The following is a 72,089-nucleotide window of genomic DNA, read 5'->3' as shown; positions in this document are numbered from 1 at the left end:
CATGAAGGATTTTCAAACGCTGCATCCTTTCTACACCAGGCACTAGCCATGGATACGTTGCATTTGTGCCGTCTTGATCAAAGGTTTGTTTCAAGTGGAAGACAACTTGAATCTGAACTAACTTCACATGCTGCTGATTTCAAGTTATTTCCATGAGAAGGAAGAATGATTACTTAAGAGATAAAAATCCAGTGTGCATTCCAATTGGTCAAACTGTTTCTATGGTTGCAGAGTGGTATCTAAAGATTCAGCTGAAAAAGTGTGGCCTAAAGATGAGAAAACAGCTTATCTGTTGCATCCCTTCACTAGATACACCAGACAAAAATGGAGTTCCAGGCTGTGGAGGAGATACAGGCAGATGGTTTTGTTGCTGAATCCTTGCAAATAACCCCTCCCCAAAACTCTTCCTGAAAGCCCTGCCAAGTCCACATATCCTGCAGGTGGCATCTTTTTTTGTTTTATGTTGTTATCTAGCAAGCTTTTAAGTGGCCCCAGAGATTTGTAAGAATATAATGAGTTTTATGCGGGGGACTCTCAGGGGACTCATTGCATTGTTTGGGAAGGTGACTTACCAGGAGGTACCTAAATGCAAACCATGAAAACAAGAATAATATTTGTTTTGGCTGTGTTCTGCAAGGACATTTCACCCCATAGCTTTTAGAGAAGTCATCACACAAAGCATTACTTAATTTACTGATATGTTTTCCCCTGGTTTACCATTAGGAATAATATTGTCTTATTTTTTCCCGAGGTCTGCTAGCAATAGGAATAAAAAATTTATAGGCATAATATGAGAAATTAATCTTGACTTTTCCTAGGCATGCTTTTTTACATATGCGTCTCTTGCCATGCTACAATAATATTTCTATTTCACTTTTTAATTTTACTTATAAAATTGCAGATCATTAGCAGCATCTAATAATTTCTGTAATACTTCCAGAGCTTGTCCTTAGTCCATCAAGGTTATACAAAGGCAACTGCACTGGAATAATGAGTACTGGAGTCTTACTGACCTGCAGGAGCTGTATGACAGTTTTAGCAGGAGCTGGGCAACCTCCAAGTCAAGTGCAATTATCCATCCAGGCATTTGGGATCTAATGGTTATAGGGATGAGGAATGATCTTAGCAGAAGGAGAAGAACTGAGCATTTCATTTGGCAAAGAGGCAGACCACTTGCTACATCAAAACATTGGGCACCATGTTGAAAACAGTTTGAATTCATAGAATCACAGAATAATTTAGATTGTAAGGGAATAATTTATCTTGTGCAGTTGAGTTTTGAATATTTCCAAGGCTGAAGATTCCACAACTTGGGCAACCCATTCCAGTGCTTAACAATCTTCATGGGAAAAGCAGTTTCTTTATGGCTAGGCAAAATTTCCTGTTGCTGTTCTGCTGCATGCCTCTGGGAAGAGTGACTCTGTATTGCCTATGCCTGGCCAAAGGTCTCTCAGCATCACCAGAACATTAAGAATTATGGGGAAAGAAATGTGATTCCATCCATCTATGCTTTACCCATTTGCTTGGAATGTCATCCTTCTGATTCCTGTTCCTCCTGCCAGTTTGTATGTTTTCTCTGTATATACTTAGTACCAGGTAATGCATTTGTTTCTGGAAAGCAGCAGCCAGGGCTGTGGGTGGGAGAACAGGGAAACAAGAGCTAAAATCTAAGCAAAACTTATCCCTGTCTTTTATCTGTGGTTTACCAATGGAAATATTATTACCTTATTTTATTTAATGAACAGTAATGTAGAAAAATTATACATAAGCTCACAACTGCTCCTCTTCCCATAGCAATTCCTCTGTAGTAACATTTTCCGATAATAAGGTTACAGGATCCACATTACAGTCAGAGCACTTTATGAAATAAATTGTTTCCACTTATGGCACTCTTAAAAGATCCATAGTTGTTACACATTTTCTAAGGCTCCAAACTTTATGAAATAGTCTGTTACAGATCAGCTTCATAATTTATGATGCTTTGATTCTTCGTTTTGATGGTATTGATACATAGGCACAAGTGAGTTGACATTTTACTTTCAAGTCTCCCACATTTTCACAAAGATATCACACAAAAAATTGTCCACAGTTTCTTAATGCCTCAGGTCTACATCAGATGTATGAAGATATCTGGGTGCAGTGACTGACACCTCTATTTGTTTTGATTGCCTTATCAGCATACACCAAATTGTTGTCATTATATCACTTAAATCTCTCCAGGAAGACTCTCTGATGGTTCTGTGGCATATACACGTCTGTCTTTCTGGTAGGTGTTCATCTTAAGTTCAAGTCAGTGATAAAAGAAAGCTGAAAAACTCTGACCCACCACAAGAGGACTGTGGAAGACCTGGTGAACTTGAACCTGTGCCAGTGCAGAGGGGCACCATTATCCTCATCAAGGGAATGGAACAAGATAGACCCTCAAGTCCTGATCCTGCAGCTTAGATATGTGAATATTTAATTACATAAATGGTCGGGTTTCCACCAACAGAAATGATGCATGTTATATACAGTTATGTTAATATACAGTTAGGTTTTAAGATTAGCTCTGAGTCTTCTGTAAATTTCTCAGAAATAAGACTAGTTCCGTTAAGATTCTGTTGTTCACTTCTTTTTGTCTGAGGGTTGAAAAACACTGAAATATACTCTTCTGTGAAAGTGTGAAGTGGCACCCTGTGAAGATTTCTGAGTAGTAAAAGGCATGATAATGCTCTAATCATATGCTATTGATCTGACCATGTGAGAACACTTATAGATTATCTTAATAAAGTCAATTAGTCTAACACCCTAGACACTTCCTTTTAACACACAGTGATGTAGCATTATGCTACATTACAAAATCTCTGACACCGTACATCCCGAGTCAGTAAATGACAGTGAAATTTAAAGAGAAAAAAAGATATGTTGGTTACAGACAAATATGATTTATTTCTGCACAACGGAGAAAGATGTGCACACACACACACACATTATCATTCTAGTATTAGTGTAATAGCTTAGTTTTTGGGAGCAGTCTAAGCTTACTCAAGTGTGCTAAACTACATTTGGAAAGACATAATATTCCTATTCTTTTTTACAATCTCCCAAGAGAGACTGTAAAATCTCTGGATCATCAGCTTGTGCTGTGACAGATGCTCAATCTGTTTTGTGGGTCAGTTAGATCCCAGGTAAGTATAAAGGCATTTCACCTGCCTGTACTGAGGAAAGCATCTGCATGTGAGGTGAAAAAGAAGCGTGACCAGCAGGTTGAGGGAGGTGATTCTCCCCCTCTACTCTGCTCTTGTGAGACCCCACCTGGAGTCTTGTGTTCAGCTCTGGGGCCCCCGATGTAAGAAGGACATGGACCTGCTTGAGCGGGTCCAGAGGAGGCCACAAAAATGATCAGAAGGATGGAACACCTCTCCTATGAGGAAAGACTGAGAGAGTTGGGGTTGTTCAGCCTGCAGAAGGCTCCAAGGAGACTTTATTGTGGCCTTTCAGTACTTAAAGGAGGCTTATGAGAAAGATGGGGACAGACTTTTTAGCAGGGCCTGTAGCGATCGGACAAGGGGTAATGGTTTTAAACTGAAAGAGGGTCGATTCAGACTAGATATAAGGAAGAAATTTTTTACAACAAGGGTGGTGAAACACTGGAACAGGTTGCCTAGAGAGGTGGTAGATGCGCCATCCCTGGAAACATTGAAGGTCAAGTTGGATGGGGCTCTGAGCAACCTGGTCTAGTTGAAGATGTCCCTGCTCATTGCAGGGGCGTTGGACTAGATGACTTTAAAGGTCCCTTCCAACCCAAATTATTCTGTGATTCCATGAAAGCCAGCCTATTTAATGTGTACCATCAACTAGAAAGCAGCAATACTTTATCTCTTTTTGCTCATTATTATAAATAAATTGGATCCTCATCCAGATTTGCCACATAGGGTAGATATCAAAGATTTGTATAATATTGTTTAGTGTTTAGAAAATATTTAATCATTGCTGTAGAGTACAATTTGCGTTATTCCCATTTTCCATGCCAACATGGTTTGTATGGCAGCCAATGTGTGCTAATTAGAGAATTTCCCTAATTAACTTTTGTCAGTGTGCTGCCCTAACATGACTTAAAATGTACAGCTTAATGTATTAAATATATTAAAATTGCTCCTACTTCCCATTGTATACCAGGGAGTAATTTGCTATTAACAGCAAGTATTTACAACAATCTTTAGATGCACATATTCTAATTAAAGTGAACATCCAACATGTTGGCCAAGGATGAGTCATACTTCACACCAGCTCTACAGGGAAGGAGATCTCAGTTGTGTATTCTTCTAAAGCAATGGCCAACAAGAATAAATATTCTTTTGTGTGAAATGTATTTTGTGCTGCTTATTGCCTGCCTAAAGGATGGATTAGTGAACATGAAAGTAGGAAGACTGGGCATACATACTGCTTGGGACAAGGATGGCAGCTGCAATGGAGGGCTGGAGAGAGGGCTATTTGAAAACTTGGTTGATTAGATTTTGTTGCTAAGCACAAAGCCTACTCTGTGTGCATTTTTATCACTCAGGAACAAGGTACCAGCATATGCCATCCTAGTTACCATGGTTTCCATTCAGCCACGGTGCCCTCTCAGAAAAGAAACAACTTCTTTAATTTTATATTCATTACATATATTCCTTAGGTATCTTAAAACCAGAATTGCAACTTGAATTATCTATGGACAGATCATCATGATTTGGTTTTTGAACATGATACATACTTTCCCAGACCTAAAAGCATCTCCCTCTCACCCCAGAGAGGTTTGAAAATAAACACCCTCACAGAGATGCCTTTTGTCAAAGAGCGCTGAACCTTTTGAACATCACAGGTTATGACGCACCCTGACAGTGACTAGATTGTGCAATTCCAATTTGGCGCCAGATGGTACCGTCACGTCACTAGTGAGCAGTGATGGACTGAGGGCCTGGAAGAAGCTGCCGGGAACCTCCAGAAGCCACCGCTGGCATCCTGCCCCGCTACCAGGAGGGCACACTTCACCACTGTGATGGTCAAGGTGAAGAAAAAAGATGCCCAGCGTGAGGGCAATCCCCTCTCAAAAGAAGTAGTCACTTGTATTCTCATAAGAGAAGAACGGAGGCCTTTTGAACAAAGTGTTTATTCTGAAGGTGTCAGGCTAGATCAATAGCTTCTGATCTCTGCACCTTTCATCAGCTCCAGAAAGCGCAATGCACAGTGACCCACCCTCTAGCAAGGCCCCTTGCAGTCTCTAACTATATTTAAATCACACAACATTCAAACTATATTTAAATCACACAACATTCAGTGTGATATTTTCCCAGGAGAATTGACAGTAATTTAGTTTGGGCGATACAGAATACATGCAAAGAAGCAAAATATGAAAGGGATTAATGATATCAGAACAACAGCCAATGTTCTCAATTTTTTCTGAATTTTCACCTTTTCCACGCAACAGTGGTTCTCAGCATATGATGGACAAAGATAGCAGAAGCTGGTCTTTAGGTAGCAAATTGCATGTGAAATGACAAATGGAATATGCTAAGACAGATGGGATAATCTCATTTTTAAATGTGTCTGTTGAAACCACCAAGGGTAAAATAATTAGTAGTACAAAAGCTAATTCCAGTAGGCTTCAGAGTCAGATCACAATCACTAAACAAACCTCTTCGTGATTTTCTGACCCATCACCATTTCCAACTTCCTACATATGCTAAAATACTTGTGAAACAAGGCTGCAGTTACACTTGTTAGTAGAAAACTGCAAGGAAAGACATTCCCTACCCTAATTGTCCTTCTTTCTCCCACCTCTATAGCTGATTAGAGCTGTGGTAAATCTGTAGTAAATAACCATTGGAAAATGTTGACAAGTTAATTGGGCTCATAACTGCGAAGGCAATGAGACATTTCTGCAACTGTTTAGATCAGCTTTGTCAGAAGTAAGTCAGTTACAACGGCGACACATTTAATTCTACAAAGAACACATGGAGAATAAATCAACTTTCAGGCTTGAATTACAGTGCAGGAGGGATAATTACCGTAGCAGAACATGTACTTAGAAACAAAAACCTTTTGTAGTGCACAAACACCTGGAACAGAATTATACTGAAAATTAATGTTGAGTATCCAAAAAATATAAAATAGGAATATTGAATAAAACAGTTATACCATTGTGAGCTATGAGAATTTACATCCTCAGTGGGGATGGAGAAGGGTAGCTTTGAACAGACTTCCAAACATATTGAGGTGATGCTGATGGTTCACTAGGCATCCATTTATTCCCCAGAGCCAATGAACAATTGTGGAGCTGCTTGCATCTATTTGTTCCACAGTCTCCATATGCCTGGTAGGTGGATGACATGCATGTGCAGCCTGGAAGGCCTGCTTCAGTTAGAAATGTATATAAATCAGAACCACTTATAATGATTAGAAGTCATATCAAAAACCTAAGATGAGCTTTGAGATCTGGATCAATAGAACTGAGCTCTTTTTACATAGCTGCCCTGCACCAAATTTTGCCAATTTTGTTGTTTAGCTAAGTACAAATTGGCAGTTCGTTCTTCTTGCTATGTACATTCTCAGATATTATAAACCTGTACCTGGTTTAAAATCTAGCAATAGTATATAGTGTGCTAATTAAAATATGTATTACATTTCGAGTCTATCTAGGTAAAATAAACTCAAGCAGATGATGTGATGAATTACTGAGTTTTACAAAATTTTTCCTATTATAAAAACTTGGTTTCCTTGTTCATCATGCCACTGAATGTTCCCATTAATTGAGGGCACTTTGGAACAAAGGACATACATTTGAAAAAAAAAAAAATCATCTTCACTTTGGAGTCACCTAATCTGTATGAGTTTGTTGGAGTTTTCTTGGAATGCAGAGTGAGGCAGTAACACAATCTAAGTTATTTCTCATTTACAATAAACATCTTCAAAGAGGTAGGAATTACAATATTATCAGCCCCAAGCACAGAAAAGTCTTGTGTCACAGTTGCCAAGAATCATATTACTCCCCTCAAGCATCAGGGAATTTTAAAAGAAATATAGGGTTCATGGGGTTTATTTCATTTACAATTATTGAACCTTTGCTGTAGACTTTTAATCTTTTCTCTACAACCATAAGGCTTAGAAACTTCCATTAAAAAAAGAAGGAAATAAAGCTTTTCATCCACTAGCAGGACTGAAAGAATTAAAACTTCTCGAGACGAAAAAAGGTTATACATTTTTTCTCTATGAGAAAAAAATAGGTGAGTTAATGTAAAATCCATGATATCTTAATCAGATATTGAGGATTGGTTTGGAGGAAGGCTTTCCAACATATAGTTAGGCATTTTCTTCAACAATTGTTTCTTATCATTTTCTCAAAAGAGGAAAACAGACAGTAGCTCATATATTTTGCCTATAGATGGAATGATACACCAGATATCCAGAAACCACACTGTTGATCCAGCATACGGTGTATTATTGTTGACAGAGAATAATTACAATTTTTCTACTCAAGAAGAGATTGCTTTTTAGGAATGCATGAAATAATTAGGGATGCATGAAATAATCACATATACCATCTGTATACCACTTTGGATTACCAGTAAATAAAAGTAATATATAAATCTGCAGTGTTGTTTGTTAGGAAAAGCCCTCAGTAGATTGCTAAAGGAGTTTTTGTTTAAACTAACTGATCTTTATTTCCTCTGAATTATTCCAGAGTAAATTATGTCTTTTAGTGGTTTATGGTTATTCTGAGTTCTTCCTTTATCCTTATTTTCATACTTTATGTAATCTTAGACATGGCCACTGTGATGATCTAATGTGATCTAAAATAAAGTGATGTAATGCTTCCTTGATTTCTGATTTCTTTAAAATAGAAGAGAAGCTTTAGGGACAAAAAGCAAACCCACTATTGATCAAACAATTTCAAGTGAAAGAAAAGCCTGAATAACCCTTAGAAAATTACCACAGTAATTTACTACCTTCATGGTTCAAGACTGAGCTCTACTTCTAGACTAACTGTGGTAAGCTTTCAGCTATTTATTGCCTTTTATTTAACCAATGTTTATGGCACTGAAAACCAACTGTATTCCCCATGAAGATACTTACAAACTGTGATTTAGTAATATAATTACATCATCTCTGTAGTGCATATACAAAGAAATGCACACAGTATTATTCTACCGACTGTTGAAGAAGGATAGGAAATACCCGTAGAACTACAATTGTCAGGAAAATTATAGGTCCACTCAAAATACCAACTATTCCAAAAGAGATGCTCGCAGTAGCTCTAACACGAATCCAGCCCTGTTCGTTCTGTTGAGGAAAAACACCCCGGAGGCTGTAGAAGTTGTTTTGGTTTTGCACCCTGCAGACTGTTCTTAAATCTGCTGTATCTCTTAAGTGCACTGATGTTATCATGTCAAGCTGTGACTGAAACATTTTCTATTAAGTCTGGAGCTAACACTATGATACAATGGGTCTTTTCCATTTCTAGCTTCTGTAGGCTGGGACTTTGCAATGAGAGCACTAAGATGCCAAACAGGCTTTGAGGAATGTGTAGCTGCTGTGCATTGTCAGTCCTGCAAGCCAGTCCTTTTAATGTATAATTAAATTTGGAACTCATTTCCGTGAGATGTTATGGAGGTCAAAAGTATAAGTAGATTAAAAAAGAAGTGAAAAAAACCCACACCACCACCGAAGTGAAAGTCCATGTGTAGCTGTTAAACACAGCAGTCAGGATGTAACATCTTCTAGGAAGAACAAGTGATTTAGGAAGTCCATAACTCACTGACTGCTGGAAAACAGATGTAATTATTTGGTACATGGCCTGTTTCTTACACTGCTCCTGTAAGCATCTACTGATCACCCTTAAGAAGTGGGCTAAAGCATGCCAGCATAAGTGCCACGCTAAAGCTGTGTAGCTTTGTGGTTGACTCGCCAGCCTTGAGACGTTCATTGGTCAAGGTGTCAAATGCCCCTTCACCAACATTTCAGCACTTGCAAGGACCAGCAGTGTGGTACAGAGGCATCCAAACGGGCCAAGAAGAAACAGGCCTCAGCACAGTGTGAAAGGAAGCACAGCAGTTTTTGAGCTAGACCTACAAATCCGCATCGTCCATTGATTTTTCCTGCCATCTATCATGCATTTCTCAGCGTGTCACAGGAAAACATCCGAGAATGCATAAATCTGGAAGCAAAGTGTTTTCACCCTGTCCAGAAATGTTGCAAGCTTAATATTTCAAAGGTCTTCACTGCACAGAGATTATCATTCAGATTGCAGCAGAAATAACTGGTTGCATAGATACAGCTACTGGGCTGTATCAGATAGCCACCACAGAAATGGCAGAAGCTGTCGCTGTCCTTTCTTTCAGAGTTCACTTGCCTCTGGAGTTCAGCTTGTGGAATGGCCTCTGTGGGCACTCCTAATCTACTTCTTCACAAAGTCAGCTGGCATCGTTTAACCTATGGCTTAATGTATTTTGAGCTAATCTTGGCTGACCTTTCACTGAAGCAAATAAGAAACACTTGTACAAGCCTTTCTGCTGGCTCAGCTCTGATGACAGTGCCCTCCAGCAGAAAAGCAGTCATGTCTAAAACTTCCACAGATGCTTTCACAAAAGTTATTTAACGCAACTCCACAGCTCAGTAAAGAGCTCACTCCCAGCACAGGCAAGGTGTAGCAGAGCAGAATATGGATTTTCTCCTCTTAATCCCTAAGATAGAGCTGTAGCTATGTCCCCACATAAAGAGTAAGATGCTCAGACTGTAGAATTCAGAGCTTTTTTTGGTTGTTCTGCACAAAAAAGAAAGACTCCAGGCTGTCTTAGACTTCTGATTAAATTGGCAGAGCTGCAAATCACAGATGTCATCTTTGTACTGAAAAGAGTTCATCCCACTGTGACTTCTGCTGAAAAGCTGTTCCAGAACCTGATTCTTCTGATGATTAGAAATGTTCTAAATTTCAAGACTAAATTTATTCATAGCTCTTCTCCCTCCTTGGTGATTGCCATCTCACTGCCTGTGTATTTATAGGCATCAATCATAATATTAGAAAGGACTTTATATAGAGCAATCAGGAGAAATATGCTTCAGTAAACATGATCTGAAATTGAAAAAGGATGGTTTTATTTTTCCAAGTTTGTGGGTTAAAATATATCTTTGCTATAATCACCTCCTCCCTGCATTTAAAAAAAAAAAAAAAATCAGAGCTAGCGTCAGCAGGTCTATTTGAAGACAAAAAGGGAAAGGAGTATGCTGATCATTAGCAAAAGGTTGATTGTTCAAACATGTTTACTTTTAGCAAGACAGAGTTGATTTAAAAGGACATAGAGCTTTCATATTAACAATCTTTTTCTCCCCAGCAGTCATCATTCATAAGAATAGAATAGTGTCAAATTACTCAATTTTAAATGGATATTTTACTTATTCTTTGGATATTTTACAACCCTCCCCCCAACCAACAGGTAGCACCTTCTTTTATTTGCTAGAAAAGTGATTTAAAATATCTGGATTTTGAAAATGCAAAACTAAACCAGCAAAGAGCATTGATTATTCATGTCACCAGAAGGAAACTTGATGGGGAGATGCTGTCTGTTTGTGCAATTGCCTTTACAGGTGCCCTACATTATTGTTTCATGTGGATACTGAATAGACAAGAACTAATGTGCCAAGCAAAATGTAATATGCAAAATGTCTGATCACTAGAAAGCCATTACTTCTCTCTAAGTAAAATGGATAAGTAAAAATTTATTTCTTCAGCATGTGTCTGTTTGCTTGAACTCTATTATAAGGCCTTCAAGTCAGAGGGTGCATCATATACAGGGTGCATGCACACATATACACACAAAAAACTCAATGTCATAAAGTCTTTGCTAACAACCTCCTAATTTCTCACTCTTGGCATTTGTGCATCTAAAAATTAGAGATGAAGTTAAGAAAATAAATAAAAACCTATGAAGACTGCAATGATGTTTAAGGAACCCCAATTCCCCTTCTCCTTATCTACTCAGAATGGAGATCACCAGCCACAAAGAAAGAAGATGACTTTTCTATCACAGAACTCAGGTACTGCTCCAACAGTAACTCTAATTTGCTTTTTCTGCTGTCTTCCTATCCAAAATCTACATCTACAGCATTTTCACCTCGCCTACCTCATACCAAATATATGTTTGAACTTATTTAAACAAGAATTTCATTTCAAAGTAGAGCTGTTCCTTTGGAAGACCTACAACACTGGGCCCAACAGACATACATTATACCAGAAATTGTAAAAGTAATCATTCACTGGATTTGGAATGAAATTCTGAACCTGTATAGGTTAACACCACTTCTAAAAATTAACAACACTATTTAATTGGCTAAATGAGTTGGCTTTCTCTGAAGCGTACAGATTGTCACATAGCATTGCCAGATCTAACGGCCAGATACAACTCAGAAAAGAAATGTTAGAGTTATTGAGACTGAAGCTCTCTGAAATCGCTAGGTGAATTTGTAGCAGCATTCAAAGAAAATGCAAAACAAAGTGTTTGGCATCATCTGAAATGATAGTGAGAGAGCATCATTTCGCCTCAACTCTAGTGTAACTCTATTGTATCCACATTTTGAATGCTCTATACAGTTCTGGTCTTGGTATCTGGAAAAGGACATGATAGAGTTAGGGAAGATACAGAGAAGAGAAGACAACAGAAATTATTAAAGGGATTAAAAGGAGTGGCTACCTTATGAGATCAGACTAAAAAATTTGAGATTTTTCAACTGGGAGAGTGCTGTGGTGAGACTTGTTTAAGGCTTATGAAATCACGAAGGTGGCTAAAAAGATGAATATGGAACCATTTTTCATGAAATTGCAGAGTTTGATTCATTTGGTTAAATTATTTTAAGATCAATAAAAAACACATTACTTTACACAGTGGCTAGTGAATTTCTAGACTTGCTGCCAAAAGACGTGGAAGCAGATCCCAATTCAGGTTCAAACCGGAACTGGACAAGTTCATGTACAGTAGGTCCAAGAAATGGATAGTAAAAGGACTAGACAAGGATTTACCTTCCTAATGGCCATGGAAGCCAGAGGATTACAAGGAAAAAGGTCTGAAGAAGGTGGCCAAGCCTGTGTGCACTTTATAAATAGTTTCTCCTACTGCTGCTGTTTCTATTTGCTTTTCTGTTTAGGTACATATTAGCAAAACCTTGAAGCCCCCTAGGTAAGGAGAGGACTAAAGTCAGTGAAAACAAGTAGAAAAAAATTTACAATAATGAACAACAAATTAAAGAAAGGGAAGAGTTACAGGATTGAAAATAAAGAGATAGGGAACTGGAGGAGGGTGTTAAGCAGAGACACCCTGACATCATCCACCACTTCTTGAAAGTTAACTGAGGAGCAGGTGGATGGTCCCTAATGATGCTCTGCCTGGACATGTGGGAGGATGATGGAATGAGTGGACACCAGTCCCACAGTCACCAGGATCTCCCATTCAAATTTCCTTCTGGTGACATGAATAACCAAGAGGGACAGCACCTGGAAGAGGTTGAGGAGGAGGTCCTGCAACCTGGAAGAGTCTTGGTTGAGGATTGTATAAATAGAAAGTTGAGAGGAAAAAGTGCAGCTAGAACTTCAGTAAGAGGTTCTGGAGGAGCTACAGGAGAGACCGCAGCCTGCCTCATTTGATGTACACTCAAAGTACCTGATGTGCACCAGGGTCTCTTGCCACTGTCAGAGAAAAAAAGGATCCCCAGCTTGACCCAGTGGGGTGTTTCCTCTGTTCATGTGTGTTCTTAGACATCTTCTTTCTCCCTGAGGAGTACAAGTTGTGAAAGCCTCCGCAGGTGAAAGTCACTGTTAAATTATTAGTGCTGTTGTAAAAATGGTAAGGCATATTTAGGACAAAGGGAATTTAAGCATTTGAAAAATTAGCTAGTCCCAGGTGTAATTAAAATAGGGTAGTATCTTTTTTTAAAAGAGAGAACTGAAAATTATGTGCAACATTAGTGTAAAATGTTATATTCTTATTAAATCCATTGAACACAAAATTTTGTTTTAAACTCACTATTACATGTTCATTCTTTGCTGAAGTTACTTACCAATTCGGAGGATTCCAACACAGATATTTCCCAGTGGTAAACTGTTTGCTTTACTTACTCTAATGCTTTAATGATAAATAAGTTTTTCACCATTATTTTTATTTAACTGGAGGAAGCATTTGTCATTGGTTAGCAGTTCAGAAACCTGTTTTATTGTGGAGGTCACTTTGTAACGTTAGGTGCATGGGGCATTGCCTTGAGTCCTTAAAAAACAGAAATCAGAATTTTTTAAACGAAGAATATCTGTGTTGTGCATCTTGATTTACAGCTTCTATTAAAAGTAAAATTTGCTGGTGAATGAATGGCAACAGTTTTAACATGATGCACAGAATTAGATTTTGCAATACCATATTAGTGACATCAGAAAAGAAAGGTGCCTTGTGGCAGAAGTCCTGGTTTTTTATGCTTTTCGTAGAGAGTGTAGTTGCACAAAACACTAGACATGTTCAAACACTGTGCTGTAGACAGTTCCCTGCATTGAAACATTGGAAAGTCATGCCAGCTAGTTTCACTAGGCTATAATGTAAGGACCCCAAAGCATTTGCTGAAAATAAAGACTGTTATTTAAATTCCTGTTATCAGTAAAAATAATTGTTTTAAAACCAAAGATATCAATATGTACCATAAAGGTTTTACTGAAAATTGTATTGAATAACTGGAGTATATATAAATCTAGTCTGAATGTGATGAAATAGCAAATTTACAAAACCAGACACAGCTGGGATCTGGACAGGGGGGAAAGACTACACTTCTGTTATTACACCCTCTTCATGGAAGCACAGGAAACACTAAACTGGAGGGAGAGAAGGGCAGAAAGCAGGGAAAGAAGTTTATAGTTCATCTCTAGGAAGTCCATGGCTCAAGAGTTTTTTTACCCTCGTTTCCTGGATTAAAGAACAAAATGGAACAAACGTCATATTAAAAAGAGTACATTGACTTTAGTAATACTGGATGTAGCCTCTCCTGCCAAGATCAGAAATACCAGAAAGTGTCCAGCACACTAACTACAAGGGGAGTTCAGTTGGTTCTCTTATGGGAGAGTAAACAAAGAGAAGTGTTGTCAGTCTCATTCCTTTTTTAAAACTGGTACACGGGATGAAGAGACGTAGTTCTCAGAGTTGAGTTTTGGGGGCAAAATACCACTTTGGAGACTATTTCCTGCCATGTCCTCCACTTCCACAAGCTTCTGAAATTATTATAATTGATGAAGGATTGAAGTTACAGCCCAGACACTTCAGGGTCTTATAGACTGGAAGTTGAATGCTGAATTTTCCCAAAACATTTTGTTTTCATGGAGATGTGAGTGGCACACAGATGCAGTAGAGCTTTGGTTTATCTTGCTTCAAAGGCAAACAGCAGCAACTGAAGCAGCAAATGACCTTTGAGAAGGTGAATTTATGAGGTTTGTTGACCATCTTTTCATTTTTGCTATGAGAAATAAAAGAGGAATGACTTCAATAGCAGTCAGATGGCCAAAAGAGAATGTATGTTGATACCTGAAATTACATAATAAATGATCTCATATTTACTTGGCAATGACACAAATTTTGCTCAAATGCTTTCTCTTTCTCTCTTACTCTCAGAATAAAAACAGAATAGAAAACTAAGTACTGAAGCTGTGAGGAAATGACTAGTTGCTATTTGCTACACTGCAAAAGCAGCTCTAGAGGACCTAATTTTTCTAGAGAAAGGTGTGAAAGCATTTTCATGCTACATTTCAAACTCAGCTACAGTTCACAAGCCTTTTGCATCAATTCTCAGATAAATGTCATAAATTTCCATTTCAAAATAGCAGTTTGTTTTTTCACTATAATCCTTACTCACCCAGACTTTCTTTGCTCACTCCAGTTACTGTGGTGAGCTTGCTTGCATTCCACATACGGGCAGAACAAAATATTTGTGTAACTTCAAGCATATGAATAACCCCACCAAGGTCAGAGTTTGGTACTGTCCCTTCGTTGTTAAACTATGCTGTGTTTTTTCATATTTTCAACTTCTTTCTATTACAAAGAAAAAGCAGGCAAAAGGGACAATAAGGTTTTTATGTTGGATATACCAGAAACCACATTTTGAAGTCTTCTGTTTCTTCAGGGTGCAGAGTTCAGATAGCCTGAAACTCAAGACTCTTTTGGTGTTCTATACAACTAACTGCTTAATAAAATAAGTGCAAATATAAAATCTCTAAACATTTGATATTTTTTCTGTTTACCTGCATGATTTGTTGCTATTGTTAGCGGGGAAAAAAAAAAAAATCTAACTCCACCATTTTGCCATTCATGTTCAATGTTTCTAAAAAGCACACTTTTTCTTTTGGACAACTCTTCTCTGCCACCCCAGCCCCAGCATTACTCTTTGGCCTGCTCTGTAAGAAAAAAATCTGCGAGGCTGAATTTTATTAAAAACTTTAGAGCAGTCATGTTATGTCCTGATTTCCCTTCAAACAATACTAATGGTTTCAAAAAAATGTCTGACCATTTGCTCTGATTTTTCACATACTATATAGAAAATCATCAGTGAACAGAGTTGAATATCATAAATATGAAAAGAACAATCAGGAAAAGTCTAAATAATGCTGAAATGCTCATGTAAGATGTTTTCAATTGACAACTGTTTCAAGAATTCTGACAGTTGCGCACAAAATGAATTAGCATAAGCATTATGTTACTTATATTGTAATAATAACAACAATTTAATGTAATCAGCGCAGTGATAAAGTGATGAGTCATTGCTCTAGGAAAATGACCAAGGAGTCTGGAAAAGTCTAACAAATACTGCCAACAAAGATTCCCTGCCCTTAGTATTATCTCAGGAATTAATGAGACCTGTCTCCACTGTTACAATAGCAGACAGAAAGAGACACTCCACCTTCGAGGCTTTGTTTGCACTGAAGCATTACTTAAAACAGATCAATTCTACCTTACCGGACTTAGCACAGTTTTGACAGTCAGCAAGTTGACCACTGTGTTGTCTAAGCCCCTCCCTGGTAAATGAAACAAAAAAGGCCAGTGCTTGGTTCAGCATTGCAGTTTCATGTCACATCACGGGAAGAGGCATATACATTACTGTTACTGCAAGAGGAGGGGGGAGTTCTGGAAAGAAAAAAAAAAAAAGGCACAGTTCACATCTGCCTATTAAATTTAGCTTCCTTGTGGAACCTGCTTCTGGGGTGAGGTAATTCAGAGGATCCTAATTTCTACAATAGAATTTTCTCTTAAACTTCCTCCTGTGCAAGACCTGTTTTTCCTTGCTTTTTTGGGTCTGAATGACTAAGCTTTTCTACAGTCTTTTCTCAAGAAAACCTTTTTTTCTTCCGTCCAAGGAACGGTTGGAATAACTAGCCCTTTGTATTTTAAGTTATTCATTAAAGTTAAATGGCTTTCTCTTCAAGCTTGTCCTAGGGCAACTATTATAAGGTTAACCTTTCTATAGCTGTGAATCCAGATAAGCTTCTCAATTTTCTCTGCACCCAGCCAGACACAAATATGTATGAATATGCCTTTGCTATGGTTCACAGTTGTTGCCTCAATACCTCTTCTGATTTCCCCAAGTAGCCCTGAACATCAAGGGGGAAAAGGTCACAACCCACGAAAAGCAATTTCAGAAGGGCAGGGAGAACCTCATCGTTTGGTTTTTTTGGGTAAGACAGTGATCCCCAATACAGATCAGATACAGTCCCAGATACAGCTAGATTATTGTACTTATTACAGCCGTAACAAAAAAAACCCCAAATCAGTCAGCTCCCTACAGAGCAATCCTGTGTAGCAGAATCTTTACCCCAGCCATATATCCCCACAGATCACCATCCCTGCTCCACCTGGGGCCTTATGAAGACTCTTCCAAATCTGGGGTGTTCCTTGGCATGCCCATCTAGAAAGCAGGTTCCTTCCTGCTTTAGTTTCTCTTTTCAAATTACATTCTTCGAATGCTTTTCTAAAGCTCCTTTCCAAAACAAAAGGAGATGAGAAGCTCATACCTAAAACCAAGGGACATTTACACAAGTCCATTGGGTACAATTAGGTAGATTGAGACTTAAACAACTTCTTGTATCCACTGCTATTTGTAGTTACTTGCTTTGGCAGTAAGAATCAAACGTTGTTAATTAATTACTCAAAAAGATCGCTATAGGATCATTTTAAAATGTGTTGTTGCCTCTTCCACAAGATGGAGTGCAGTGATAATATCTGAGGATTTTCAAATTGAATCAATGTATCATGTCTCCCCTATGCTAGAAAAAGCCTTTAAAGACTTTAGCCAACCACAGCAAAACAAATCAGAAGCCCCAATGGGGCAGTTTCTCACTGGTTAGTTATGCTTATTTCAGATGGGAGGAGTTCAGAATGCATCCCAGAAAACAAATAGAGCCCACAGGTTTTTTTCTTTCTACACTCAACAGTAGAATTCAGCAGTGATTTTCCTCTGATGGGAAATTACAACAAAAAAGTGCTCACATCTACTTGTTAAAGAAGATGTAAGAATAAAGAAAATTTACTTGGTCAAGAATTTCTAAAGCAGCCAGAAAGAACTGCTTCCTCTCTGGATTTGCCTTGTGGTTCTCAATCAAAGCCTTACGGGTGCAGGACGGCTGAACTCAATTGAGAGCTGTACTTCTCAAAAGTCAAAACAGTAGCAGTGGATGTAGCTGCTAACATGCTGCTGGCATCACATCAGCTTCATGCTTAAGAGGTGCACCTGGGAGAATAAGAAGCTTCCTTTTTCTCTTCTGTCACATTCCGAGTTCACTGTGAGCAGTTGTGATCTGGTGTTAGCTGGCAATCAGGTAAGTACAGTTTGTATGGAAAAAGGGATTGCGAAAGACTCTTCCTGGTTCAGACATCAAGTTCTGTAATATAATATAGTTTTCATACCAGTTTATATCCTTGTAAACCTGTTTAATATGAGATAGCGAGTCTTGCCAAATATGTTTTAATTACGAAAATAAAACAAAAAGCTACAACCACAATAAGCTGCCCTGAACCACACAGACTCTGGCCTGCAATTACTAGCTATTGCCTTGCACTTCTCAGCATCGGTATTCACAATATCCCCGTTTGGAGATGATATGGCTGCTCATTCCACATACTGCGTGACCTTAACGTAGCAACTACAACCTGTTCTTGAAATCCTCTTCCTCGCTGAGTTAGCTATGTGGGCGGTGAGGAGACGTTAAGGCTTCTCTTAATGCTTAAAAATCAGCCGGCACAGCTCAATATATTGAGACAACCACTCTTTATGTACGCAGAGACTGCAATATCACCAAGCGCATATCGTATTTATGTCCCTGCCTGGCAGGAGGCTTGATGCTCCCCTGCAACTGTTCAGCCTGCTTTCAGCATCTCTCTTATGCTGATTTTTAAAAGAGCTGTCTCCAACTTTACAAGAGCAGCCCGCTCGACGCCTGGCGCTGAGAAATGAACGGTGGGGCCCTGCAGAGCACAGCGAAGCCCGGCCCAAGCCGCCCGTCCGCCCGCAGGTGCGGGGCAGTGGGCTCGGAGGGCGCCGGCCGCCGGCCCCAACCGCGGGGGCCGCCCCGCCGGGGAGCGCCGGGGGCCGCGGGGGCCGCTCGGCCGGAGCCTGCGCGCGCCCCCGGGAGGCGGAGCCGCGGCGCGGGCGGGGCTCGGCGGCGCTGCGGAGAGCGGGACGGGCGGGCGCGGGGAGCAGGGGGCGGCTGGCCGGTAGGGAGGCAGGCAGGCGCTGGCTCGCCTGCCTATTCCTCTGTCCGGCGGTTCCGCGGCGCTGCCTGTGCAGCAGAGGCGCCGCCGAAGCGAATGGGGAGGCGGCGCTGAGCGGGCTCCCGCTGGGGGGTCGGCAACCGGGGGCAGCGGCGCGGCGGGCGAGCAATGCCCCTCACTTCTCAGCTTGCGCTGCCCTTCCTCCTCCTCTTCCTGCTCCCGGCTTTGAAGCTTTTGTTTTCCCCGGCCGCTGCGATGGCAGGAAACTTCCCGGAGGAATGGGCTCAGGCCGGGCTTGTGCTGCGCTGGGCTCCGCCGGGCACCGGCCACGCCGTGAGGTGAGGCGAGGCGGGGCGAGGCGTCGCGCCGGGTCCGCCGGCGGCAGTTCGGCGGGGCTGGGCTGCAGCTGCCCCGGAGCCGAGGGGGGCGGTGGTCTGGGCGGCAGGAGCGGGTAGAGTTGCAGCGGCGACCGCCGAGACCCCCGCACGGTTATGCCGGTTCCCGCGGCCGGGAGGGCGCTGCAGCCCCGGCGGGGACACTGCGGGTCCGTGCTCCTGGGCTGGGCCGGTGCGGGGATCGGCGCCCCGAGGCGCGTGCGTGGGCCCCGGGCGGCCGTTCGCGGGCAACGGTCAGCGGCGCGCGGGGTCCGCGGCGGCGGCGGGGAGACGGCGGCGGGCAGGCGGGCGCTGCCCGGGGGCACAGAGCGGGGCCCGGCGACGGGAGCGCCGCCAGCCCCGGGTGGGCGCTCTCGGCCGCGTCCTGCGGCCGTGCGGGCAGGCAGGGCCGCCGGGCGGGCCGCGGGGGGTTTCCTGAGGCGGCGGAGCGGCGGCGGTGTGCGGGGGCCGCGCTTCCGGCCGGGGCTTCATCCCCAGGAGCTGGTCCTCCCCGAGGCGGGACACGTCGTTAGGGACACGGCGGCGGGGGGGGCTGGCTGCTTTCTGTCACCTGCTCTTCAGACTCTCGATGGTGCAAAACTTGATGAGGGAGAGCCTGCCGGCGGCCGGTACCGTGTGCGTGTCGCTCCCGATGTCGCTCCCGGAATAAAAGACGTGCCTCGCTTAAGTAAATGGAAAACAATTGGTGGTTGTAAAATGAGCGTGTAATTTTTATTTGGGTGTTCCACATGGTTTTCTTCATACTTGATTTTTAAAAGTAAGATGATCCAGTGCAGGCAAACGTATATAACCAACCGTATCATAAAGTTTTCTTTGTAAATCAGTAAAAACACTTTTTCAAGAAAACGGTTGTTTTGCGTAAAGGTACAGGGAACGCACACATTTTAAATGGTTAGAGTTAGGTATAGCTGGCACGTTAGGTTCGTGCCCAAGAGGATTGTTAAATAAAATTGTCCTTACTGAAAACATGAATGCTTAAACAGTGGCAAATGGGTTTTGCACAATGCATTTTCTGTGGGACATCGTATACATTCTGACATTAGAGCAAAGGTGTCAGAGGCATTGGATTATGAAAGGGACAGTTTTAAATAGACCGTTTCTAGATATCTGAAATTGTAAGGAGACTTCAAAGAGTATTGATAACACAGAATAGCTGTGTATTGTCAGTTCTCAAATGTATTTTTACAGTTGTTTTTGCAGTTACCTGTTGTGAAAATGTATTTGCTAACATTGCTGTAGCTATGTTTCTAGAATAACATAGCAGAATTATCAGTAACTATATTTTTAGTCTACAGAAGCAGATTTGGTGATGACTAGGAATTAGAAGAATAATAATTTCTAAATAACTTCCATTTGAAATATTTACTGCCAAATGATCAACCCTCAGATACCCAGCTTCTTACACTATTTTGCATGACTCATTTATTAGAGAGTAGCTTTACTGTAAGACAGTATTTTAAATGTGTAGAACTTTTTTTTTTTTTTTTTTTAAAACTGAGAAAATAAATGAGACAGTGCATATTGGTAGATGATATGCTAGGTCTGCCTGCTCAGAGGAAACAGGAAAAAGCCAGGATGAGCTCTACTCGTTTCTAATTTTCTTCTTGTATACTGCAGTGTGTAGATAACTTTTGTGAGGCAGTGCTGATCAGGCTACGCTTGTATTCTTCATGGCATGTACCCCCCTTTTGAAGTCTTCCTCTAAGAATAACAGCAGATAAAGCCTGGAGAGGCTATGACCGTGTCTCTACCAGTTAATTAAATGTACCCAAGACCATTCTCTGGTCCTAAAGCCAACTGGCACAGCTTAGCCCTTGTCAGTGCTGCTAAACTCTCCTGCTTTCCAGAACAGGATAGCTGAATACAAGCTACTGGTTGGGACTGGCTCCTGGCCTGTGTTAAATCCGAAATCATGGCTCAGAATTGCATGGGAGAGCTGTAGCTGGTCTGGGTTAGAAGGACGCTCTGCCAGGCTGTAGCAGTTCAGTGGTCTGCGTGACTGAGTGAGTTCCATTTCCTGGGAACGGTTCCTGGCATTGCTTGATTTACTAGTGTGGACATAGTCTATCAGTAACACTGTTAGTAGCCTCTTTTAACTCTGTGCTCTGTCACGGTGATCTAATTTCCCTGCATTGAGGATCTCTGGCGCTATGAAATGCTGCTTTTCATAGTCAGCTGCTTAGAACTGTCAGAACTGCTTGCTTCTTCGCTTGTGCAGGTGGGTGAAGAGGGAGTAGGTGAAGGCTTGGTGGCTTTCCCACTTGCCCATAAGGGAGGGGTAAGCAGGATCAGGGAAGGGAGTACGACTTGTTCTCCTTGCCTGGGAATGTACTCCCAGAGCAGTGCGTGTCCATAAGCAATCCTGATGGCTGGATGTGAATATGTCCACAGCCTGCATTCCTATGCCGTTTTGCTACTATCCTAATTAATTTGCTACAGGTAGCAAGTTGGGCAGAGCAAGGTTTTTTTTTTTTTTTTAATGCTCTGAAGATTATTTACTTCTAGATGCCTAGAGAGATTACTAGCCTGTTAAAATTATCGGAATAGATGTTCAAAATAAATAGTTGTGGACTCTCACCATGCTTACTGTCTTTTTTTGTCACTGAAAGTATGAACAAAGCCTGTGTACTTCATAATGTTTCTGTAAGTGTATGTCTTGGTTCACATTTTTGCAGTATCTCACTGTTTGGTTCCATAATGAAACGGTGCGTGTGCATTGTATTTTACACTGTGCTTGCTTTTTGAGTATTGATATGTGTAGTTAATCTCACACAATAGTCTCATAAATAAATTTCAAAGCAATTCTAAAGAATGTCAGACTTAATTGTTACAAATGAGGAAAGTGAGGCAAGAGGAAGTGTGACTGTTTAAGGAATCCTAGTTGTAGGATCCAGAAGTAGAATATCAAATCGAAAATTGATCTGTGAGGTCTCACTGACTCTCACAGACAAATAAAATACTTCAATAGAATGCTGTATTTTTTTCTCTATATTTGCTGGCAGCTGTTATTTTGCTAACCTAGCTAGTAGCATAGTTTGAACTTAAATAGGAAGATTGTTTAGTCTCTTCATTTCAAGTTGAGGATGACACTTAGATACTTACCTAAACTATACATACGTGTTGGAACTTGGTAAATGCTTCAAAGTACTTTGCCAAACAGGCAGCTTGTCTCAGTGAAATTCCAGTCAATTTAATTTGAATGAAACCTCATAAAATACAAATCTTAACATTGCAACATTTCAACATGTACTTTAGGAGAAAGGTGAGCTATCCTTTTTTTCTGCCTCTGTGTGAAAGCACTGATGTAGCAAAGTGTATTTACACTTAGGCACATGTTGAAGTGTCTGAGGAGTCCTGCTGTTTTGAATGGCACTTAGAGAAATCCCTTGCATAACTGTAACCTAATTTACCACAATCTCGATGTATATTCTACACAAGCTGTGTTTAACAAAATATTGTTAAGACCACATAAGCACAGAAGCATTTGGAAATTTAAGGCTTTGAAGTGGTGATGATGCGGCCTTTGGGAGCTGTGCTTTGTACTATCTAGGATCTGATTTTTTCAGAGCACTTATCTCAAATTGGGCAACCAAAATTAGTGTATGGTTATGACTTTTGCATCTCTTCCTGGATTTTCTCCTCCATGGAGTTACTAAAGCAAGGTTTGGGTTGTTGATTAAATATAACATAGTGGCACACAATAATTGTGGAAGAAGCAAGGTTTTGAACAGTTGTTCATCTTGGTGGGCACCGGGCCTTCTAAAGGAAGCTGGATTCTGTGTGGATAAGTAGTACGTAGTCATGTAGTTAAAGCCTGTGTCGTAGTGTTTAATTAAGGTTCCATAAACTGTTACTTCTCAAGTCTTCAGAGCTTGATTTTTTCAAACTTTAATAGCATTTATTTTTTAACATAGTTTTTGGGAGTGTAATTTTCCCCATGGGTTTTTTATTTTTTAGTATCCCTGAAGCAAAAGGAGTATTTTTTTCAGGGGTATCTTTGATCACTTCTTACATTCTTATCCGAGTTAGAACCTCTAAATGCCAGTTCAGGCAGGAACTGTCTGAGCTGTAGCAGTAGGTCATGATCCATATGTGACTTGACAATGAAGGGAAATAGCATGCTTTATACATGGATTATGAAATGACCCACTTTACCTCACAATTTTTATCTAATATAGCTGACTTAAGGAGTATGATGAAACTCTGAAGCTTAGTTTCCAGTCTGTTGTCCACAGCGCAGTGCTATCTGGTGACTCTACTGTTGTGTTCCCTGCGATATTTCACTCTTACTGACGAGCTTCTTCTGGACCACCTTGTTGCCCAGCTGCTTCCTGCATTGTTTTGTCAGATCCCTTTCTTGGTTGATTTCGTATATAATTTCTAGTTGCTAGTCACTTTAGTTGGCCAGTTAGAATATTTTATCCTAATCTAGTTTGCAGCCATCTAGTTACATGGGTCAGGACAGCTGGTCAAGCAGATCAGGTCAAGAAAGCAAAGGGGAAACAGGCTTTCAGATCCAGCACTCAGATTTAACAGGCTGTGGTGAAGGAATAATTGCTGTTGTAGCCTAAGTGGGCTGAGGCTGGAGCACAGAAGTACAGAATAATGGAGATTGGAAGAGACCTCAGGAGGTCACGCAGGCCATTACACTGCTCAGTGCTGAGCCAGATTGAAAGTTAGATGAGGTTGCTCAGGATCATGTCCACCTGAATTTTGAATATCCCCAAGGATGGAGATTCTGCAGCCTCTGTGAGTTACCTGTTCCAGTGTTTGACCACTCTCGCCGTGATTTTTTTTTCCTAAGGCCTAATTGAAGTTACCCATACTGTAGCTTGTGTGCATTGTCCCTCATCCTTTGCTGTGAACCTCCAAGAAGAATCTGGTAGATTTTTTCAGGTGCTTAATAACACACTTTCTGTCAGGAATATATAAAACTTTTGCCAAACACGTGAAAAACTATCCTCTTCCAGCTAGTCTTGCAGACCTTATTCAATAGCATGCTTATCAGATCAGTTGAATTACTTTTTTTTTTTTTTTTAAATGTAGGCAAAATAAAAATCTTTTGCTAGGCTTACTTTTTGAAACAGATGAGATGTTTGAAATTTCTCTTTTCTTTCTTCCACATGATCATGCACTGCATTTTCCAGCTGGTGCCTGCCTCATTATGTGCAGTGAATGGATGCTGGTGGTTTAGGAGGTAGTTTTAAGTTTTCAGTCTGAGCTTCTGAAAGCTAGCTATCTTGTCCTGTGATTTTTTTTTTTATTCTTTTTTTTTTTTTTCCAACCTTGTTAGGTATATGGACCCTTGCATAGCAAATTTAAACCCTCTGACAATAGGCTACCTTTCAGGAATCTGTTAGAAATAATCTGCAGAGGACTATGGTGACACTGAGGTAGTCTCAACTAGCCTTCCAGGCACAGCCAATGGAGAAAAATAAGCTTGTCCACAAAGTGGTTTATCCCACATATGGCTGAATTACTTGCCCAGTGTCTCTCTGCTTTGCATCACGAGAGTCTCAATGGCTCTTTTAGCCTTGCTATCTAGCTTTTAGGACAGCTACATTTAGGCAAGGTTAATTCTTAGTGAGCACCTTTGCAGTCCTTTATTTTCTTGTCATTATTCAATATATGGTCACACGCCTTATTTACAACCCATTCTGAATGCTTAATAATTAACTTTAATGTGTGTGTCTTCTGTGCTGGTGTCCATCCCTGTGATATCTCCGTAACTTATCTTCATTACCTCACTATCTTGTGCAAGCTATCTTCTCATTTTAAAAACAGGAAAAGGGAAAAAGGTGATAGAAAAAAGTTCACAAACAAAAGGTGTTTGGTTTGGGTTGCTCTGAGTACAAGGGGAAAACTGCAACAAAGCGGGAGAAAAAGTGTGTATTTTTAATGCAAATTGCGAAATAATAATCCTGTCTTTCTAAAGCTGTCTTATAACTTCAAAACCTGATAGTACTTAGAAGTGGTTATTGCTACAAGTTTTCTGCATCAGTAGTGTAATTCGCAAAATTATCCCTTTCAAAGGATTGTACAAGGTTCATTGTGTGTAATGATAGAGAGTATGATATCTTGTGAAAAATAGACAACTTTTTTTTGTCAAAGGCTTGAAAAGTAATTTGAAAACACATGATATTTTATGTTGATTAAATTCTTCAGTAGGTAATACTCCAACAAGTCTTTTATTACCTGATCATTTTGATTTAGACTCTTCTGTCAGTTGTCACTTCTGAATTTTCTCTAGACTTTTTTTTTGGAGTCTTACATGATATTTATGGATGTGTTTAGAAATACATGCACATAATGTATTCATGATATTTTGATTCCTATATCACTAACTGTGTATATATATATACTTTTGCATAAAGTGCAGATAATGATTTCAAATTGTATTTGTATTCCAAATTTCCTGTGCTTTGTCTTACTACCAAGTTGATTTTAAGAAACAAAGTAAAAAAATCTCCAAACCAAAACACAAACTTCCCACATCTAGCCAAAGACATGCCCTGAAACATCTCTCAAAAATTCACACTGGGACCCCAGACCTATGTGTGCTTGTATTGAGTACTCTGGAAAAATTTGTGTGTGGCCTGGAGAGGAACTACCTGTTTATTTTTGGAGCAAAATCAACCGAGTAGCAGTGAGGCCTCCCACCTCTTGCCTTATTTCTGATCTGAAGGGTCCCTGAGTTGGTAGAGCTGAGAAGTTAATTCCATCCTTCACACTACTAAATTCATCCAGCGTGTCTGCTCAGGCTCCAAGTGTGTCATTTATGATAAGGAGGTGACATTTGAAAGAAATTTGGCAATATTTAATACTGACTCATAAAGGCATGTTCAGAGTATTTATAACAGGGAGAGGTTGTAATATGCCTTACTGGTATTGGGACATCTGCATCTGCCATAAGAAAATTCCATTGCATTAAGAGGATAGGGATGGGGCTGAGTGCATCTGCTGACTGAAGTTAAGAGTCTTTTCCCTCCCCATTCCCTTAATTTTGATAAGATAAGAAGGAAGTTCTGACTGCATTAATCTTTTCTGGAAATATCAAATCAAAGCATGAAATCTCAGGTAATAGCACTTCTATTAAACTGCTAGATCTGAATGAACTGGGTTAAATGTGTGTTTTCAAGGCCACCTCAAATGATAGAGTTGAAAAACATCTCCATGGTACACTGGCAATATGGTGATATACTTCAATCTATTATCAGCAAGGCTGAAAATGTAATAGCCCCTGTATATTCTCTCTATTTTCTGTTCTGTTTTCAAACTCTGTCTCTGTTCCTGGGTATGCAGCTATTTGAATAATTAATTGGATTCTTCATTTCTTGATTCCAGTGTAAATGATATGAATTAGGCATTGGCTCAGGGACTGACCTGTCACTTTGGTGGTCTTCCAAGATTTTGCACCTCTAACGATGAGGAAGATGGATGATCTTGATTCTAGTGTGGTGTTTCGTGAGCTTCCGGTGTGCTCCAGAGCACACTGAGGATCCCAGCACCCTAACTCCAGGAAGCGGGGGCCTGGTGAATCACTCCTGGGATAGGCTGGTATCAGCCACTGACAGGGCAATTTTTGTAGTTTTCGGAAGCTACAGAATTGTGGAATGCACCTATTGAGCATTATGCAGCTCTTATATAGAAGCATACATCTGAGTCAGTTGTTCAGGCAGTACAGATGTATGCAGACTGATGTGGATACATAGAAGTGTAGAGTTCATATACAGTACTGTTAAGAAACAAGATAATTAAAATAGATATCTGAAACAGTTTAGATGAATTTGTTTTCCAGAAATATATGTTCTGTCTGACTGCTAAGTAAACTTACGCGATTACCTTAAAGCTGTGTTGAAATTAGGTGACATCAGTCTCAGCCCTAGTAGGAAGAAAATGGAGATGGGGAAACAGATGCTAATAAGGAAACAGTCTTCCTTGAGGTCTTGAGCTGGGGCTTCATATTGATGAGCACTTACTAAAGTTGCCAGACATTGTCAGAAGGCCTATCCAGTTCACTACTCAGACAGTCTGGGGACTGCAACACCACTGTGTTCTAAGTATTTCGAAGAGCTGTCATCTACATCATGAAGAAGATTAAACTCATCTTTGAAAATGTTTTCTAAAATATATGTAACATATCAGTTGAGAACTTGCTGTGGTCACTCACATAACATATATATGATTGAACATGTAAGTGATTTTAGACTAGTGTTTGTGAATTTGACCCACTTCTTCCCTCACCTGGGAGAAGAGACACGAACTATCATTGCTTCTGTCTGATAGAGTCAGCCTGCTTGTTTCTTGGAACCAACCACCACCAAAACATCTGATAAATCCCTCCCTGCTGAGGGAAGTATCGGTGTCTAGAGTAAGTGCTACTGTGCTACTCTATTAGTACTTTTTAGAGGGATGCTAGCCAGTGCATCGCAGTGAGAAACACCACTCGGTACCTCGCTTGAGGAGACTCCCGATTTATGAAAGCTCAAATCTCTTTTCAGTTGCTGTCAGGAGGTCAGGTAATATGGACTTGTATACCACCACTGTACAGTAGAGTTGGGCAAAGCTATGGAAGTTTATCACTGAAATGATTCACTTTGTGGCAAAATCATTCTCTGGACTAAAGACTGGCTTGCTGTTGATGGGGTCTTTGAGATATAGGCAATGAGGAGGTTGTTCTGCTCTACGTAACTGATTGATTTGCCTGTTGGACAAGAACTACATTTCCTTTTGCCAATTTGGATTTGCCAGATTCATGCAAAATGGTGAATGTTTAAGATGCATTCTGCCATTTTAAGTTGTTTCCATTCATCCTGGTGGTAGAAGGCCTGATGTTATCCAGTTTCATCTTAGCTTCACTATGGCATTGGGGAATTGCTGGTTACCCTCCAGTCTCTGAATTGGCTTTCCTGAATATTTTCAATTTGCAATTTTTATGTTCATAACAATGGTTAAGTGTTGCTGTTGGGGACTGGATTTTTATTTTAGTTTGTACAGATGATATTTATAGTTTTAGATGCAAAAACCTGAAGAGTAAGTATTTTTAAGACAAGTGGCTCTACTTTGTAATGTGATCGACTTTCATCAGGTTTTTTTGGCTGCCTTTAATAGCATTGCAACCCAGGTCTTTCAAATTACTTCCGTTAGAAAAGTCTTAAAAGAACAGATTCACCTTGTGCAGTTCTGAAGGCTCCTTCAGCTGGGCGTGGTGGAACAAAGATGAGAGAAATGTTTTCATTTCTGAAACTCTTTGTGGAAGATGGTATACCAGATCTCTTTGTCTCGGAGCCAGGACTTAGTTCTTAAGCAGCTTTGCTTAGGACTGCAGTATTGGGAAAGAGATGCTGTTGTAACACCTAGAAGTTGAAAGACTGTGCCATTCTCAATATGTGAATCACTTATTCAAGCTAGAGCAGGGAGAGTTTGCGTGTGTGTGTGTGTTAAGAACATTATTACCTTTCCAGATTCATTTATACGCTCACTAATCATGATGACTGTATGCTGTTTAAAATATAAATGTTTTTGAGCCTATTTCCGGTGTACAGGAGGATATGGTTTGGGAATTTAGCTTTCTGCAGCCAGATGGATTATAGTGTTGCTAAGGAAACAGACTATAAATGAAGTGGCAGCTGAGTGTCCCTAGAACATGAGACTGCTTGAAGCTGGTATTTTAAACTCATTTAGGTGGGTAGATAAATTGATGATGTGATGAGAAGTTAATTTCCTGTATTTTACAGTTCGTTAATTTTCATTGCTTTGTTACTATTTACAAAAGGTACCTTAACTTCCCACTCAGACCACCTGGTGTGTGGGTCACTGAACAAAAATTTGCTGTTAAAATTAGAAAATGGACAAAAGCTGTACAGTAAAACAGATCCTAAAATAATCGTTAAAACTCTGCTCAGTGGATAGATAATGGTGTAACAAAGACCTGGCAGCAGCAGGGTCCTATTGAAAAACTGGGACTAGGAAATAAACAGATTCTTCAACGTACGTGGGAAAGGACAGAGCTACTACAGACCTGGTGAAGTTACAGATTTTGAACTTCATATATAAGCTGTTTAACATCTATATTATACCCTGATTTACATATATGAAGTTGCTCAGAACAAGTGAATTCAATTGTGGTTTTGATAGTTGCTCTGCCCAAGAAGAGACCTTGGCTCTTTTCTAATGTTTTTGATGAAAATATATCAGGTTTCAAAACCAGGGCTATTGATTGATACAACAGGGTTGTTTTTTTTCCCCCAGAGAAGGGCAGACATAGCTAACCATTCTAGCTAAGCGTGTAGCTACAAGGGTAAAGACTTGACTTAAGAAAGCTGAGCCCAGAGGACAGACAGCAACCACTGCTTTGGTAAGATGGACTGACTGGACAAGGAGAAGGCAGGAGGAGTTCTGAATAGCCTGAAACACCTGCAGACCTCAGACTTTTAAAGGCTTATAGATAGGATGTGGATCTTCCCCCTCTCACTTACCAAGGTCTCCAATGTAAGAGGTAAAGTAACGTGCCTATTGCACATTGCTTGCTTTACTTTTAAGTGTCTTGTGTTCCTGCAGTCAAAGTCCCTACTTTGCAGTTTGCTGGGCTTGAAAACTGAAATACTAGAGAAGATAATGGTATCCATGTTCTCAGCATTGTGTGAGTTAACGATAAATATAAGATAAAAGGAATGACCGGACTGTATCTGTATACGATATATTCAGAATTGCACCCACTTCCAAAAAAACCTGGTGATAGCAGATAGATAGGTAGTGAAGGGCAAGACAAAAACCTAACACAAGAGCGTGCTCTGCTGTTTTGAATTTGTATCCCATGCATACAAGTGTATAAATTCAAGCATACGGGCAAGTGGTTATAACTTTATTCAGACATACTATTTATGGGGCATATCTATTCAAAATGAGACTGATGTGGACTGAATATGCATGAGTTTCACAGGCTGTGTTTGCTTAAGAAGAAAAGGAATAAAAGTGGGCTGGGAGGAGAACAGGCAGTGGTTGAGTCTGTAAAGCTTTAGAAACTTGCCTTAGCTACTTCTGGAAAGGTCTTTGTAAGACTGAAAATGGTAAGAACTTGCCAAGAAAAGATAGTTTGTGAGTTAAATACGAAATGGAAGGCCGAAGAAAGATTTAAAGTGTATACAGGTGGTCGGTAGAATTGCCTTTCTATGCTTTCTGAACTGAAATGCAAGTGTTTTCAATAAAACACATTCTGGAAAATGAGTCATTGTTCCAGTGGTGTTAAACCTCTTCAACATGTAGTGTTTAAACTGTTATTTAGAGTGCATTGGAGAGAACTGTTGCTGATCTTTTCAGCCAGGTAGTCAACAGAGGTCATTGTGGAGATGGCACTAAGTGCACTATAACTTCTATAACTTTTCCCTCCCTGTTATATGACTGAATTTATTGCATTGATGTGAGTACTGTCAGTCTACATATGAATCAAAATCTGCTGCTGTCTTGGCACTGGAAACAGTAACCAGGAGCAGACTACAGCTGTCACAGTATGTAAATCATGACTTTTCCTCTTTAATTACCCCTTTGCTGAGGGACTTTAGGATTGAGTCAGTTCAGTTGTGGTGGCTGTTTGCTCCCTGATGGATACCTTGCATCTTTCCTGGAAGTCTCTTTCTCATCTTCTGACAAATTGTGTTCTCGTTGTGTGGTGGAAGGAGCTGTAGGACCCATGAGAAAGCTGGCAACAAAGAGCATGCTGGGATCAGATTAGCTGTTGCTGCAAAGTGCCCATAGGAAAGGGATAGTGGGAGGAAGACAGTGAGCCAGATGAAAATGTTCTGAAGGATTAATTGTGGCTCTTGGCCTGTTGGTGAGCCTGGATGAGAAATATTTTGAGGGAACTAAAGTAAATGTACTGTAGCCAGGTGTGCTAGAACAAGTCTTGTTAAAGTGAATCTTTTTTGTGTAAACAAAATAATGAAGTATAATCAAACAGTTTGGGCTTTTGTTGGAGAGATTTTGTAGAAATATGTTAAATTCAACAAGATTTTCAATGGGAAAAACAGTAATTATTTGATAGCCAAAAAAATCTATGGAAGTTATTTTCAGCAGCTGTGTGAGTGTAAAGGAGCTGCTACCAGAAGCTTGACTGTTAGAGCTGGAGTAGAAAAGTGGGTTTGATAGAAATAAAGAGAAAATAATCACAAGATTAGATAAAAATACTTAACTTTTAACCGGTCCCAGAGAAAGGCAGAAAAATTCTATTTTTATTGACAGTTGTGAAACCCTCTGTAGTATCCTGATACAGAATCCTTTAAAATTACCTGCAAACATTCCCCAGTAGTTTAAAATACTTTTTTTCCTTTCATAGGAGAAGCATAGCTTCTGATTATGTATGTGTTCTTTTTGATGTACTGAATAATGTTAATTTCAACATTAACAATATTTTAGGGTTTATAAAGAGATTTATAGAGAGTGCAGAGGCAGGGTTTCATTTTCTGATCTCTTATGGTGGATGTCATTACACTTATTTTCCTATAAATCTTGGCCATAACTTTGAGTTGTTATTAAATTTTGTGTGTTTCAGTGTTTTAAAAATTGATACAAGTCTCTTGGGCTGAATTCTTCAGCTGTTGCTGAGTAGTTACTATCAAATTCTAAATTATATGTTACATTTATTATTCTATTTAGAGTTATCCTGCATGCTAGATGATAAATTCCATACAGTATTTTCTCAGTATCAGTTTCATATTGAAACTGAGACCAAATAAACTTCTCTGTAACTGAGGAAGCACTTTGATATTGTATGCAAAATGAGTTAATTGAGCATACTTAAACGGCTCTCGGTTAAGTAGGGAAATATGATCTTGAGCTACCAAAGTGGAAGATGACATGAGTTAATGGGTTACCTCTTCCTGGTAAGGTAATACTTCTCTTTGTAGGTTTGGGGTTTTTTTTGGTTTTTTTGGTTTTGTGTTTTGGTGTTGTGAGTGGTTTGGTTTTTTTGCAGGGGGATGTGTGTCTTTTTGTATGTTTGGGTTTATTAAAATATTAATTACTTTTTTAAAATAGTGTGAAAATCCCTCACTTTTATTACTGAAGTACCTTTTCCATGGAAACAAGTCTTTCTTAAATATGAGGTTTGTGAACTGGGAACTGCTGTAACTCTATCCATGCCAGACATTTGATTTGGCCTATTGTTTGTTTAACAGTTCCCAAGTAGCACAAAACCACTGAGTAGTGCAAAATCCCTTCAATTAACTGTCAAGTTATTTGTAACAGGGGATTACAAGGTACTTAAAAAGATTGTCCCTACAAAGGATTTGAATCCTTCAGTTGGTGTGCATATTCATTTGTATTGTTATAAAGAAAAACCAGAAAAAAATGAAATAGTGATCTCTTGTATTACATTAAAACAAAAGTATGCTTTAAAAATCACCAGACTGACTCATTTAAATATTTTTGGCTTGCAAATTTAATAATTTTTTTTATCTGTTCGTGATGCATGTTCCAAGCCCTGCCTGTTACGTCCGTACAGAAATTATTAGTGCCTGTGTTGCATAGGATCTGAATGTCTGTAATATGTCATCTCACCATGAGAGTTGTCCAAATGGGAACTCTCAATTTTAATCTCAAGTATGAATAGATTTCTAACTAGAATTGTTTCTCAGAAACTATTGCTATCTTGAAAGTGTTATTCCAGTTGGCTGGCATGAGACAAAAATAAGTCTGAAGCTATTAAAACAATTAGATGACATGGATAACTACTAAGTAGTAGTTAGTTTATTTAGTCTCTGTTTTGATGTTGTGAAAAGTAAGTTACTGTTTTAACATGTAGCTGATTTTAATAGACTAATTTAAGCTAATAGCAAAGTATAGGGTAAATCTGGGAAAAAAATCAAAGGAACAACTGTTATTTTGTTGCATTAAGCATTTTATGTTTGTTTTTGTCTGAATAGAGATGCTATTAAGTGTTGAAAATATACACACATACACACACATGCATGTGTGTATATGTATAAGAAGACATGTGTATAATATAAATACATAAATATGCATATAAACTAAATATATGTGTAGTTGTCGGCTAAATCTTACTCTTGAAGCCTTTAAGTGCTCTCAGAGCAGGATGCTGCAAGCAGCAGCATTTCTGTTGCTGAAATACAGTCACCTCATTTAATTTGCTATCAGTGCCTCTTCTCTGTGAGCCAAGTGCCAAGAAGTAAGATCCATAACATCTGTATTACAGCAGCAAGACTCTTTGGGCAGCAGCAGAATTTGGCTGTATCATGAGCTGAATCCTTGTGGGAAAAGCAGAATCAGGGCTGATTGCTTTGCTCTGGGAGCTAAACCAAATCCCAGGAACCTATTGTGGGCAGCACATGGTGTGAAAAGAGTACAAATTTGGTCATTCTAATCCCTTTTCCATTAGCATCCCTGCATTTTTTTTATAAAAAGATGAATTTTTGTTAAAATCAATTTTGTTTTAAAAAAAAAGGTATGTTTTTGTGGGAGAGACAGCTTAATAAATTCTGTCAATATAGAATGGTGTTGATGATGGGGTTACCATTTTTATAAGATGAATTTTGTAAGCCCTTGCATTTTGGTAGAAGATAGCGTGCTAACAGCTGTTGTCGAAACTACTGATGAATAAGGAAATCCATATTCCCTTATTTTTAGCAGAAAGCAGTGCAGTAGTGTATGTTGGGTGTACTGGGGCACTAAAGAGGAGGTAAGAGTGATGTAATACAAGGAGCCTTTAGATCTTTACCTTATGGTATATGAAGGTGAAAGATCTTCACATAATCTTCTGTTCAGAGAATATACTGGAGAAGTTGCTCTGGTTGAAAATCCAAAATAGCCTTAGGACAACTCTGTTAAAGCTTTGTGACTTGAAGCAGGCTTTTTGGTGAAGAAGCTTTCAATATTTCAGTTTATTTTTGCCCATGGTTTGACTTAACATCCTAAGAAAATGTTAAGGAAACTTGCTAAAAATTGGCTGTGGACTAGGTGCAACTAGATGTAGAGAGCTGTCAGTAAAGTACATTACAAAAGTTATGACTCATTTGAAAAGCAATAGCATACTGAAAACATTTCATAATATTTTTGAGACCTTCTCTAGCCTGTTGCTAAGTCTTTAATGTAATCTGAATGCTGTGGGAAACAAGTTGAATGGTGTTTAAGATCTCTGTGATTTTAGTTCTGCTATTTCAGTTCTTTGGAAATGATAGTTCCTGGTTTGGGGAATAGAAATAGACCTAATAAGATGCAAATTCCTCTAAGATCATCAGTAATTACAAGTTTTACACAGTTCTTGCTTATGGCACATACCTCTTACATTCAGAGGCGTAGATCTTATGCCTCGATCTGTGTACCCCAACATCTCACAGGATTCTCTCGGGACAGAAGTGGGCTTTTAAATTTGCTTGCCAGGGTCTGTTTTATGCCAGACCAATCCTGCCTCAGGTCTGGGGAACTGAGTTCAGGAATGAGTGAGGGAATGAGGAAGAGGTCAGGACTACGCTTTCAATAGCTCTGCCAGCTCTGAATGCTGATATCAGCAAGGTTGTAATTCCACAAGTAAAACTTTGCAGGTACAAGAATCCTTGCATTCAAATTTCACTGCAGGATTGTGAAGGGTTACTGATCTTTTCCCTTCTGTTCTTGCAGAAAAACCTGAGTAATCATTTATAAGGGGGGGGAAGAATGTGTTTGGAAACCGTGTTAACCCCTGATTGCCAACAGAAAACTGCCCAAAATAATCTTACCCAATTAAGAGCAAGCTCTGCAAAGTACTGAAATTTAGTAAAATTTTCCAGATTTACTTTGGAAAAGTGCTTCTATTTTTACCCTTCTTGGAGGCTTGAAGTGGAAGAACTTTTTCATTTACGATGATGTTTTGAATGCTTTTCTAAATTGATTTTAAAGATACTTTTAATGAGAATTGGAAATACTTTCTGAGAAGAAATGGCTCTTATGTCAGAGAATGTGCCTGTCTTGGTGGGAAGATCTGACAGGTCGTCAGTGTATTTAGTCTGTCCAAGTTCCTGGCAGACTATTCTGCCTGCTTGCAAACCTGTTTACTTCTTTGATACTTCAGAAAGCCTGAGAGAGAAGATTAACAGTTTATAATACTTACCTCACTAAAGAGGGAACAAAACACTTGGTGAAAGTCTATGATAATCCAATGGCTACATTTTATCTCTGTACATAACTGAAACTGAGACTTGTATTTTTCCTTTCCACCTTGTTCTGTGTCATAAATGTAAAGATCAAATTTTTGTGCTAATGGAAAACAATTTGTATTAATCAGAAATTTGTATTATCAGAAAAATCTTGTGAGACACTGACTTCCATTGTGGCTAGATAATGGGTTTGTTCTGCAGCAGGCAGATTTCTCAACAGGCACCAGTCTGGCAAATCAGGCCTTATGTTTTGGGTGTTTGAAATCTGTCTTAAATTGGTCACAGATACAGAAACTCAGCACTTGAATGGTTGGAGGAACCAGGAAATTATGAGTGGTTTTAAAGTAGTTTGTTCTTATTACTTCCCTTGTAGAAGGTCATTATAAACTCATTGGCTGGTTTGTCCTCTAACCCCCATGTACAGCATTTATTTAGAAACTTGTTCCTGGAGGTTCCTGACATCTTTTGCTCCAGTGTGGAGGTGACTTACAGATGTTCCAAAAGCTTCTGACAGAAATTAAAAGTTGTGTAGCTTTTTAAAAACTAGCATGTGAAAGTGTCTGTGTTCCATGTCTTTGTTATTTTGATTTTTATATATAAACAATATTTATAAAGAAATCGGGTCATTGGAATCCTTTAGTGTGACATAAACTCAGCTTTCAAGGCTCACTGAATTTTTTTGGCTTCCTTCTGAGAGTATATGGAAAACCTACATTGAAAATTGATGTTCCTAGTTAACAACAGGTATGTCATGATGGAATATGCAGCTTTTTAGCTATGTTAGGCCCAGTTTACAGAAATAATTTTAACTACTCGAGGCATAATAGCATTGTGCTGCTGATTGATTGGTATGAGAGCATGTAAAGAAAGTGGCTGAGATCCTGCATTGAAACTTTCATGGCTTATTCTTCCTCTCTAGACCTGTTTTCTTACCCTTTGCTTTTCTGAAACTATTATGCTGATATCTTTGCCACTTGGGGAAAATTTATTCGGCTTCTTTATGATGTTTGGTAGCACACTGTGGGTTTAAATGACATTTTTTCTGAGAGGCTTTGGGGGTCTCAAGGTCAGGATCCTGATGTTTAAGGCTAAGCATGTATTTTAATAGATCCAGTAAGACTTGTGGTAGCTAACTGCTGTGTGCTTGTAAATAAATGCAACTCAATGAGAGCTAAACCAACATTATTCCAGTCCTGGCAAATGATAGTACTAAATGGTGAGGTTCTTATGCTCCGTGGGTGAGATAGCTGGGGATCTCTTTGGCTTGATGAAACTTAGATGCCTTAGTCCTGTGTAAGGTCTGTACCTTCTGCAAGAATGGGACATGTGATCTGCCTTTTGTCAGGAGACACAGCGTATTCTGCCTCTCCCAATAAAAATAACGTTTTATTACATGAAAAACTTTTGTGATTCTGATCTTGTCCTGCCTTGAGTATAAATGTGTCACCAACTTTTTTTTTTTGACAGGTTATTTGGAAAGGGAATACTTTGCTGAACAGAACAGCACAAGATGACTTAAGATTCCTGCTCTTCATGGGAGCCTGTCTGGATTGGTATGCTTGCTTTTTTTGATTTGTCAAACTGACACGTAGTGATTGCATGTATAATGCAAAGGTCCACTTAAAATTTAGGAAGCCAAGCATTTAGGAAGCTTCCAATTTGTTAGTTGTATGTTAATAACTAGGCGGAGACTGTGCATTAAAAGAGTATGTTTTCAATAGTATTGTCAATGTTTACTGTTCTCCTAGGTACTACAGTATTCAGTTAGCTCTTCAACATGAATATGGTTAATATGACCATTGAACTAGTGGGAAAGTTAGAAATCAGGGGGAATATTGTGACAGTACTAGAAATGAACCTAGAACTGTCTAAGTCCTTTCACATGACCTACAGACTGAGAACATGATTTTTCCCAAGAGCTAAGAAAATAGAATTGTTCTTTACGTTTTGTATATTTGTGTTTTAGAATAGTAATAATGATTCCTGTGGCTGACATTTCTTGACAGTTAATGGCTCTCTGAATTAAGGACAGAAAGAAATATCCTCAAGAGGTCAATTAGTTGTACTTAATGACCCAAAGCAGAGGTGGCTGTTTCCCACAATACTTTCCAATGAAAATTGCCACAGTAGTGTTTATAGAGTGGAAAAAAGGAAAATTTCCTAAATTAAACTAATGCCTCTTGTGAATAGTTTTATGGGTCATCTACTCATGCAGTGTAGTTGATTAGTTTCAATTTAGGATATGTAAATAGGTATTAAAACTGAAAACTGCTAGTTCCTTTCAGGAGGAACAGTTAGGTGAGTAACATTGTCCCTGCTGATTTGTGCTCTGACTCATTCTTTTCACTGGCTTTAGCAGAAAGGATTCCATTGCTATACATTCCTGCCTCTGCTTAATGGCGTAGGAAACAATGCTTGATTTTTGTTGAGAGGGGAGTATGTCCTGGGCTACTTTGTACAATAATGGGGTGTCAGAGAGCACATACTTGAGTATTTTCTATTAACACACAAATTTTTTTGAAAACAAAGTAAGTCCTTGGCCTTCATGTTTGTTGTTCACTTTATCCTTTTTCCCCGAAGAATATTTTGCCTTTTTAATGTTTTTTATGTTGCAGAAATTGTTTTTGCCAAAGTTTACCTTCAAAATAAAACCATTGATAGTAGCTATAAAGCATGCAGAAGCTTCCCATTTGTGACCACTTAAAACATTCCCAAGAAATAGGATCAATGTACCAGGCATTGCTAGTTTCAAGTTTCTGAATAAGAATGATTTCTGTGTGCTGGACCAAATTCTGGTGCTGGGCAGTACTGAAAATATGCTTACTTTTAACAGATAAATTTAATAAATCATTGAACATTTTGGCAGCTGTTCATAGTGTGTTCTGATCTGCATTAAACATAACTGTTGTTATGGCACTGTTATGTTCCTTGTTTTGTCTATGTTGGAGTTACTGGTTTTGACTGATGTTGGCTTTGCATATAAGATATAATCTTTTATTTCTGGTTGAGCATACTATCCAAATTTTGAATGGAAACCTTTTAGCTTCAAAAGCTGTTAAAAACAGACACCATAGTTCTAGCAATAATTATATTTGATGAATGAAATTTGTGTGTTATTTAGCTTTAAGTGTGTACTTCATTGAAATAATTGTGTCTATTATGTTCCATAAAAAGAAAGTTGCATATGAGTGAGAACCTTGCTTGAGAGAAAATGTGCATACCCAGTAATTTTCAGCACTGAAATGGAAAAAAAGTGATTGTGTGAAGCTTTTTTGCATCTGAAAAGAATCAGTGAGAGTACATGTTCCAAAAGTGAGAATGCTGTGACAAAAAGGTATCTGCCTCTTGCTTGAGTACTTTGACCATCAATAAGCTTACCTATTTAAACTATCAAAGCATGGTTGTCTTTTACAAGCTATGTGATTACCATTCAGCAATGACTCTGGCTTTGAAATTACAGGATCTCTTTCTCAAAGAGCAAGTGAGGACTGAAATGAAATTGCTGTGAAGTTATCTTATTGGTCCCTTTCTTTAAGCTTATGTTTCTATCCTTACATAATTTTTGGGAAATTGGAAGGGTAGGAAGAATGATGGACGCACATGTCTAATAATCATGTGGATAGTCATGGTAGAAGCCATTTAAGTAGGAGGGGAAAAAAAAATAAGGAAAAATTTATATATGACTGCTACAGAAGGGATCCTCTTGAATTTATTGGTTGAATTGCCAACCACTTTCTGAAGCATGATAACCAAGAAAGAGTGTAACTAAGTTGCCTGCAGGTTAGATAACTGTAACTCCAAAACACATTTGAGCATGCGGATTCAGTATGGGGTGCATGGAGAGATTTCATGCCTCAGAGTGATAAAAAGCATACAGAGAAGGGTGCTGCCTGGAAACCATCAGGAAGCAGTGAGCATGGGAGCAACACTCAAGAGTGTTTTTTTTTCTACCTGGGATCCAAAGCCTGCAGGTTAGTTGTCGTCTTTACAAGAGCTGATCACTCCTCACTCTTTCATCCTTCTTGAAAAGAAGATAATGGCTGATGACTTATGCAACAGCCAAATGGCTAACGCTCACTTCCCACTTTAAGCACTTGGCTAGGTCCAGGCAGCAGATTGCATGAGGTCATCCTCCTCCTCTTAACATTGTACAGAAAAGCATACAAGCTTCACACTGTGGGGAGAAAGCACAAAACAGGAGGTAGCTCTTTGCTTAGAAAGCTGGAATGGTGATAGAGCATACATGAGATTATTTTTCTTAGTCACTTTCTCTGGGTTTGGTAGGAAAAGTCTGTAGACAACTCTGAGTCCTTTGTCCTTTGCTATATACTGGAAGTTACTGGCTTGAGAAATGCAGGGTAGCACAGTCTCTTTGACTAAACCAAGGGTGTAGAACACTTTTGCTTTTACTCCCCTCGTCTCGTTCCTTCTGTTTAGAAGGACAATTTGTGATAAAGCAGTGTTTTCTAAAACTTTGATTCTTTACCTTGGAACATTTGCAGGTTTGTTTTTCTTTAGAGCTTTTATGATACATGTTATCGTCTAAGGCTCTGCTGAACTTCATACTTAAGAGTGTAAAGTCGTGTGGCATAAATATGTTTAAAGAGCTGTAAACTTAACCTAGGTGAGCAAATTCTGTTGTATATATTTAAAGTTAGTCACGTAACTGCATGTATGTGCTCAAAATGTCTGTATTCAAATCAAATGGCCATGTACCCTTTGCAGTCAGCAGAGGGAGATAGGCACTTCCTGAAGGTGATTCACCTCTTCCCGACATAGACATCTGTATAAAGGTCATGTGAAATATGTCCTAAATTGCCTTCTACATCCACAGAAACTCTGTGGCATCCACAGCATCCTGTGGCAAGTATTTTCACAATTAATTGTGAACTAATAATTTCCAGTTCTGGGCTCCTCAGTTCGAGAGACATGGACATACTGGAGAGAGAGTCTAGTAAAGGGCTACAAAGATGATGAAGAGACTGGACTATCTCTCCTATGAGGAAAGGCTGAACGAGCTGGGACTGCTTAGCCTGGAGTGGAGAAGGCTCGAGGGAATCTTATGAATGTATATAAATACCTGTAGGGAGAGTGCAAAGAGGACAGAGCCAGGCTGTTTTCAGTGGTGCCCCGTGACAGGACCAGAGGCAATGCGCACAAACTGAAACACAGGAGGTTCCTCCTGAACGTCAGGAAAAAACTTCTTTCCACTGTGCGGGTGACCGAGCACTGGCACAGGTTGTCCAGAGAGGTTGAGGAGTCTTTATCCTTGGAGATACTCAAAAGCTGTCTGAACGTGGTCCTGGGCAACTGACTCTAGGTGGCCCTGCCTGAGCAGAGGGGTTGGCCAATGACCTCTAGAGGTCCCTTCCAACATCAATGATTCTGAGATTTTGTGATTCCTTTGGCTTTTCCTATTCTTACATTATGAGAGACAGCAATCATTCACTTCCCTTGTGCCACTAATAATTCTGTAGACCTCTATGATACCTTTTATCGGTCACTTTTGAATAGAGATCAGGTGGACCAGACCTGAATGTAGTACTAAAGAGGTGCCATGGATATGTACTGTAGCAGGTAGGGTGTACAAATATATAGTGTATGTAGATAGGTCCTGCTTTTCTTCTTGGTTTCTTTGCTAACAATTCTGAACACTTGGCTGATGTTTTCATAGAACAGACTATTAAACCTGAAGATCTGTTTTTCTTCTGAATGGTAATCATTGGTTTAGCATTTGTTACTGTGCAGATAACTTTTTTTCTATACAGGCATAGCTTTACCTCTAGCAACACTGAATTTTATCAGGCAGTCTATTAGCCTGTCACTAACTGTGACATGAGATCCCTCTGTACCTCTTTATAGTTGACATTTGTTTTTATTGAATTGCTCTGAAAAACGGTTCACGTTCATCATCAGTAAATGTCGTGGTTTCACGTTTCCTTCTTCTCCCATACAGGTTGAAGAGCTTGAACCCCAGTATAGATTTTCTTTGTAGGATCATTCTGGTGACCTTTTTTCACTGCAAAACTAACTGCTCCTTTTTTATTTCCTATTTTAAACTGATTATTGTCTGTGAGAGGGCTTTACACTTATCTAATGACAGATTAGTTTCTTTTAGAGCCTTGTTGGAGACACCTTGTCAAAAACAATCAAGAATGCAAAAGTTACCTTTGCTGGCTTATTGCTAACAGAACTCTAAAAGATACTACCCTGGAGATCTAATTTTCTGTATGCCATGATTTTAAATCCAGAATTATTTGTTGAAGTTATGCTCTTTTGCAGTCCCTGCAGAATGCTGCAGCTTCCTTCCCTCTTCAGTGTTCTTGGCTTGTGGAGTCATAAACCTCAGTGGAACTTCGGGTGAGATTTTCATGTTCGTTGCTAAAATCTGTGTTAGTTTATCCTGAAAAGCTGTGTTAACTTTTCTGCTGTTGGTTACAGATTTTATTCTGACAAATATGTTACAGAAGACTAGTAAAGGAAAAGTTTATAAAGACCAAAGAAAGAATTTTGGCTGCTATATCTGCTTTAGCATGTAATTAACACTGAGGCTTTCTCTAGAAGAGATACTGTAAAATAAAAATGGAAGGGAGAGAATGGAGAGAAAAGGAAAACCTAGATTAGTTTACAGAATTTGGCATTTTTGCAAAATGTCAATGTGTATAGCTTAGTATACTCTTGCTGAGTTTAGCAGTCTTTGAAATATAATAGGATAAATTAGAAAATTATGACATTCTTTCCCATTCAAGCAGAAGGACCTCTAGAAAGTGGAATTTGTATAACTCTGTATTGGGTTTGCATGGGAAGGTTATGGTAGTGGGAAGGCTACAGGGGTGGCTTCTGTGAGAAGCTGCTAGAAGCTTCCTCTATGTCCGATGGAGCCAATGCCAGCCGGCTCCAAGGCGAACCCACTGCTGGCCAAGGCTGAGCCCATCAGTGATGGTGGTAGTGCCTCTGTGATAACATATTTAAGAAGAGGGAGAAAAAACTCTGCAACTGCTAGAGGAAGGAGTGAGAATATGTGAGAGGAAGCAGCCCTGCAGACACCAAGGTCAGTGAAGAAGGAGGTGGAGGAGGTGCTGCAGGCACCGGAGCAGAGATTTCCCTGCAGCCGGTGGTGCAGCCCATGGTGAGGCAGGCTGTGCCCCTGCAGCCCATGGAGGTTAATGGTGGAGCAGAGATCTACCTGCAGGCCGGGGAGGACCCCATGCCAGGGCAGGTGGATGCCCCTGAAGGAGGCTGTGACTCCATGGGAAGCCTGTGCTGGACCAGGCTCCTGGCAGGACCTGTGGAGAGAGGAGCCCACGCTGGAGCAGGTTTGCTGGCAGGACTTGTGACCCCATGGGGGACCCACGCTGGAGCAGCCTGTTCCTGAAGGTCTGCACCCTGTGGAAGGGACCCACACTGGAGCAGCTCATGAAGAGCTGCAGCCTGTGGGAAGGACCCGTGTTGGAGAAGTTCATGGAGGACTGTGTCCCGTGGGAGGGACCCCACGCTGGAGCAGGGGAAGAGTGTGAGGAGTCCTCCCGCTGAGGAGGAAGGAGCAGCAGAAACAACGTGTCATGAACTGACCACAACCCCCATTCCCCATCCCCCTGCACTGCTGGCAGGGAGGAGGTAGAGAAATTGGGAATGAAGATGAGCCCGGGAAGAAGGGAGGGGTGGGGGGAAGGTGTTCTAAGACTTGTTTTTATCTTCTCATTATCCTACTCTGATTTGATTGATAATAAATTAATTTTTCCTCAAGTTCCCCTTTTGCTTATGACGATGATTGCTGAGTCATCTCCCTGTCCCTATCTCTACCCACAAGCCCTTTTGTTATATTTTCTCTCCCCTGTCCAGCTGAGGAGGGGAGTGATAGAGTGGCTTTGGTGGGCACCCGGTGTCCAGTCAGGGTCAACCCACCACAGACTCAATGAAATTAGGGTGTTTGTGATAATATGCCTTCATGATACCACTGAAAATTAAAGGAGACAGGTTACTCATTTGTCTTAGAAAAAATGCTGAAGGCAGTCTGGCCCTGGAAATCATCTAGCAATATTGAGCTTGCAGATAGGAAGGGAGTAGCTTTGCTGTGGAATGAGAGGAGCAGGTCATAGTGCTGCTGTTCCTTGCTGAATCCTTGGCAGCAGCCTGAGCAGGCTTGCATTCAGATCGCTAGAAGTCCAAACTGGGGACATAGGTTAGACTTTGTTGTTTTACAGTTCCTTTGTTGGTGAAGTATTGTCCAGGGAAGAATAAACTTTTGATCTTCCATGAAGTATGTGGTCCTTGTGTAAATTCGTAAAAGCATTCCTTCCTCCCTTTACTTCTGCCCAATGTTGATACCAAACAGAACCCGCATAAATACCGTGGGCAGGATTTGTGTTACCAAACATAAGCTTCTTGAGTTAGTTGCACAAGCTTGTCACCCTGTGCAGAGATAGAGGAGGAGACAGATTGCCCTCTGAAAATGCCTATATCCCTCTTCTGACTAAAAACATGAAAACAGCCTGAAGTGTCTGTTACAGTCATCCAGAATGAATGAAGTAAATCCCACTTTTGTTTCTGGTGGTGGTGATCTGTTTTTTAAAAGGCCATAGAATCCTTTTGGTTTCCAGCTTGATCAGATGCCAGAGTACTCTGGGAGCATTTAGTTTAATAGTCCAGGATGGAGGGGAAGAGGTAGCACTGAAAAGGGGAGACAACTCTCAACTCCTTTGCATTTTATTTGTAAGAACAGTACACGTAGTAATACAATACATGTAATAATAGTACAACAAGACAGTACATGTAAACTCTGAAAGGAAATGTTGCATTGTATCAGCATAGCAATGAGGATGGGAGTTCATCAGAATGGTCTCAGGATTAGATTTACAAGAAGAAAGAGGGTGCACACAGGATCTTGGGATACCAAGATGAATTAACAAAGACATGTCTAGACCAGTGAAAGCAGGAAAGCTTGCTGCAGGGGGAAGGGTTGTAGGACTGAAGAAGAGTTAGTTTCCTGCAACTTGATATGAGTCAGTCATTAAAGGAAACAAATTGAGAAATACTTTAATCCTGTGAACAAGTTATTTAATAATTAATAACAGGTTAGGATGTTCTGCATGTTTTTCCTGAGGCATCTGCTGCTGCTGACTGACATGGAACCAAGGATTCTGTATTATGTAGGGTAGCTCAGATAGGTAGGCCTTTCAGTGCTTACCAACCAGGCAGATAAATGATACTGATACTATTTAAGCTATTTGGAAATGTTAGTAAAGTTTCTAGCTGTAAACAATTTCAAAACAAAATCATGAAGTTAGTTTAAAAATTATGTCATCAGTAAAGTTTGTTTTCAAACACAAAAGTTTTCCAGTCCTGGTTATAGTAAAAAAAAAAAAAAAAAAAAAAAATCATGGTGAGTGACAGTTGTACAGTATCAACAAGGCTACAGAAGCAGGATGTATAAGAAAAAGATTAAATATTATGAGACTCCTGTGACTGGTGCTTAAGTAAATTGTGTCGATCTAAAGTGTAAATATGTATTAAGGATCCTTTTGTCATTAAGGAAAGCAGAGCAGTCGTTTGGTTCCCATTGGTTTTGGAGAGTCTTACTTTGTTTCTTTAAATTTCTTTCCTCTTTTTCAGGTGGAAATACTGACATGAATTTAAGAACTTTGATGCTTTCAGACGTTGAATTTTGATTTGTTAAATGACCAGGAATAAGATACTGCCTGAACAAGATGAAATGCCTTGAAGACCTTTGGTTCTGCTTTCGTTTCTCCTGAAGCAATGGTTTTCTCAGCAATGTTGACGCTGGCCCACTCTGGGACCTCAAATGCTACTTTTATTGTTTATGAAAATGCCTATACGAATTTTACCACTCCCCAGTTCTTGCTTCATAGTGGCACAACACAGCCATTGAGATATAGTTCAGGTGCCGTGCTCACCACTGAGAGAAGTACTTTTCTGGTAAACACTACGGCTATCCTGCCATTGCAAGAAGTTTTCAGGAGCTTGAGTTTGCCACTCCAGATCATTCTTTCTGCTGCTATGATATTTATCCTATTGGTTTCTTTCCTTGGAAACTTTGTTGTCTGCCTCATGGTTTACCAGAAGGCAGCTATGCGATCTGCAATTAACATCCTCTTAGCAAGCCTGGCTTTTGCAGACATGCTGCTGGCAGTGCTGAACATGCCTTTTGCTCTCATAACAATCATTACCACTCAGTGGATTTTTGGGGATATATTCTGCAGAGTCTCTGCCATGTTCTTCTGGCTCTTTGCCATAGAGGGGGTAGCCATTCTTCTTATTATTAGTATTGACCGATTTCTTATCATAGTTCAGAGGCAAGATAAACTGAACCCTTATCGTGCAAAGATTCTCATTGCGATTTCCTGGGCGGCATCCTTTGTTGTTGCTTTTCCGTTATCGGTAGGGAATCCTAATCTGCAGATACCCTCGAGAGCACCTCAGTGTGTTTTTGGCTACTCTACAAGCCCAGGTTACCAAGCCTATGTGATAGTTATCTTGCTAATATCGTTTTTTATTCCATTCCTGGTAATGCTGTATTCTTTTATGGGCATACTCAACACCGTCCGCCACAATGCAGTTCGTATCCATAGCCACCCTGATAGCATATGTCTCAGCCAGGCCAGCAAACTTGGTCTCATGAGCTTACAGAGACCTTTTCAGATGAATATTGATATGAGCTTTAAAACTCGTGCCTTCACAACCATCTTGATTTTGTTCCTTGTCTTCATAGTCTGTTGGGCACCCTTCACCACTTACAGCCTTATTGCCACATTCAACAGCCACTTCTACTACAAGCACAACTTTTTTGAGATAAGCACTTGGCTCCTTTGGCTCTGCTACCTCAAGTCTGCACTGAACCCACTGATTTACTACTGGAGGATTAAGAAATTTCATGATGCATGCTTGGACTTGATGCCCAAATACTTCAAGTTTTTGCCACAGCTACCTGGCCACACAAGGCGGCGCATTCGACCCAGTGCCATCTATGTGTGTGGGGAGCATCGGTCAGTAGTGTGAAACTGCGGTTGTTTGACGATGATTGTTATTTTCTGGGATTATTTGTTTTTAGGCTTTAGGTTGAATTTTGTTTTGTTTAATACGGTTTCTTCAGTGTGGCCATATTTTATAACTTGACTAAATTTTCCAGTACTCTGTGCAATTTTGGGAAGAAAGATAAGGAGGGAAAATGATTGGTTATAGTTGGGTTTACTACCAGAATACAATGTAAACAAAATAACAAATGTTACCTCTAGGATTCCATGGAAATCCATTCTTTTAAATGAAAACTACGTTTGTAACAGTTTATCGGGTTTATGCTTACTAGGCCTGCAATTGCATCTAATTGTAGGGACTTTTTATGCTGCTAAGATACAGTATATTTAGGTGGTGTAATTTTTCTGAAAAACGTTGCTGCTGTCTGCCAATATATTAGAGCCAAAAAGTCTTGTTAGATTATTTAATTTTAACAATATTTCAGAAGTTTTCATGGTGACGCTAGAAAACTTTTTTATTTTTTTTAGATATTTCCATTAATATTTTTGTGCACTTTACAACATTTGCTATAGAATTTGTTCATTGGAATATTTTGTTCTGTATTGAAGGGATATTATTGTTATTATTTTTATTTTTATTATTATGTTGTTGAATTTCAATGAAAGACCCATGTAAGCTCTAGGAGTGAGATTTATGTTGGTATAGCTACACGTACAGTCATTGATTTGCTGTTTTCTAGCAATTGATCAAAAGTAACATTAACTGCTCAGTTATCAGGGGAGTTGGAAGGAGAAAATGGAGAAAGGAAAGGGAAAGAAAACAATGAAAATACCATGTCCCGAGGTTTACGCAAACACAAGATTTAGAAAATGATAGTTCATGTGAAAATTGTCATGGGGGAGAGGGTGGCTATAGTTGTTACTTTAGGCTGTTACAAGCTCTCCAGACCTGATGGTATTCCTGAAAACCTATCTGAAATTGTGACTTTGGATGTACAATTTACACTGTGTTGGTATAATGCTGTTTCTGTTTGGAGCTCGTACAAAGCCAGGTGCACTCTATACTGCTGAAATCATGCTGTCAGGCATTCATTGGGATAGAACTAGAAATAGTAGGATAAACCAGGAAACAAATAGCACATGAATCATAGCTGAGTCTAGAACTTAGTCTACATAGTAATGACTGGGAAAAAAAATCCTTATCTTGCTTGTTTTCCAGTTTAAGACCAAAACCATAAACTGATAATAATGAATAACAGTTGGCCAGCAGAGTTTGCTGGGGATGTAAGTTAAATTTCCTTTTTCCCTCCGATACTGCTTTATGTTGATTTTTTTTGTTGCCCCCTTTCCTCTGTAGTGCCTCCTGCCTCAAGGGCTTACTCTGCTGTTCTCATCTATTAGGCATCAGCTTCTCTCCCTGAAATGCCAAACCATGTTTCTGAGTAATGTCAGGATGTCTTGGTACCTGCCTGGAAAGCAGAAAGGCGAAGGTTTTCCTTGATGATAGCAATCCAGATTCACATCTTTTATTTATTTTAATCAGCTAAATAAATATTTAATGTGAGGTAAGTAAAATTAAGACTTAAGTTTGGGCTTTGAAATGTCTCTGGGGAAGAATGCTCGCAGAATTTGTGTGTCCTTGCAGTGGGCTTTTTGGGGCTGTTTGTGACTGAGTACAGGAGAATTAATGTACAACAAACTTATCAACCAGGGCTAGGGTTTGGGCTTCTCTTTGTTTCCATTTCTCTTTCAGTACCCTAAAGCATGGGGACCTCTTCATTGTTCTTGTATCCAAAGAGCAAATAATAACAATTTTATCTATTTTTATCTATCCACACAGAACAGGGCATTTCCTTCATACACATAGACATGTGCAGGGACTGCTTGCTTCCTGAGGCCAACTGAACATTTACACCCAAGATTTTATTTAGGTCTTCAGTGAAGAACTAATTTAACAGTTATCTCTGTTCTTCTCACTGACAACTATTGGTAAAAGTGTTGGCAATATTTAAATTTTAGGAGTATAAAAGGAACAGTTTCTACTTTAGTAATTTAATTTTTTAAAAAAGCTGCTAGCTGAGGTTGTGGGTTACATGTAAAGGCACCCAGGCAGTGGCGGTGTTACTGATGTCTGTGCTTCCCATTTCTTGTCAACTTCACTGATGATGGTATGGATTTTTTTTTGATCAAAATGACAGGCCATAAAGGAGTTCCGCTGTAAAACAGTGGTTTAACACGTCTTTCCAGTATAGCTTTTATTTCTCAATTACATTTACATTGATAGTGAAAGTTTACGGCCTGTTAGTATGGATTTTCTGTTTCAGAGCTGTCATGCCTGTTTATCTCTGAAAGCAGCAGAATTGTGTTTAGAGCTAATGTAATAGAGCGAGAGCGTATACTGTCTAAGATGGCAGGAACAGGTATTTTTTCTGTCTTGCAGAGCTATAATGTAAGAGGTTTGAATGAATGGCATAAAACATGGTAATTCAAGAAGGAAAGCAGATGAGTAATACAGGAAAGTGAGTGAAATTACTTTCTTGAAGGGGGAGGGGAAAACATTTTGGGGGGATTTCATAATCTCCAATAAGTACTGGCTGGGAAGTAGAAATTGCAAACATCAAATTAAGTTAATTTGTCTTGATAATTTAGTGTTTGTTTACATTGACTGTAACAGGGTTTCTGCTTAGAGCTGCCTCTGCTGATACTTGGAGAAAAGAAACCCAAAACATGTGGCCCAAATTCAGAGGTGACTTACATGTTGATACAGTATTCACACTTACCAGGTTTTAGAAGTGATCAGAGCATACAATGAACAAAAGGGTATTCAAAAAAAGACACAAGGTGGCACAGAAATATCCCCAGGGTAATTATGTGTTTACAGAACTATTTGGGCTATTGTGTCTAATATACTGTCTTTAGAGCAGTGCCTTGATAATTACAGCTGAAGTCCTAGGACCAAGTTGAAGACCACTGAACTGCTCAGTTTTGCTGTCTGTGGTCCTGCCAAGATCAGTATAACCTTGCTAACATTTGTAATGTTAAAACACACGTGATGGCAGGATTGGGTCTACTGAGGCATTTTAGTGGGCTTGACCTTGACCAAGACCAAGGATTTTAAAAACTGAAATTGTTCCTTCTTGATTCTACTGGGGAATTATAATTTTCTTCCTCTCCAGAAATGATACACGTTAGTAAACTGTATTCCCTCATGTTACATTTTGAGAAATCTTTGGTATGGAGGATTGAAATGAATGTATTTTGAATTATGTTGCAGTTTAATTCATTCTGTCAAAGCATGCTGCTTACACAAGTCTCATTTGTACAAATCTATTGCTAGAATGATTCTTTTGTACTCAGAGTTGTGCATTTTTGACATTTCTTGTTACTCATGTAAAAATATTTATGTATATAGAGAAGAAAATTGTTTTGCCTCCTATTGCTTTATGTTACTATTTTTTCCACTTGTATGCTTAATGCCTTCAAATTTTCTTTTGTTTGGGCATATGGATGAACAACTGCAAGATTTCGGTGGTGTTTCTGCAGCTGTTTTTTAATTCTCAAATCATTCAGGAATGCCCTCCTTGAAAGAGATTTTGATTTATTTTTGTGTGAAAAATAAAAATTCAGAGCACAAGCTTGTTGCGGTTGGAATGGTGAGGAATTTCTTAAGTCCAGTTTTCCAGGAGCCACTACTTTGCCATTATGAACTGGTTTGATCTTTTTTTTGAGAAGTCATTTTCTGATGTGGAGAAACCTTGAATTACTGTTTTAAAACAAGCTGTTAAGTAGAATGGCATTGTCTTTTCTGTACATATTACACCTGTGAAAATACTTGAGAAACAAAAAACATAAAAAAAAGAAAAATAAATATGAACATTCTCCAAAAATGTAGCAAAAGTCTATAGACTTGCTCTATCTTTGTGTGTTCACAGGTTCATAGTTCATAGGTTCAACTTCATAGTTTCAAACACTTTATTTTATCTGTATATTAAATAACAAAGATTGTTTGCCTGATTCAGATGGTTTTGTTTAAGCCAAAATGTTTCTTGGGGAAAGAATTTACAGAATGCTCTTTTCTGAGACATTGGGGTAGAAATGTGTCGATGTATCTAAAACAAATGAAATAATATCCAGCAAAAGAGAGAGAAAGCCTAAAAAGAAAATAACTTTCCTAAAAATACTACCTGAAATGGGTATACTACATGTTAGCTAGCACTGAGTAATTAAGATCATCTTATTGTGTGATAAATAAAACAGGCAGTGGTACTGTATGACATGATTCATTTCAGCACAAGACAGTGACCTTTATGATTCAAGTGCTGCATGTTTGTATGGGATGTATGTGATTCCTCATATTAGTAGAATGAAAAATGTTCAGCATCTTGGCTGTTTGGGGAAAGTTTTTGTCTTGCTAATGATTTAGCAGAAATTCTGCTGGAGTAATTTCTCTAAATGATAGAGTCAAGACATGTACCTAAAGAATGCCTGAGAGGGGATGTTTATTTCCAGTTGCTTGGGAATGGCCTTGCTTACCTGCCCACATGGCTAATTTTGAGAATCCTTCCCTGTACCTCTGCAATAACCACTTTTTCCTCCCTTGCCCTCTCCTGTTCCGCTCCACCTCCCTGAGGTAGCGCCTTCCGCACTGTTGTGTTGCAGCAGGTACGGTGGTGGCAGGAGACAGTGGTGCTGGTGACAGGAGGAGGTGGAGGTGCCTGGAGAAGCTGTGGAGCCAGCAAGCCTCTTTCACCTAGTGCCACTCCTTCCCATCTTGAGTACAGTTTGGAACATCTGTGATGGGATGAGGGTGAGTTTTACCACCTTTGGTTATAAGAGTAGGGCTGTCAGGGAAGAGCTGTTAACAGGAGCATGTATATTTGCTTTCACTGCTAGTGCAGGGTTCTGGTTTTATCCCCAGTAGTGTTATAGGTTTTATTCCACCTTGTCTTTCGGCAACTGAGCTACAACAGTCCATTACCAGTTTGTGACTGAGTAAGAATCCCTTAGCTGACTTGTGTTTCTGTGAGTGCACTGGGCACAGGACCTGCTGGTGAGCATCCACTAGGATAGAAGTTCCTACAGCTTGCTCTCAAACAAAAATGGCATCCATGGAGACAAAGCACAACTCTGCTCGGATATGAGGGGGAAAAGAGCCATAAGTCGGTGACTGCACTACATGGTGGAGGAAAATGTGAGTTGTAATGGGTGATAATTCTTATGTGCCCCTTACAGAGATGGTGTTTGTTTTTAAAATGGAGTTATGGCTACTTTATGCACAGAATATTGGGTTGTGTTATTCTGCTTTATTGTGTGACAGTGAATGAATGCAGCTTGATATCAAATCGCTAACAGAACTGCAGGTAAGTGACATAGTATTCATAAATATCAAAGTAGAACTTGTTTCTGTTTTATTTTATTATCCTGTCCAGATAACCAGCTTTGCTAGTGAGTGGGTGCAGAACATAGCAATAATGAGGCATACTCCTTGTGTAATTGGTGATCTGCCTTAAATAGATTACTGCAATTTAGACCTCTGTGGTTGACCTGAAATAAAATTAAACCTGTTCACAAACATGAGTAGGAATTACACTAACACTGCCCTCCCTGTCTGTTGAAAGGGAAGATCTGTTCCTCCAAGAGTCAGTTAATCTGATCTCCAGAGGGGATGTAATCACAGCTGTAATGAATGTAACAGTGTCTCCTTTTGATTTACCAAGCCTAGCCTCTGTGTCAGAGATAAAATGGAGATTTTGGTGCTGAGGGTATTGTCTAAACCACCTAGGATGGCAACAGGGAGCCACTGAAACTTAGAGGAAAATCTCAGCGCTAGAGTAGAGTTTAAGCCCTGCCGTTCTTTGGCATGTCTGTACTGTCTTTTTTCTAAAAAAGCCATTTCTTTCAAAGGAAGAGAGATTAAGTGGCATCTCTTCCATCATCTCTTCCTTCTTTATTGACACTTTAACTGTGAGAATAGTAATTTTGAATTTAGTTCCCAGCACTTGGATTTCCTTCCCTTCCACACTGGAGGAGATTTGAAGCCGTCATGTAATCAGCCTGTATACTGCAGTGTGTTCTGGAGGAGATGGGAGATACTGTTAGTCCCTCCTGGGGACTCTCTCACGCTTAATACTCCTTGGGCCAGAGAGAAAGATGAGTGTACTCACAAGGAAGTGGGAGGCTGTGCTCCAGCCACCATTTGATACAAGGTGGTGTAGAGTTTCACAGTTTTTCAGGAGAGCAGCAGTGGAAGCCAGGTTCTCCCCATCACATGCAGTAACTACCCCAGCCCAGGTGTGTCTCTCTTCCAGTGAATATTTAATTATTCTGTTCAAGGTGAAACAGCTTTTACAGGAGGGAGTGAGAAAGCTCTTTCTGTCCTCACCTCATATTAGGTAATAATCCACTGATTAAAGCATTGAGGAGAGACTGTTTAAAATCCTCTGGGATCCTGAGAGCAACTGTCTCCTGAATATTTTCACTACTGAATTACTGGCTTAAGGGAGTAGTCTACCAAGACGTTTGGCTTAATTTTTTTTTTTTTTTGCAGCCTTAGCTGTTGGCTGAGCTCTGAAAATGCCTATGGATGGACTTTTTCATGTGACATAGATAATGTAAATCCTATTTTGTAAATTCTAGTTTGAGATGGGCCTTGAATTGTTCACTGCCGTCAGTGCTGCAGCACTTCTGGACATATGCTGAAGCAGATGTATATGAAGGGATACATCTGTGATATTTTAGCTATCTGTAGCATAGACAGCTCCACTGATCACTCGAGGTTCCTTTGCAGTCAGTGGAAATGAGTGGATGTTTTCAGGTATGATTTATAGGAGCTATTTTGGAAGTTTACCTTCTAAAAGGAGTGAGAGAAACAGCTCAGAAGAGCTAATATCTCTCCACTGATTAAGAAGGAAACCTGGAGTGTTGAGAGATACGTGTTCACAGTCGGTCAGATAAATCTTACCCCAAACCATTTAAGGAATTTTAATGTGGGAAACTTAGACACCTATGAACATTAGGGTCAAATGCAGATGAACAGGACTTTTAGGCTCTACGTTTGGACTTTCTAAAGTGTCTGAATCTACCTGTAGTCTTTCTTGTGATTTCTGGTGATAACTGCACTGGAAAAAAGATTGTGCATTTTAGAACTTGACTCAGTTCCTCCAGTGCGTCTTTTTAGACAAGAGGTGTGAAATACCTGCACTTTTAACCATGGTGTGGATTTTCTCCTGCAAAAGTAAATTGGCCTCAGTTTGGTGCAATTTGTCTGAAGGCATTAAACCACTTTGCTTCTGTGTGAGAGCATCTACACTGAGATTTAGCATTGTTCAACTGTAATGCATCACCTTTGTACCTTTAACTACTTGATTTCTCATGTTCCAGTGTAGACAAGTCACTTTATAAAGTCAGTTCTAAAATTACCCAGCCTTCTAGCATGATTCTTTAAAGTTCTGGTAATTATTCCATTGCTGTTATTTCAAATTTAGAAATCCAGAAGGCATCATTGCATAGACATCTATTTTGTTAAACTAGATAGAGGGAGCAATGCAAGATTTATAGGACTAAATGGAAAGTAAGAAAGAAGCCTAGGGACTCACTTGAGGGGGCCTGACTTTGCCACCCACTAATTTGGGCAAGTTGGAAACCTCGAAGATGGTCTTAACTGCCTAGCTGATTACAGTTTTTGTTCAGGGATTAGTTGATGTGAAATGCATTAGCAATCCCGTGAATGCAGGTGGGAACTGAGGCTTCAAGTGTCCTGATCTCTAGGCATGAGCATCTCGCTCATTCCTGCGCCCCACATTCTGGCCCCACAAAGCTTTTGCTGCTTCTTGCACTGTGCTGTGGCTCCCAGGTACATGGTGGGAGCATGCTGTGGCTCCCAGGTACATGGCAATCAGACCTCACTTTGCCTCTTCAGCATGTTCTAACCATCAGGCTGAGAGATTAGTCCTTTTCCAGGTGACCATGTTTTAAAGATGTGTTCTTTTCAGTTAGGTCTCTGCTTTCCTCCAAATGAAGTGGAGATGCAGGATTTCAGGTAGGTGCAGCAGGGGATGGAAGCCAGGATTTTGTCAGGAAGGCATCAGTCCTGCCAGGCATTTCTGCTGAGCAGCTCTGTGCGGCTGCTTTCCTGTTGTCTGGAAGACCTGAGACAGCCCACAGAGGTGACTGACTTTCTCTGCTCACAGTGCAGAGGATGTAGGTCCCTATCTGCCCTCTTCAGTGGGAGTCTGCAGCTCTTCTGGTGCCTCTCTGGTCCTTAACCCCTCTTTCTTACCATGTGACAGGAGTTCTTTCAACTAAAGCAGGTCTTTAAGGAAAAAGAAAAATTCAAAAAGCATTTTATAGTGGAGATTTTTTTAAGAGTTGCTTTTGTTAGGACAATAATTAATTCATGTGATTTATATTACACAGGAGGCCAGACTATATGACTGCAGTAATTATTTCCAGCTTTATTCTGTATGAGAGGCTGATTCCACTTACACAAAACTTCACTTTATTAGTGCTATTGTCAAGGTGAGCCTGGGTATTGGTAGAAAGAATCTCGAACATAATTTAAGGGGTATAAAGAAATAGCCCTTTCAAGAGCATTACTAACCTTTGTAATTCATCTTAGGTCAGCATTGGTGGTACTTGATTCTGGAAGGCTGGCTTTTCTAATCAACTTTCTCAGAGGAGTTCATTATCTGAAAACCTGTGACTAATGAAAGATGTTTTGTTCATTTGAAGTTCAAGCTAATTTCCATGAAGGTTACTATTACTAAGCAACAGGTTCGGTGGAGTGTCTCCTGAGGGGCCGAAACTACAGTATGTACAAAAGTAAAGCAAAACACAGTGAGAAGATGATGAAATATTATCCCCAGGCAGAGAGGCCACAAATAGTACCATGTACAGGATCTGTTGTGGAGTCTCCTGCCTTGAAAGCTGTTTGACCAATGGAAGAACTGCTGCTGGAGCTAAAGATCAGCATCAACCATTTCACCTTCTACTGTGAATGTAAAGCAAGATTTGTTCTCTGCTCAAATGTAGAGATGCACCACAGAATGACCAAGGGAGTCCCAAATATAATTCAGCATACTCAATTCTGAGAAAAGCAATCACCTGTGATATATGGTAGCCATACTAAAAGAAGAATGGTTATTTTAGTTGTGAGGACAGAGTGAAATGAAATACAGGAGTGCTTTCTTAAGTCACAAAAGATGATGTCATCTTTTTTTCTGTACAGCTGTCTGTCAGAGTAGAAATATATACTTGCTTAAGTAAAAAAACCATACCTGGATATTCAGCTTTTTGAGGATAGAGATTTTACTCTGTCCTCTTTGGCTTTACCACTGGCTTTGCTAAATACAGGGTACAAATGATAGAGGATAAAGAAAAAAAAAACCAAAACCCACAGTTATTTTCAACAATCTTTTGAATGTTTGTGTAAGTTCCTTTTGGTCTTGTCCTTTTTGTGTTCAGTTTGGGTTATTGTTCAAGTGATGCGGTTTTCTAGCATAAAGTCTGCATGAAGTGAATGTCAGTATTTGTTCAGTTGAGTTTATAAACTTTACAGTAATAAAAATATCAATATCATACGACTTAACTCCCTAATCGTGGTATGTGTAGGATATGTACAATCTGGGAATAAGTAAAATGTTTTGAATATTTGAGTTAAATGTATCTGGTCATGAATGTCAGAGTGACAGAGGTGAGGATAGAATGTCCAAAATCATTGTTAGCATAGAATTCTCCCTACCCTTCCAAATATTTTTTTTATGTGCTCTGATCATTCCAGTCACAGCGTCTTTGTAATGGTTTTGTTTGTTTGTTTTTGTACACTGCAAAGGAAAGATGTATTATGTTCCAAATTTTTATAAAGTGAGAAATGAAGCACAAGAGATGTTAATTTAAAAAAAACCCCAACAACAACAAAAACCCAAAAAACAAGAAACAAAAAACAAAACAAAACAAAAAAAAAAACCAAAAAAACCCAACCCACCAGAATCTCTGTTCAGATGCTTCCCTGTTCCTGGAGATACTGAAGGTTGTCAGGTGTCCATGATGCCAAGCTACATGAGGTCTGGTTTTGGGCATGTCCAGAAGCAGCTGTGTCCTCACCTTGCTGTGCGGTAGGTGCCTTAGGCACACCAAAGCCTTGTCAGTGTCCAGGAATTTCATTTTGCTGCAGAGCTAATACAGTAATGTCATGCCCACTCATTTCCTCAAGAACCCCAGGCTTTAATAAAACACATGCATTCATTAAACAAGGACTTGAATTCCGGTCTCTCCTTTTCTAGAGAAAGCCTCTATAGCCATTGCACCTGGTAGCAATAGCTGATTTTGGATTAATGAGTATCTTAATGCTATGTAGTGAATATCTTAGCACTGTCCAGTACTGACTCAGGAATACTCTGCAGCTCGTGGTTGGGGGGTTGTTCTGGGAGATGCCCTGTCATGTGAGAATCATGATGTCACCATGGAGCGCTATCTCAATACTCAAACCGATAAATCATTTGGAAATAGAGTTGGACTGACCTGGAACTGCAGATAACGATTATGTCAACTTCAGGCCTGTACTTGGTTCAGACCTGAAGTGACTCACCTTTTCCAGCACATACTATATATTGAATATAAATTTTTCTAGGTGACTGAATCTGAATGTAAACCTTATCCAATTTAAAGGGATCTAGCTTTTAGAGAGCCCAAAGACCTGTTTTTTTTAGAATCAGTTTCTCCATGACTTCCTGGCCAGGGTAAATGAAGTAAAAATAGTGGGGGGAAAAAATGCCTAGCGAACTGAACCCTTCATATCTCTCCCATCCAGGGCTGTGTAGGAACTTTGCAGCTTAGTTTAAAGATGGCCAATGTCTCTGTTGGATCTGCTTATGCTACATATATCAAGTGACTGGATATCTTTTAAACATGAATGTGCTGTTAGAAATAGGTTCTCTTCTTTAATTATATCCCCATTTTACGTTGCAAGCTCTAAACCATTTAAGCAGGGGTTTAGAATAAATAAGTTGTGGGAAGTCTGATTAATTGATTACAGAAAGTATTGCTTTTAGTCTTGCAGCAATTAAAATTTTACAGTGTTGTCATAGGTCTATTACATATCTGGATTGATGCTTTTATTTCAGGGCTTTGAATCATAAACCTTCAGAAAATGACTGGGTTTTAAAATTTTGATACTAGCACTATTTTAAAATTTTGTGTTGGATTGATATAGAGCAATTATTGTTTGTACTGGCTTCAGTACATTTTGTTACATCCCAAACTATAAAGAACAAAGATAAGTTGAACAAAGAGAGATGTGGTTATTGTGGGACAAGGTGTATAAATATATATTGTCTGTAAACTGGGAAACTAGGATTCCTTACTCCTGCTACTGATGGAGTAATTCATATTATTCTCAAGAATAATTTGGCATGGAAAATTTCAGGTTATGTTTCTGGAGTAAGTCTGAGCAGGCAGAGGTCCACAATCAGGTGCAACAAAGTGAAGATGCCAGAAAAATCTAGAGAAAAATCTGAGTCGCAAAGTTCAGATCCTATATATGAAACTCTTGCATTGGATTGAGGTGGATTGGAATTGTTGAAGGGTAGAGCTTGTCAAAGCCCAGATTTCCTTTCTGTGGGAAATGCTTACAGTTTGAGAGTGTTTTAATTTTGATTCAAAAGGCAAATTAGAGGTTTCAAAATTCTCTGCAAACAAAGAAACAAGTCCTTTAGAAAAGTGGAACCTTTCTGTTTTGATACTTCTTCAACAAAATGCTGAGTATCTCTGTTCCAGAGGCTCCCAGACTATCTGGGATCCCAGGCAACCTCCAGAGAGTCAGAGCAGGGTGTGGATATGTCACATTGTGAGAACGAGCATCAGGAGGCTTAAACTCTTAAACTACCAACTCCCTAAATGCTTTTAGTGTCTCTGCTGCGAAGCCCTAGCCAAGCAGTCAAATCCCAGGTAAACTGGGGCTCCAGAGACAGAAAACCTTTTACCTGTGTATCAGGGAAGCCGAAGACCCAATATCCTTAGTCTCACAGTGCCTTGCATCAGGGCCACCTAAAGCTGCAGAGCCTGGACACCTTAGATCACAGGTGCCCATGAAGGGACCTGTGGAGCTGCAGGCTTCGAGACCACATCTGCACTGCTAAATGGGCCGGGGCGTAGTTGAGACAACACAGTTGCACACAGTTAAATATTTAACATGCTTAATTCTTCATGGGCCAATAAGCTTCCTTGCAGTTAGTACAGGACAGGGCCCATGCCGTTTAACAATTCAGGTATAGAGATTATGTGTTAAAGGGAGACCTTAACTGGATGGTGCTGAGCCACCCCATTTGGTGTGAGAGATAAATCCCCGGCTTGTTTGTTTATTTCATTCCTGACATAAGCCTTGGGATTTAGGAATTCCTACTAATTCCCACCAACTAGGGCAAGTTCTCACCTGCCAGTCCTTGAAATGGAGGGAAACATTTCAATTTTTCATCCACTTACTGATCTATTTGCAGCTTATCCATCAACATTTGAAAACATGATAGGCAGAAATGATTTTTTTTTAAAAAACCCATGTGCAAAACATAGTTATTTTCCCCTAAGGAATCATAGAGCATTTGAAAAACTACCTTTTCTCTAAGGTATATACTACCTGTCATATGTTTTAATACAAAACTGTATGTATTTAGAAAGGATGACTTACAAACATGATTAGAAAAGATACTTATCTTGCTTATGTCTTTAAATTATTAATTCCAGGTCATTCTGTAGTACCTCAGTCAATTTTTGTATGCTACTGGTGTTACATGAAAAACATCTTGGAAATGTTTCAGATGTTTAAAACTTATTGGAATCTTCACTTCCAAGGCCTAACCAGTTTCATTACAGGGGGCCAATTTTTGCTCTCATTATAGCAATTGTAAATGTGAAATAAATCCATTCATTTCAATATGGTTGCTCACAAGAGACTTTGTAATATAATCCTGCAGTATTTGGCTCTACCAGATCAGTACAGATCTCTGAAGGAGAAAGAGATTAAATTAAAATGCTATTTAAAATTAATATTAAAATTGCATGACTTGTGTCCATTGTTCCAAGTGCTCTCATTCTGAAGTCTGGTGTAGAAGCAAATTCTGTGCATTCAGTTGAAGAGCAGGAATGTGTTAGTTTTTTTCTGGGCTTTTGCAGACACCAGTCTTTAAGGTATAAAACTCTGCGTTGCCCAGAATTAAATATTTTTTTTTGATGAATGTGCTTTTGGGAGGGTTTTATCATGTGTGTATGTGTACTTACATGTTGTTGGCATCATTGTTACCATCATTATCATCATCCACATACGCTTACAGAGCTATCCACACAAAGCTCTGTATAATGAATGGTGTAATTTGGAATTGGTCTTCAAGGATAGATATGACTACAGTAGCAAAGGGAAGGCTCTGCTGCTACACATTTCTTATTGCATTTTGAATATATAAGAATAATGACAATGAGATTACTGTAGCCCTTTGTATTGGCCTTTTTCCCTGTTGGAGTGGTAAATGACAAAGCTGCCGTTTGTGGTGCTAGAAAATGTGTATCTTGCCCAAACAAGGTGGTACCATTTTCAAATAACCTGGTTTGCAATACTCAAGTTATTTTGGGGTGGAGAGTCTTAATCATTATATCAATCATTATCGTATAATATCATGATACAGGCACTGCTGTTTGAGCCCCTAGAGCCAGTCTTCTGATTGAGGACTGACCTAAACAGAAGGGGAAAAACAAGCATGCTTACAATATAAACCTGGCTAAATATTTCAGACAGGGAAGTATCATGGCTCTTGTAGAGCACAAAGCCCTTGTATTTGTAATGCATTGATGATCTCTTTGTCATTATTCTTACCCAGAATTCATTAAAACTGCTTAGCAAGCAAGTCTTGAGAAATCAAATTTTTACATTTTTTCCTATTAACTTACCCAAGCCAGGGGTATTTTAATTTAACTTATTTCCAGTCAGGGATATTTAATCATAGTCTCGCGTATGAGCTGTGCCTCAAACGATAAGATACCTTGCTGAGTTCATAGTGCAATAGAAAACTTAGGTTTTCTTGACTCAAAACAAGTGTGTGTGTGTGTGTATAGTAAAATCTGGGTTTATATTGCTTTTCTGACCCTTTCATTCAATACTAGTAATGCAATCATTCACAACAAATGCAGAGGAAGTGCAATTATGGCTTAAGCAGTAATGTGCTTAAACCTCTGACAAAAGAAACTATTTTCTAAATATGCCTGTCAGAGCATGCTGTTGCCCAGAGTTTCCTGCTATGTCCTATATTCCTCTATGTCTGAGGAATTAGTTTAAATGTGCTTGCCAGAAATTGGGATTATTCTCTTTCAAGGGAATATTAAAAACAACAAATGTGTTAGTTTTTTACCTGGCTGATCTTTCCTTGCCGCCAGGACTCGTATAGCACAAGGACTGTAGCAGTCTCTCACTAAAAGAGTTGCATGGCTATGTGGACTGAAACCTCTTCCAGTTGAGGAAATAATTGGAGACATATATTGCTATGAAATATCCTCATGAGAAAGTAATACAGAGGATGCTTCATTTTGAGAATAATGGCCTATTATTTCCAGTTTCTATATACTATACCCTGAGGTGTTTTAGAAGAAAAAGGCACTCTAGCTCCAGTAGGAATTAGGACCTGAGAAACATCTGCTGTTGTGCAATCTGCAGGAGGTATATCCAGTTCTATCATGCTGAAACATTCGTTTAACAAGGCAGTGAATTGAGCTTGGTTTTTTTTTTGTCTCCAGTCAATATAGGCTGGTGGGTTTTACAGGAAACAGGCTGGATGTTTCTTGATGTTCCTGGTGTCAGTGTCTGGATCAGTGTGATTTTTGTGTGGGTTTTTTATATTCTATAGTGAAATGCATATTGCTTTAACAGGTTTGTGTTTGAAAGGTAATAATGGGACCCATTATGGTTTCCTGAACATAACTAATCTTCAAGATCACTTTGTGTCTCCTTTCTGCAATGTGAGAAACAAAAGGAACAGTAAAATGGTACTTTATTACTGTACTTACCTGCTTGGTACATGTCTTTTAATGGCATTTGCTTTGAATTCTGTCAAGAATAACCTGTACTATTTGTCAGCTTTTGAAAAGCGGGGTAAGTCTAGCACAGTGAGACAAATTCATGCATCTTCTGTTGTAATTTTTTTTTTCTGAATTCTGAGAAATATCAGATAGTAACTGTATTAGAGATTCATTTTACCTAACTTTCAGCACCAATAAATTGGGCATCTCATCTAAGCTACTCCCATGTGCTCTCTAGGTACCTTCAGGTGGTGAATCATCCCTTCTATCCAAGAAACTTATTTTAGGAGAATGAGTCATTCTCCAGAAATTCCCACCTGCTTTCAGTGACTCTGGAGGAAGGTAAGCTTAGACTGGGGGCTAACTTTTGCATCTCTAAAGTGTGGTAAGATGAAGCTCATTTTTTCCTTCCCTTTCCAGCTGTGACTGACTTATTACTGTGGTCATGTTTGTTTTAAAAAGAGAGAAGCACAGAATTACACCATGATTATTCCATGGTAGTTATTCTATAGTTTTACTGAATCAGATCCTATGTGGGCAGGGAAATGAGATATCTCATATGGCATTCCTGCTGTGCTTTGAATATGTGCAACAATCCTCTTTACTCAGAGATGTAAAGAGGCAGTAGATTGCTTTATTTCAAATTTTGACTGCCCAGTGTTGTCTCATCTTGCTTCTTTCTTGCTTCTGGTTAAGAGTGTGAGCAACAGAAATAATAAGGACCTTGTTCCTCTCCTGTATGACATTACTTAAAGCTTGCAAATGACCCCCAAGTTTTTAGGTGGCAGTTCTCAGACTCTCCACCATGCTTCTTATGACAGGCCTTGCAGGCACTCATCCTCACCCTTTTTTCAGGACTCATCACATTTTACTTTCTTCCAGTAACTTGCTCCATTAATTTTGCCTGTAGCTAACTTACTGTATGTTTGCATCATTACCATAAGATTTTGACTTTTAATTGTTAAAAAAATAAGTCAAGCTTTTGTTAAGGCAGATACTCCAGCCTGATTATTATTATTAATGTTGCTACCATCAAATTCTGAACCTAGTGCTTCTATTGTTAGTTTAGTTACTATTAGACTGTTTTATACCACTCCCTGTTATGGTACTGGTATATGATATCGTTTTAGCTATTTTTTTAAAAAAAATGAATAATATAAAATACAGCTCAGGCAAAAGCTTGTCTAAAGTTTTTTCTCTTAGCTCCAAGCTGCATCCAGCAGCATTTCTCTCCTTCATCCATCCTCTCTGAGGATATTTTTAATACCTTCAGCAAATTAGCCTTTCAATTCCACCTACAGAGAATTGTCCTCACAGACTGGGACCTAAATATAGGTACAACACAGCTTGTAATGTACTGTGGTACATGATTACTGTAATAGTTACTGTAATGTACTATGGGACTGTGGTGCACAGTCCAGGTTACTTTAACGTAGTGCTATGTTAAAGAGGCAGAAGAAATACTGTCAAATGTCATAGCATGTGGTGTTATTTCCAGCAAATCTGTGGGCTAGGCGAGATGAATTTCTAAGAGCTCTTTCCAAGCTTTAACAAGCTGCTGTCAACACTGGTACTAATCAGTGTTCAAGTTTGCAGTCTCATCAGAAGGGCTTTCTGCAAGGTCTGTCTGCGGCACTGAACGGGTTCTTTGTTGATTACAGGTTGAAATGGGGGTCACTAAACGGGCAGGAACTTCTTGCTAGAGATGCTAAAGGATTAACCTTTTTTAACCCTTGCAAGAACTGGTAAATTTGTTTGAAAACTGTTGGAGCTATAAAAAACCAATTTTTTTGAGAACCGCTTGTGCATAAGGAGGTTGTTTCTGATCTGTCAAGGTAGCTTTGCAGTCTGAGCAAAGGCAAAGGTGAAAGTAGACAGAAATACAGACAGAAGTTACGTTTTCCTGTTATATGGGGCAATCACAGTGGAAGGAATTACTGTGTTTCTCTGCACATAATCCTATTAATGAATATCAGCTATGGGAATTTGTAGACGAACTCATTTGTGCTCAGGTACTGCTGCATAACTCCAACTAAAGCCAACGAAGTCACACAGCTAAATTCATACGCCCGCTGCAGGAATGCATGAGGAAGATTTTGCTAAATTCCTAAGCAAGGTGTTACATCTGAATAAGATCCTCACCATCACCACATCCAGGATCTGCTGTAGATCCAGGGGGAAAGGAAAAAAGAAGGGCATCTGCGATAAGGCAACAGGTTGAGTCAGTGAAATTGCCCATAGCAGGTCCTGGGAGCCAGGCTGGCTGCTGCAGCGAGCTCAGATTGTCTCTGGGCAGGTAGCTCATCCCAGAAATGGCAAAACAGCAAGCAAAGGAGAGAGAGTGCTCTCAGCTCCCTTTCCATGCATTCCACTTCTTCATAAGGCCATCTTTCTGTTTTTCATAAGGTAGTGCCAGTGGCTTGATTGCAAACTTCTTCAACACCTATTTCATTATCCTAACTAACCTAAATAACAGATGTTGGAAACATAAGGATAGACAAGAAGTATTTTACCTGTCATTCATTTTGCTTCTAGGTATGAGGAACCAAAGCACTGCATTAGCCAATCCCACTGCCATTTTAATCTCACTTATTACACTGGGTCATGACATACATTTCCACTGATTGTAGATTCATCAGTAAATGGTGACTGTGCTTCTGTATGCTTGTAATACTCAGGCTTAAGAGAGTTTAATAATTTTTAAAGGAATTGGAGTGGCTATGTTTCATGGTTTCAGAGTAGATTTCTGAAGTTATCAAATAACACGTGGCTCTTCAGAACTTAACATCAATCCATTTTTGATATTCATTTCATATAGTGCTTCTATAGCCAAGTAGAAAATACGGCAGTGAACTTGAGATGCACTCATTTACTACAAGTGCAGTAGTTTTATTTTTAACACTTAATGTCATTGCCTTTGAGAAATCCTGAAAGTTACAGAAGTGAATCAAAACTCTAAAAAGAATTATAGATTTGAACCCATACTGATCATTTAGATTGTAGACATTGAAGTCCAAGATTAGGAGGGCCTTCAGCAACTACTGATGTTCTCAGGAATTGGTAGTAAGATCCAACTACTTTCAGAAAAATCCTCAAATGGAGTTTTCCTAGGGTTTTTCTCAGAACTTGATGTGGGCAACAGAATCAACTCATACTGTTACTACCCTTTATGTTTCTACTAAGTAACATCACAGGCTTTGCCTGGAGAGTGCGAATGATCACAGATTCTTTAGTCATACCCAGTAAGGTCTCCCAACATTATTGCGCTTGCTGTCTCCATTGAGCATAAGAGGTGCAGATCTTTCTATAACCTGCCACTTCAGCAGCACATCATCATTTGACATCTTGCCTTTTGAATTCTTGTGAAAAATGTAAATGAGGGAGAGAAGAGTTTGGACTAAAATTTTTTCTTTCACTGTGTTGTAATACCATTCCTTGCCTCTAGTTAACATCTTGTTCAAATTTAGAACAGAGATGCACGTTACCGTACAGGGAATGCGCTGGGCCATCTTTGAGATGGCAATAAAGGGGATTTACAGAATTTTGAAAACAAAAGTGGAGGTGGGCAGACAGAATTTTGTCCTTAGGTTTTGTGCAGGAAAAGACCTCCATTCTTTGAAATTGTCCAGGTAAATTTATCCTAGTGTCAACGCTTTTTGACAGTTCTGTGAATCAAAGCACTAGCCACCAGTATAGAGGCATGTAGCAAGCTCACTCCAGATATTCTCAGAAAATGTGTGAAAACAAGTTTTCTTAAGTCTTCTTGATAAAATAGGATATGTAGTGCAAGTCTGATGTGGGGTTTCGTGTGTTTACAAAGCCAGTTGAGACACAAGGTGGATTGATTTGAAGTGAAGAAGAAGGGCTTTTAGAAAATCTGTTGAGGTTTGCACTTCAGTCAGTGTGCCATGAGGACACTGTTAATATGCAGGTTCACAAGATTGAAGTAACCTTAACCATGTGTAGCTTTACTTCATGTAGGATGAAAATGGGTGTTTGAAGAAAAGACATTCAAAACTTCCTATAATATCCCACAGAAGTTGTATTTTCTAATTAGAGAACCAGATATTAAAGAAAGTTCATAATTTTTTTTTCTACATATTCAACAGACTGTGGCATTGTATGATGCTTTTCTAAATTATGATACCTTAAAGCAGTTTGCCCAGCAGTTAAACAGTGGACAGAGTGTTTGCAGTTACTTAATGACTTAAACACTACTGTAGATAAAAAGCACTACTTTTTTCAGAAGTATTAGGTAGGGCTCTAGGGAGAATTTTTTCAGAAGAAGTATTAGGTAGGGCTCCAGGGAAATTTTCTAGTCTTTCTGAGAACTGCCAAACAGGACACAAATTTTGTTCTTTATTAAACCTAAAGTGAATACATTACTGTCAAAGTAGTTATTACTGCTTTACCTCAGTGTACTTCTGAGCAGAAATTGGCACTATAGAATATGTCTGGGTGGGTGCTAAAGATGAACAGATGGATGCTTCTTGCCACATTTTATCTTAAGCATTGAATAAAATGGTAATGACGTATCTGACTGCGACAATTTCTGTAACTGGAAGTCTCAGAAACAAAAAAATGTTAAATCAGCGCTTACCCCTTCCTAATTTATAAGGTATTCTGGTTTGCCTCTTGATGACTGAACTTTTCTGCTTTACATGCAACTCTAAATTTACTTGTTATTAATATCACCACCTAGGCTAAACCTGGAAAGGACTAATTATTCCTCTGCTTGAAACCACAGGCAAAGTTTGACATTATGCTGGAGTGATTTATCTCCCTCAGATTAAACTGCATACTTTGGGTGAACACTGGGTTGTCATCAGCATCCCAATCAAATAAGAAGCAGTCATGCTGTCCTTAAAGCTAGTCGGGGGTTTTTTTGTTCTTTTTTTTTAATAACAGATGAGAGTGCTGAACTTCCCAATGCAGGAATGAGAAAAGCAAGCAAATGCTGCTTTGATATAGGGAAATATTAAGCAAAATTTGCAGGAAGGCTGAGCATCTTTTAAAGTGGATGAAACTTGTCTCTGTTAAGAATGTTATGCATAAAAGATTTTGCAATGCTTTATCTGCATATATCATTATAGAATTGTTTTTTAATAAAGCAAATTAATGTTAAAGCTATACAAATTGTCAGTCTGTTATAGTTTTTCCTTAAAATTGAGTTCATTATTAAGTATGGCTGGTATCAATTTTTAATTATGTCTATTGATGTAATCTTTTATGATAATATTCATGAGATAGCCTTTAATGGTTGGTTTCCTGGATTGCCAGTACAGTCTCTGTAAACACTGTGTGTCAAAGTGTCAGACAGATAATACAGATAATGCAAATTTTGCAAAAACTGCAAAGCTACAAAATTAGCTAACCTCTGCTCTTGATATTTTTATCTTCCATGTGTGGCATTTTTTAAAGAGGTTACTAGTCTTGTTAGAATTGGCAATGACAGAGGGTGACACCATCACTGAAATAGAGGCGGTGAAAAATATCTGCTTATTTTAGCTATCTGACTCTGTGTTTTTTCTCTTGAGGTCCATCTGCTACCACTGGCTCAGAAATCTGATTTAGATGCACCGCAATGCCCTTCCATTCCAGAAACTGCATAAATGCAGTACAGAATCACAATCCTAAATCTAAGTGGGTGGAAAGCGCATTTCATTACACTACAGCTTGAATTCTCCAATTTCCTTGCCCTTCCTTCTGGGAAGCTTGAGTGCTTTGCTATTCTGTCAGTGGGATTAGACATAAACCTTAAAAAGTTGCCTTTCATTGAAGGGGGTACTACAGGTTGCCTGGGTTTTGCTCTGGTCTCCACTCGCTTTAGACACAGCCATTCATCTCCAGCTTGCTTCAGTTGAATGCAAAACTTGGCAGAAGTAAATTCTATCTCTCTGTTTCACTCTCTTTTCACGTCTCACCAACGTTGGTTTCTCTGCCCACACTTCTCCTCCAGCTTGTCTGCATCACCTTTCCAACACCTCTTGTATCAACTCTGCCTAATTTTGCTGGCAAGGGTTGCAACATCCTCTTGTCTTTGACACACTGTTCAGGAGACTGGTACCCAGCCACAAGGTAAAAAAGCTATGGCTGACCTTGAGATGTCCATTCAAACTTCCAGGAGACCGCCCTCATTGTCTGGAGCTCAGCATCTATCCCCTCAGGTAAGGGAAAGAGTCCTTGTCAACCAAAGTTTCTGTAGATGAGCAAGGGCCACAGATACCAGTATAGACCAGTCTCCTCTGGTGGGTGGGTGCCTCAATTATGCAAGCAGAAAGAGCTGCTAGGACAGTGCTACCACAGGAGCTGGGGGAACATCAGGGTCAGCATGCTTATAAACACTGACATCCCTTGACCAAACATGAAAGTCTCATCTTTGCAGATTCAGTGCCAGAGTAGTGACCTCTTCCTACCAGTGGAGGAACACTGATAAAGCCAGGCTATCAGCTTGTGATGTGGTAAATGCCACATACTTCCCTGTCCTTTTTCCCTAGTTTCCTATTGTAATGGTAGGGGCTCCACAGGCTTTCTGTCTGCGTATCGGCTTCTCAGTTTGGAACATGCATTTGGATGTTTACTTGCCATTTGGTGGATTTTCCTTAATGTTCTGGATGCCCTGAACATTACATGGGCCACCACAGAATCAGCCAGTGGGCACAAGGCACCCTATAGGGACAGTGTTCTGTGAGGGTCCTTTATGTCTGTATCACCAAAGGGCAAGGTTATTATCTTGTCCTTGCTCCCAGAATCAATATTGGCTGTTAACAGAGCAGTACCCTGAGGCACAGCTAGCCTCTTCACCTTTTTGCTCCCTGTCTTCCACACATGCCCACAGAAATGTCCTTTCAGGATGTACAGTCTGGGCCACAGCAGAAGTCTGTGTGGGAGGACTGGTGGAAGCAAGCACCTAAATATCTTCTTGCTGGTGCCCTTTATGAATTTCAGGTCTGGTTGGGAGAGGGAGTGTTGCTGGTGTCCAGAGGGGCTGCAGTGACCAAAACTTGACTCTCTAGTAAGAGTTTTAAAGAGATCTTGTAACTGAGAGAAGTAGATTTCCTGTCAGAGACTTCTTGTAGGGATTTCACTGGGAGGGTAGATATAGTGTGCAACCTCAGAATGGGAAATGTAATCCTAGCCCTTGAGATAAGAGGTATTGATTTTTTTACAACTTAAGTCTCCTTTGTTGTTCTGTCCTGGTGTGCCCTACCTGGATTTATCCCAGACATGACCTCATACTGCTTTCCAGACACTTTCTGAGCAGAAAAAAATGTGTTCTCGATGAGTTCCTTGTTGGCAACTGGTGTAGTACTGGAAAATAAATGAGTGTTACTCTGTGGTTCTCCTCAAGTAGCAGGGAGCTGGGACTAAGCAAGTGTGAAACCATTTGGGTGCTGACACTTACCCTTTATTTGAAGTGTTGGGTCTAGATGTCAGCCAGAACATACCCTGGCTAAGCTAGAGCTGTGCACGGGCTGGTTGGGCAGGTGGCTACTGCCAGCCTATAAAACATATCACATCCTGGCCCTCTTTTCAGTCTTTTTTTCTGGGTTTCTCTCTAGCATATCTCAGTGCTTTGCAATATTTATAAGTCTAATTTGAGTGCTTCTTCCTAAAAAAAGCTTCAAATAGTGAATATAATCTGATGGATCGTGTAAGAGATTCTCTGAAATAAAATGGTGATGCTGACTAAAGCCAGCCTAATCCTTCCTGGTGCAAGTATTATTAACAAGGTTTATGCCAAACGTAGTGCTTGCCCAGTTGCTCTTTCAGTTCAGACAGCTAACTGGTTTCATTAGAAATCACAAGATTTCAGTGACAAAAGATTGGCAACTTAAAGGCTGTTTCCTCCCACAAACATTTAAAAACACTAAACCAATACCTTTGTAATTGAAAATGAAAATAAACATGGCTTCTTCATGGAAGAAGTCCACTGGAGAGATGACCTGTCTGAAGAATTAGTCAACTGAAGTTTAAAAACAATTGGGAAAATCTTTTAAATATATGACCAGTTCGTCCAGCCTCTCTGAGAAGTAGAAGCCAGTGACTGTGGCAAAAGGCCATCAAACTAGTTATTTGTGTTTGCTGTGAGCTCTCCTGAAAGTCAGAGGCATGTGCCTGTGGCCTTCCTTCTTCAGCTTATCTCCAACCCAGTCTTTTGTACTCTTTTTCTGCTGATCACTTTCCTGCAAAATAAGAACAGGTGAAATTACAGATGCTGTACAGTAAGTCCAAATATAAAATATGAATCACTTTCTGTTATAAGTCTAATTCTGGCTGCTTCATCCCCATCCAATCAACAAATGATTGCCCCCCCCCCCCCCCCTTTTTTTTTTTTTTTCTTTTTTAAAGTCTTTTCCATCTGAAATTGGCAGGTAGAATGAAGCTGTAACCAGAGATACATTTCTCTGGAAAAGTTTTAATGTAATTGAACAATGTCTATTTTGCAGACAAGGGCCTCTAAAAAACCCTAGGTGTTTCATTTTTTGAAACACCTTGTGATATTTTATTTTTTGAAACACCTTTCTGTAGAAATCTTATCTCAGAACCAGCTTGACCTGGAAATGTCAGTCAGTATATTGGAGATCCTTGCTGGTGTGGATTTTGGCAGTCCAGAGTGTCTCAGCAGATTTTAACAACATTGCCAAAAGTCCTGTGGAGAAAATTAACCTCTAGCAGAGCCAAGTTGCTTCAGAAAATAAGCCAGGGGCTTAGATGATTTGCTATCATGGAGAATTTCAGCAATTATAAATAACCTGTCTTGCTCCCTCTCGCATGCCTTTCTGTCTGTGCACTTGACTCAAAATTATTTCCAATGTCTGGAAAGCCACGCCACCATCACATTCTTGTATGGTTGATCAGGTGGCAGGATTTAAGACCATGAAGATTTTTAGTTAAGTTAGGACAGATTTCACTACACAAAGGTTACAAAATTGGGCAGACAGCTTTTATCATTGTGTTAACTTGCCACAGTAAAATTCAAAAGAAGAAATCTAGGTCCCATTTGGTGTCACTGGGTTTAGGGAGGAAGGTTGAGCAAGTCAGTAGTAAATAAACGGGGTATGTGGCAAGACAACAGGTGGCTGTATCAGCAAGAATATACATGACCTTCTGTTGTTCCTCCAAGCTTCTGTTTCACAGAAAACTCTAATCATTTTGGGTAAATAGAGCTATAAGCTACAGATAGACAAAAAGGCGTAAGAAGGAAATTATTCAATGGGCAGAGAAAGCAAGCCTGCTCTCTTAGCTTTTTTCCATCTGTTGGTCTCCATTGAGAAACTGAAAAGGCAGCCTCTGGGGAGTCCTGATCTGCTGGCAATCCAAGCTGATTATTTGATTTGCTTTTGCACAGTTGCAGTGCTGAATCTCTATGTTCCAGCAGGAGCTGGGTTTATTATTCCAAGGCTTTTTTAGCCTTCACAGCCGTTGGTTTTCTCCTAGGGCTTTAGTTTTCAAAATATGTTGTAATCTAACATAGTGTAATTCTAAATATTATCCAAATTTAGATAACATTAAGCTTACAGCAGTTTTCAGTTTGTGCTAGTTTTTGTAGCTTTGAGTAGCAGAAATAATAACAGTGTTTAAAGGAGCCAGCAAGAGGCTGTATTAAGAACAACACCTTTTATGGCTGTGAGCACGCTATCCATGTAGTGTTGTGTGTGATTCATTCGAATTCACCATGTGAGACATTTTTTTCTTATTCTATTTGTTAGAGTTTGCAACTGTTCTTTGTGTCAGAGAAATCCACGTATTTACTTCTCCTGAGGCCCTGATTTATGTGGACCTCTAAGGCTGAGTTGAAGTAGAGTAGGCTGATCGGACTGATGTTAATTTGAACTTTCTCTGCTTGTTTCTTATACTGTAATAGTTACAGCACAATCACATTACACACGCCAAGCAAAGACATTAAAGAGAGCCACTTAGAAGGAAAATACTGCCTTCCTCTCCAAAGGACATCTTATCTCATGGATTCATACTCTTAAAAATCAAAATCAGAACAGAAGCAAATATTGGCCTCATTTTCACTTACAATATGTGCAAGTACCCAGAATTCATACTAGAGGTCACTGATGTCTTAGGGGACCTCCCAATCAAGCTGATGAAAAAATCTCAAGCCTCATTAGTTTCTGAAGACTTTTTGAGGTACATGTGAGTGCCACAGCACCTACCTGATCCTGCCTCTGATGGTCCTCCCCATACCTGAACTTGAAGTCAATATGCAGATTGTCCAACACATGCGATGAGCTGTATCACTTTGAACAGGTCATCATGCCGTTAAGGCAGTGACTTGTGGCAGGTGTATCCGCCCAGTGAGAGCAGAGCTTCTTGGCTGCTGAAGTGTGGCAGCTCCTGGCTGTCTTTGTTCTCAAGGCCTCGCGGTAGTTGGGGCCTTTGGCCAATGGGAGCCGCTATTGACTACAGGTCAGATTTGGCCTGTGTATAAATGGAGTCCCCTGGGGAGCCATTTTGAGCTCGTCCCCTGGAGCAGCACGCTGCAGTCGAGGACTCTCCCCTTGGGTCAGGACGCTGCCCAAGAAAACTCCTCGAGGGACCTTGGGTTGGGACACTGCCCTGAGCAGGTCCTCGAGGTTGAGAGCCCTCACTTGTCAGGTGAGTGATAAAGCGTTTTGGGTTGCCGTGAAACCCTGGGTAGTGGGGCTTTGTTCTGTATTTTGGGTTGCCGTTAAACCCCATGGAGTTCTTTGTTATGTGTTTTGGGTTGCCATTAAACCCTAAAAAGTTGTTCCGTTCTCCTCTCACAGACATTTG

At 39.7% G+C, this 72,089-nt stretch overlaps 1 protein-coding gene and 1 long non-coding RNA gene across 5 annotated transcripts; both read left to right on the top strand.

The window, feature by feature from the left end:
• Nucleotides 1-18,750: 18,750 nt before the first annotated feature.
• Nucleotides 18,751-50,163, top strand: GPR63 (G protein-coupled receptor 63). Of its 4 annotated transcripts, XR_012628094.1 has the most exons (6): nucleotides 18,751-19,072; nucleotides 36,742-36,827; nucleotides 41,557-41,634; nucleotides 44,887-46,277; nucleotides 47,623-47,830; nucleotides 48,940-50,163. XR_012628094.1 is itself a non-coding variant. In XM_074862111.1 (5 exons), the coding sequence occupies exons 4-5, from the start codon at nucleotides 45,031-45,033 to the stop codon at nucleotides 47,684-47,686; spliced, it is 1,311 nt and encodes a 436-aa protein (XP_074718212.1). In that variant the 5' UTR covers nucleotides 18,751-19,072; nucleotides 36,742-36,827; nucleotides 41,557-41,634; nucleotides 44,887-45,030; the 3' UTR covers nucleotides 47,687-50,163. The 4 variants fall into 4 exon arrangements, 3 of the variants coding, with proteins under 3 accessions (XP_074718212.1, XP_074718214.1, XP_074718213.1); XM_074862111.1 differs by having other exon boundaries at nucleotides 47,623-50,163; XM_074862112.1 differs by lacking the exon at nucleotides 18,751-19,072 and adding an exon at nucleotides 35,881-36,018 and having other exon boundaries at nucleotides 47,623-50,163.
• Nucleotides 50,164-54,671: 4,508 nt separating this feature from the next.
• Nucleotides 54,672-55,846, top strand: LOC141941765 (uncharacterized). The gene is made up of 2 exons (XR_012628415.1): nucleotides 54,672-54,782; nucleotides 54,883-55,846. It is a non-coding gene; the product is annotated as an uncharacterized LOC141941765 (long non-coding RNA).
• The last annotated feature ends 16,243 nt before the right edge of the window (nucleotides 55,847-72,089 follow it).

Source organism: Strix uralensis, chromosome 3, assembly GCF_047716275.1.
Source record: "Strix uralensis isolate ZFMK-TIS-50842 chromosome 3, bStrUra1, whole genome shotgun sequence".
In the NCBI taxonomy this organism is placed as follows: Eukaryota; Metazoa; Chordata; class Aves; order Strigiformes; family Strigidae; genus Strix; species Strix uralensis.
The sequence above is the reverse complement of the archived record's forward strand: the minus strand, read 5'-3'. Positions and strand labels throughout refer to the sequence as shown.

Excerpts from the sequence above, each read along its gene's own strand:
- GPR63 (XM_074862111.1), top strand. The coding sequence starts at position 45,031 with ATGGTTTTCTCAGCAATGTTGACGCTGGCCCACTCTGGGACCTCAAAT. Across the intron at positions 46,278-47,622 it reads TATGTGTGTGGGGAGCATCG|TGCCTCCTGCCTCAAGGGCT; the intron begins GTCAGTAGTGTG and ends TTTCCTCTGTAG.